This window comes from Lotus japonicus, chromosome 6 (genome assembly GCF_012489685.1).
Source record: "Lotus japonicus ecotype B-129 chromosome 6, LjGifu_v1.2".
NCBI classification, from domain to species: Eukaryota; Viridiplantae; Streptophyta; class Magnoliopsida; order Fabales; family Fabaceae; genus Lotus; species Lotus japonicus.
In genome coordinates this window covers 43,144,524-43,215,424 of record NC_080046.1, presented here as the reverse complement: position 1 = coordinate 43,215,424, position 70,901 = coordinate 43,144,524, and the positions used below count along the sequence as shown (strand labels likewise).

The window sequence follows — 70,901 nt, the reverse complement described above, 5'->3', positions numbered from 1 at the left end:
TTTTTTTTTTGAGTAAATTCCTCAAGTTATTTTTACATCTATATAATAGATAAAAATCATATTTAAAGAATATTTTTCAAATAATACATACATTCGGTATAGTAATAATAAATACCATATAGAGACATTTTTTAATTTTCAAATATTTTTTAACATTATTTCTTAATAAAGAAATAGTAATAAGTTGAATTTGTAAGTATGTGAGACACCATTCTTCAAAATAATTTGTATGATTGGTGATGATTGAGGAGGAACTAGATATGTAAGACTGGGAAGGTCAAGGTAAATGGAATTAGAAAAAGATTGGGGCTGTTTATCTGGATTGATATAATGGATGCTAGAGATGCTGTTTTGGATTAGAAATTTTGGTGAGCTGATTTTATAGATGTAAAAGGGCCCAAGATTGTTTTAGTGAGTAAGGGGTACGAAATTGGCAATCTCAAGGATGTGGTACTCTTTTTCCTTGCTAGGTTTTTTCCCACAGGGTTTTCCTTAGCAAGGTTTTGATGAGGCTCATCTTTAAGATTACGTTTGAAGCCGTTTCGTGGGGAAATCAGAGGGGTTTAGTGCTATGTTTTCTTGGGAGGGGTGATTTCTTATACTATGTTTTGTCATGAGAGCTTCTTGCTCATGCTTGAACCTTTATTATTAATAATACTCCTTTCGTTTTCAAAAAAAAAATAAGTTGAATTTGTTATTTTTGAAAAATTTCTCAACTTATGATTAATAACGAAAATTAAAATAATTTTAATTTTAATTTATAATTATTATTAACAATTAGTAAAGAATATAAGAAAATTATTATTAAAAATATATTATTGTCATTAATGTAAAGGTGGCCAATTTCAATTATTATTATTTTTAAAAAAATTCACCTCAAGTTGTAATAAATTATTAAAATTTAAATAATTTAATTTTCAATAAGAGAACTTGAAAATTTTTTAATTTTAATATTTAATTTTAAAAAAATTTAAATATGGGCAATTGAAATGCTTAACAATTAATAATTAATATAATGAATAATAAAGTGGATGTAGTTTTTATTTTAGTTTTCAATTTTTTAATTTAGTGTATTTAATACAAAAGAAATTTATTATTTATTTCTGTATTTAATTTTATTGTTCAAATTTTCTTTGCATAAGTATATAGAAGATTTTAGTATGTAGTTGAATAGATTATTTACTTAAGAAATTTTATTTAATTTTTAATTTTATTATTAAAGGTATTAATATAAAAAGAAATGCTTTATTATTTAATGCATTTAATGTAAAGGAGTGCAAAAACTCAAGTCTCCTTTACATATGTATATAGATAGATTACAGATGATTCAATTGACGAAGCGTTAGAACAAAATTCACTCATTATAACTATATTTTTTAATTATAATTTACTTAAGAAAAAAGAAACAGAGCCCCCAATTAATGAGATTGTACTTTTCATTTTGTAATATATAGCTTCACCATCCTTTTTTTATATAAGTAATCGTACATATTTATTCATTCACAAGTCACACATGATACAAGAATTAATGTTTGAGAGTAACTATACAATAGAATTAAGGTTATAGTTGCATCAAATTGTCACCTCATGAGATCTATTACTGCTTAAACATAAAAATTACAAAAACTCAGTTTGTTCCCCAACATACTCATATATACTTATAGCTGAGACATGTTGCACATAGCATAGACGCAACATGCAAAAAAGGAGATAACACAACACATAGGCGCTTGTTAATTGTTAGCACTTAGTGCTTAGAGCATCCACAATGACAACGGGTTGCTTAGGTTAGTTGCTTATAGCTAAGCAACATTACTTAGTTTTTCTCCCTATTGAAGCATTCTGGGGTGGAATTGGTGGTTGTTTAAATTCAAGAACAGCGGTTTACTGAAGCAATGATAACTTAGCCATTTCTTAGATTAAATAACATTTTTTTTCTTTCTCCTACATTGACAATTTATTGTCAGTCACGCATTAAGTGCAAATAAAAAAATATAAATATATGGTTGCTTATGAAAAAAAATATAGTTATAATTGTGGCCAGGTGATGACCACGGTTTTCTAACCATGGAAACCTTTCCCCACTAACAACCGTGGCATAAAATTAACATCTTAAAGCCCGCCCAAACTAAAAATCATTCCGCCAAAACTTTTGTATACCCCCTCCTCCCGTGTTTTGAATTTTGTCACTCAAAGATTAATTTTTCATTAAAAAAACTGAAAAGTAATAAGGAAAGAAAAAACCCCTAAATCACATCAAATCCCTACCACCCTGTTCTGCCGCGCCGACCCGGCGTTCCTCTGCTTTCCCTGCGACTCCACCATCCACGCCGCCAACAACCTTGCCTCCTGCCACCCGTGCGTCCCCCTCTGCTAGGTCTGCGAGCAAGCTCCGACCTCCGTCACCTGCAAGGCAGGCGCTTCTTCCCTCTGCATCTCCTGCGACCACGACATCCACTCCGCCAACCCCCTCGCCCGCCTCCACGAACGCGTTCCCATCGCCCCCTTGCTCTTTGGATGCAGTCACAAAGTAAGATCGCCAACATCGATCACCACCCCTAATATAGATAGCTGAAGGATCTAGTGAATGAAAGGGTTTTAGATAGATATGGTGTTTTTCTGATCTCTTTCCATGACATAGTCGCATTTCTTTCCATCTTTATCTCTGTCCCTATGTCTGTATTACTATTACTTTTGGGGTTATCATATCAATAGGGTTATCATAGATATCTTGTTAATAGTTTTTGTTTTACTGCGCAATTGATATCTTGAAATGCAATTCTGCTGTAGCTTAATCAGTTCTCTTGTGGGTCATTGAAAGTGGGGCTGGCAATTAAAATCATTGAATAGTTGCTTGTTGTCCTTGGAATAATTACTGTTATGCTCTAGTTTTCATGTTGGGGTGGGTTATAGGCTTGAAGCTGTTTGTTTCCTTGGATCTTTAGCAGCTGCAAGATTTCTAACATTTAATCTTTTCTGTGCTTTCCTTTGCAGCACAAGGGTCATGGTGTACCTTTGCTTGGTGATTTGGTTTTTATGACTGAGTTGATGATTCTGGTTCATGATCCTTATGCTGGGTGTTAATTGGTGAGGTCTCTAATCTATATGCTTGGAGTTGTTCCAAGCTGGTTCTGAAGATTTTATAAGCTTTTATTTATAGCTATCCTAGCCTTTTAGTATCCATGCAATGTATTTTATTGTTTAAAGTTGGTGTTGGGATTTGGAATTGAGATCATCTATGACATAGAATGTAGAATTATATCTGTAATGGTTATGCTATACCATTAGCTCCCTTTTATTTTTTGTGGAACTTACGTTTTTTTTTTATCTTGTTCTTGTGTAGAATGATATCACCATAGATCAGAAGTATAGACATGATATTCCCCACCATCAGGTCAAATAGGTATTCTCATTTATTTTAACAGTGCATATTTGAAAATCTTCAATTTTGTGCTCTTTTTCCTGACAATTGAGCCAATGCTAACGAATTATCTGATTTATTCAGGTGATATATTAACTTTGTGGGGCCAAAACTTGAGGTGAGTTTGTATTTTGTTTACTACATTATTTTCCAATTAAAGATAGAAACCCTCCACATGAATTTTACATGTTTTGTGGAAAGGTGCAAAAGGTTGCTGGTTATGTTGCATTCATTCAAAGATATTGACTGGGCAATATATATGGTACTGGAGACTGCTGAATTCTTCATTGGATATTTATATTGTTAGCATTATGTGTCAAGTTATCTATTATGTTTGCATCAATTTGATTCTTCTTTGAACTAACTCTTTTTTTTGTGCTTTATTTCTGGTGCTTCCAGGTTAAGCAGGACTATATCAATTGTGGTGTGTTTACATGGGCAACTACTTCTGTGGGACATGTAAACTCCTTGAACATCATGTAAGTGACTCATCTTGGAATTGAGGAATTTTGTGTAAGATGTTCAAAGCTGGTGCCTATTCCCTCGCTAAATTTAGCATGTAGTTTGGTGATGAATTATTATAAGAAATGTTAAACCATCCAGATTTCCGTTACATAGCATGTAATACTCATAGTCCAGATTTCTCTGTTTTTGCCTTTAATTCCAAATTTTCCAATATGTTCTCTGTTTTTTACAAAATTCAGACTGATTGGTTCTTAAGTATTTAATACAGAACTGGAGGCAGTGAAAATTTCTTCCATTGCTACAAATGTGGTGAGTAATATTTTTCTTTCATATATTTTTTTTGTAAAGAGTGACGCTGCTGTTTTAAAATGCTTCACCTACTTAATCGTTGCTTTCATTTTTTGCGCAGGCTGTTGTCACTCAACTTTGCTGAAAGTCAGACACCTTTGTGTGGAAGGGGGCAATGCATCACAACTGTCCTATTTGTTTTGAGGTCAAATTTTACAATGTTATTTGTTTTGAGATAACATTGTACATTGTTAAATTAGTGCTATTTCCCTTTCCACCAGTTTGATAATTGCTAGAGCTTTACACAAGGGCGTCCAAATTGATGCTTACAGTATTTTTAGGCTGCTAGAGATGGTGGCTAAAATCAACATGACAACAGTTTCTAAACCGTGGCTCAATGATATAGGCCACGGTTACGAACGTGCGGTGTAAATTTAACCGTGGCTTTAGAGTTTTGTGTAAACCGCGGCTAAAATACCGAAAGCCACGGTTTACGAAGCGCGGTATAAAAAAAACCGTGGTCTTACGTTTTTGAGTAAACCGTGGCTTGAAACTGACAAAACCGTGGCACTTGAGCTTGGCCACGGCCGCATACACTACGACAGGAAAACCGCAGCTAAACCGTGGGGTAAGCTTTTAACCACGGTTTTTTCACATGAGCCCACAGTTTTCTGTGCGCGGCAGAAGGCCGAAAATGCTGTAGTGTTAGTTTTTCTCCCTATTGAAGCATTCTGGGGTGGAATTGGTGGTTGTTTAAATTCAAGAACAGCTGTTTACTGAAGCAATGATAACTTAGCCATTTCTTAGATTAAATAACATTTTTTTTCTTTCTCCTACATTGACAATTTATTGTCAGTCACGCATTAAGTGCAAATAAAAAAATATAAATATATGGTTGCTTATGAAAAAAAATAAGAAACAATCATTATAGTAAAATTTGAATGATTAGGTGTGTAAAATTACTTAAATCCCTTGTGGCATTTTGGGCTCGCGAAAATGGTGTTTAGCAACCACCATTGTGCATGCTTTTAAACACTAGTAATGAGATGTTTCAACACCCCCGCCATCATAAAATATGTTAACTATGGGTGTGTTTGTATTGTCGTTGGGTCCAACATAAAATTCAACTCAACCCAACAAGGAAGCTTCGTTTACTTTTGTGTATAGTAAATCGGAATGCTGAGGCGAATTCACTTTCAAACTGAAATGAACTTAAAAAGCAAAATTTGATCTTAATATATCCCTCGTCAGGGTAAAGTCTGAAACACAACTCTCTATTTCAGGAAATAACCCACTTTTAGTCCTCGTCAGAGTTTGATCTCCCACCAACTTACCATGTGTTTAATGAAGCTCATGTAGATTTCATTTTTCTTTATTTTCCTTCATTTTCACCTCAAATTTGAGTTGCTTAACATTAAATTAACCCTAATGTACTAACTTAATGTATTCAGATGTTTGAAGGTTCAATATTTGAAGGTTTGAATGCTTGATAGTTCTCGGTTCATTTGGAGGGTTTAATGGTTTGGGAGCGATGATGTTGGGGTGGAAGAAGGTTTGGCCTTTGTTTTCTCGATCTCATTTAACACTTAGTGAATCTTCAATTAAACCAAGAAAGATAAGTTTTAGGATTAAATCAACGTTCAGGTTTTGACACTTCAACTTCAAGTCTCCGTAGAGATGAACATGACAGGTAGGGGTGGGAATAGGCCAGGCCGTTCGTAGGGGCCTATGGCCTAGCCTACCACAGGCCCAGGCCAGGCCAGACCAAATTGGTAAATAGCCAAGGCTTAGACTTTTTGAAAAGCCTATTTAGTTAAAAAGGCCAGGCTCAGGCCATTCAACAAGCCTTGTAAGCCTTACAGGCTAGCCTATTTAAGTAAATATGATTAGTATTTTTTGGTAAATTGTAAATATGATAAGTATAAATATATTTTACCCTTGATGATGTCTATATATTAAAAATTTATAATAATATCTTGATATTATATACTTATTGAGATTTTAGTATATTTAAGCAAATTGACTTATATAACGATTCAAAGTTATAAGTCTTTTTAAAAATAAATATATGACGTATTTAAATATCTTAATATGGCGTGTGATTTTAAATTGACTCTTCAACTCTAAGAAACCAACATAATCTCGTTTAGTTTCATCACGACCTATTAGCTGATAATATTGTAAGTCTGATTGTTGAAAATATTATTTTAGTATAATTTAACCCGTTAGCTTATAAGTTTGATAACTTCTTTACAGATAAATTTATTAACAAACGTAAAACTCTTGTTGTGAAACGGGTCTTTAAACAGGCTGCCAGGCCAAGCCAGGCTTTCGGAAGGCCCAGACCAGGCTCGAAAAAAAAGCCTTTGATAGGCCATAGGCCAGGCTCAGGCCTTAAGATTTTTAAACAGGCTAAGCCTATTTAAGCAAAGCCTACCTAGGCCTAGCCTATTCCCACCCCTAATGACAGGGGATGAAGATGTTGGAAGAACGGATTAAGATTAAACAAGTTTTCTTTGAAATGAATTCAACAAGTTAGGAAACATAAAAACTTTTTTTAAAAAAATTAGTTATTAATTAGGCAGAGACTATTTGCGCCCCCTTTTTTGCTAAGTCCGCCATCCCCAAACACGCGAAAAGACTAAAATACCCTTCAGTAATTTAAATTTAAAAAAAAAAACTACCTTATCTCTACAAACCCTCCCCCCTCTTTCAACCGTATACCATCTTCCTCTCCCACCCAATTTCAAAAGTTTCAAACCCACAACCAAGTCAAGAAGAGGAAGAGAAAGGAGGACAACCAGTAAGAAGAAGAAGTAAGAAGAAGAAGTTGAAGTAGAAGAGGAAGAAGGAGACCAAGTCAAGAAGGAGTAACCCACAAAATACAACAACAACCCATAACCCACAAGAAGAACAACAATGTAAGTTATTTCTTACAAGTTTTCGAGGCTTAGGTTGTATTTCGTGTTAAATTTCAGTCCCTCGATTTGATTCTGCAATGGGAGGAGGTTTCGTGACTTTCCCGCACTCTAAACCGCGGACAGGTTTTATACCTACCGCATGTTTAAGTGCGGTACGCCTGTCAAATCTTTTATACCTACCGCAAGTTTAAGTGCGGTTAGCCTGTCAAATCTTTTATACCTACCGCAAGTTTAAGTGCGGTTAGCCTGTCAATTTTTTTTTAATTCTCTCTGAATTTTCTCTGAATGTTTATAAATTATTTTTTATGTTAGCAAACTGTTGTTTATGTTAATAAACTGTTGTTTATGTTAATAAATTGTTGTGCATGAGTATTAATTTTTGTATTTTTAATTTTCAGGCCTCCTAGGAAAACTGCCCGTGTTGTTGGTCCTTCTACTGAACCTACTGCTCCACGGGATCGTAGCTCCACTCATGCTTCTAACCGCAAACGGTCAGAAGAGGCTAATAGAGGAAGGGGTAGAGGAAGGGGTAGGAATGCTGAACAAGAGCCTGCTGTACAGGATCAGCAGGATGATGAGATTATGGCTGATCAGCCGGATGATGACACTGAGGCGGAGGAGGAGACTAGTGGTGAGGAGGAGACTAGTGGTGAGGAGGAGGCTGAGGAGGATGTCGGTGCTGACCTCGAGGCGGAGTTTGATGAGGAGTCTGGTGATGAGGACGATGAGAACAGGTTGTGGTATGAGGGAGGTCCGTTTGACCTTTGCTTGTTGACTAAGTATGGCGAACATATAGCTCGTGACATATGGAGGTCATACAAGCGGCCAAATTATGAGACTAGAGGTGTGCTCAAGACCTATAATCATGGGAGGATGTGTCATCCTGTAGTCCATCATGCTCGGTACATAAGGGGTGCGGTGCATAATGCAGGTTTGCGGTGGGTGATGAAATGCACAAGCCCGAGTGTTGACCAGAGCATTATTTCTGCTTTTGTTGAGCGATGGCATCCTGAGACGTCATCTTTCCACTTACCCTGGGGGGAAATGACGATCACACTTGAAGATGTCTCAGCATTACTCCACTTGCCCGTAGAGGGTGAGTTCTTCTCCTTTGGTAACCCGACTAGGGAAGAGGCGGCTCCTGCGGTTGCTCAGTTACTTGATGTGGACATTGAGCTTGTGATGGAGGAGTTTGATGCTTGTAGGGGTCCACCTCTTCGCTTTAGCTTTCTCCAAGCTATTGTGGAGAAACACGTAGAGGCCAACAATGAAGTTCCTGCATGCCGAGCTTATATGCTGCGGTTGATTGACATGACCCTTTTCTGTGACAAGAGCAACACATATATTGGTGCTGTGTATTTGTCTCTGTTTGAAGATGTTGAGAATGCATCAAGGTGGAATTGGGGAGCTGCCACTTTGGCTTACTTGTATGGTCAGCTCGGGGAGGCCAGTAGGAATGGTGCTAAGTCTGTTGCTGGTTATTTATCTCTTCTGCAGGTATTGTTATTTCTTTCTAATTATTGTTAAAACGTTTGTTGTTAAATAATTAGCATCATACTTTGGCATTTTCTCTTTTGCAGTCATGGGTGTTTGCCCACTTCCCCGGATCATTGTTTGAGCGCAGGGACAACCCTGCCTACACACCAGACAGGCCTGTTGCACTAACTTGGGAGGCGCTTCGAGGGACTACTGAGGTTGCGCAGAAGAGGATGAACCTGGATACGTTTCCGGCCAGTTCTGTGATTTGGAGACCTTATGTAGAGCACTATGATCACTGGCCCTTCCCTCAGGTTGCCTTGTATAGGGGATTTATCAGGCATGCCGGGATGATATTCCCATACCTCCCAGATCGAGTCATCAGGCAGTTTGGCCGGATCCAGTATGTGCCAGATCCCCCACCATCGTCAGTTACGTGCCGGGAGTGTGATCGTCGATTTGCGCACTGGAATGATCACATTTGCCATCTGTCGGAAGAAGCTGCTTTCCCTTTTCAGACCACTGGCGAATACACTCCTTGGTATATCAAGGTCTCACACCCTTACATGGTCCCAGATGAGTACAAAGGCGACCGCTTCGCATTTCTAGAGGTACTGACACTTGTTTTTGCCATGTGGCTTACATTACGATTATGTGTATGCCTATGTGTATATTGACCTTATTTATTGTCATTTCAGAGCCAGTTTGCGGAGCTTGCGTTGTACTCTGGCAGCTTTATCATACTCAACCTCGTTGGCAGCATACATCAATCGATTCCATCTATCAGTAATGTCTTCACGTGTCTCAATGTCTTTCACAAGTTTCTTCATCTCGCCAGTTACACTCTTAAGTACATGAAACTGACATAGAAGACAGCGAGCTGCGGGAAAAACAGTTTCCAATGCTTCCATCAAAACTTGGTCTTTGTCTGTAACAAAGACCTTCGGCAGATTGTCCTTATTAATGATCAAGTCTTTTAATCTATTCACAGCCCAAACAACCTCATCCTTTTGCTCATTCTGCATGTACGCAAAAGCAATTGAGTATGTCAAATTTGTCGACGTAACCCCCACCATCTCAAGTAAAGGGATCCTGTACCTATTGGTCTTGTATGTACTATCCAGAATCACAACATGAGGAAACTCATTGAATAAGTGAATGGAATCAGGGTGTGCCCAAAACAAAGATCTGACCACATCAGTACCATCCTGCACCCTGGACCAATGTGCGTATTTGTGTTCTTCCAACAACTTCATCAAGTGTTGCATCTCGGTCAACGATCCCCTCTTCAACCTGTTGTATGCTTGCTTCTCATTGTAAATCTGTTTAATTCTAGTCAAGTTGGTTGGGTTGTGTTTCCTTATAGCAATCAAAATATCACTGGCCTTGACCCTTTCTTCAATCATTTCTCCCACCATCGCCTTTTCCTCTGGATTTAGACGGCCAACATATGAGTGACCCTGCAAAACCTCAGCAGTGTCATGATTATGGATCCCACTATGCACAAGCACCGTCCACATTTTATCTTTATTACTACGCCTTGCCCTTAGCCTGAATGGACAATTACACTTCTTAGTTCCAGTCCGATTTCGCTTTAACACCGATGTGGATGGTTTATATTTGCCGCCACGCTCACATCCTAGTGTCATCACGGCCCTCCTTTTGTCAGATCCATAGTCCGACTTCTGAATAATAATAACATAGCCATGCTCTTTACCTACAGCTTTGGCCCAATTAACAAGATCTTTGGAGGATTCAAAAGCCTACAACATTTAAAAACTCAATTAAGTATACATCGCATGACCTACACATAGTGCCTAACTTGTTAAATTGAACAAAACTTACTTGGCTAGTGGTGAAAGCTTTTGTAAGATCCACAGAAGGCACAATCTCCATATTGGGCCTATTTACTTCCTCAGGTATCATTATGCTGCAATCAACAAAATAAGCTCAATCAATCTAAAAAACTTTGTTCTGTCCGCACTTTAATATGCGGCAGCACATATTTGCCTTCCGCAGTTTAACTGGCGGACCTATTATTCCAACATATCACTTTCCGCACGTATGTTAACGGGAAAATCAATTTTATTTAGATAGTAGCAGTACCAGAACTTAAGACGATTGAAATGACTAAGTTTTTTTGACTTCCGCTAACAAGTTAGCGGAAGGTATAAATTTAACACGTCCGCACGTATGTTAACGGGAGCGTGTAATTTGTTTCATTCCCGCAGTTTTAAGGGCGGGACTATCCAGTTACGTCAGAAAGTCGCGAAATCGCGATGGAAGCTAAAAAAAGCTGAAAAAAAGCTCGGAAAAAGGTAAAAACTTACATGGGTAAGCTTCTATTCTTGACTTGAGATCACCCAAAAGAGCTTGGGGTGGAGGAGCGGAGGAGTGGAGGATTAAGAGGAGAGTGAGGAGGAGGGTGAGGAGGAAGAAGGAGATGGTGTGTGGGAAGTAAAAATTAAATATTACCTTTTTATGTTTTTTTTACTAAAGGCATTGTTGGAATTTTTAAAAAAGGAGATGGCGGACTTAGCAAAACAGGGCGGCGCAAATAGTCTCTGCCTATTAATTATACATGTGTCTCCACATAAGTGAAACAAATAACGTGTATCACATGACAAAAGGTATCGCCGAACACGTAGACTCCTCTCCCGAAGACTAAAATTAGGAATTTTAAAAGTTCTAACTTCTAAGGACACATATGTAATTTTACTTCAGCTATAGACTTTCCCGAAAATATAGACCACACTGTGCATCAGACTGACCAAGTGTCATGTCCGTAAATACCCACGAAGACATGGCCAATCATTAAATTACCAGTCAATAGAATGACGTAATTAAGATCTTATGTTATTAGATTATATACCATGATGTCTCTTTCAAAAAAAAAAAAAAGATTATACCATGATGTCTTTATTTTTATAAAAACATCAAATAAATTGCAATTTACAAACTAATTCAGGTTTCAATAAAATATACTGATAGTCTTAATTTGGAAATAATATTAACTTACAATTGCAATTTTTGTACTTATTTTCAATAATACTCCACCAGATTTAATAAATAAATAGAGTATTAAGTTTTAATAAAAAAGTTTTCATTTTACCAGCTGAGTTGAAAATTGAATAACGTGAATTTCCTCTCTTTTGTGTCCTATTTAACACAGATTTCTTTCACATAGACAAAGCTTTTCTGTCTCACCAAGTCACATTCTCACTCCCTCACTGTGTCTGCAGATCTGAAACCACAGACACCCCAACAAACAACGATCTACTCAAAGAGCTTCACACTCTGCACATCTTGCACCCTCACTCGCTTCTTCTTGTTCTCAAGAACAAGATCAACTTGCTTCCACTGGATTGTGCATTGTCATTGTGAATATTAGGTGAAGGTTTTCTTCTTCTTCTTCTAATCTTTCCTTTTCTGGGTTTTCACTGTGCTGACTACTTGACTTAGTGCTAATGAGAACTTGACTTTCTGCTTCTAGTTCTGGGATCCAGCTTATTCACTTTGATTTTCGAGTATTTTCTGCTTATTGTTTTTCATTCATGGAGAATGTTTCAGAAATGGGTGAAAGTTTTGAGCTTTCAAAGTGGGGTTTGCTCACTACTACTTAATGCCCTTTTGGATTTTAGTCCCATGTAGGAGGAATGTCTCTCCAGCATGTGTTTGTTGGGTTAAATCAAGTGTTACTCATTTTGTTAATTTGTTGTGAACTTGTGATCTTGTCTGCAATGTGTTTAGTTTATGTAACTGGGTATTGGATTATGCTTTTATGTTGAATGGAGTCAGATTTTATGTATCTGTTTGGAGATTTTCTTAGCATATGTAATGCATTAAATGCAACTATTTATAACATCACTAAAGAAAAAAGCAATTTTGGTGACCTCAATCAGATGTTTGTGTACCTCTATTCTAGTGGGGTGGAGAATGGATTTTCATATGATTTCCCCCCTTTTGTGCAGGCTAGTTTGTGTGAGAAGTGAGAACTTCAATGGCGGTGACAGATGCTGAGAATCCTCTTCTGGGAGAAAACACCTGTGGTTCTTTGTTGAATAAGCTGCAGGTAACTTTATCAAGCTTTTCATCTGTGTCAATCGGAAACGTGCATGGTCTACAGAATAGTGAGGTTATCTATATTTGTTTGTAGGAAATATGGGATGAGGTTGGTGAGAGTGATGCGGAGCGAGACAAGTTGCTTCTTCAGATAGACCAGGAATGCTTGGATGTGTACAAGAGAAAGGTTGAGGAGGCTGCAAAATCAAGGGCACAGCTACTTCAAGTCTTGTCTGATGCTAAGCTTGAGCTTTCTAGTCTTCTATCAGCTCTTGGTGATAAGAGCTTCGCTGAAATTGTTAGTGACTAATTACATATGTCCATATGTTTGGCTGCAACCAACAACTGCAAATATAACTTAGTTATGCATTAAAATATTGAACTGGCAAGCTAATTTCCTATACCTATTTTTGGTTCCTTTGCAGCCTGAAAATACTTCTGGAACTATCAAGGAACAGCTTGCAGCTATAGCACCAATACTGGAACAGTTGTGGCAACAAAAGGAGGAAAGAATAAAGGAGTTTTCAGATGTTCAGTCACAAATCCAAAAAATATGTGGAGAGATAACTGCGGATTTGAACCCTGATCAGACAGGACCATTTGTAGTTGATGAGTCTGACCTGTCACTGAAGAAGTTGGATGAGTATCACTCCCAACTCCAAGAACTTCAAAAGGAAAAGGTAAACCATCAGATAATCTATGTGTGAAAAAAATGGAAACTTTGTTTGTTCCTCTAATCAACATGTTGAGAGTTTTGTTTCTTGGTTTTTGTCTTGTAGAGTGAGAGGTTGCACAAGGTTCTTGAATTTGTGAGCACGGTGCATGATCTTTGTGCTGTTCTTGGTATGGACTTTTTCAGTATTATGACTGAGGTTCATCCAAGCTTAAATGATTCTACTGATGTTCATTCCAAAAGCATAAGCAATGGCACCCTAGCTAGGTTGGCTAAGACAGTCTCAACACTCAAAGAAGATAAAAAGCAGAGGTTGTACAAGGTAATGCATTAAAAATACTGTATGTTAGTTCAGTTGTTTTATTTCCTTCATTCGTGCTTTTTGCCTTATACCTTGGCTGCCAGGTGTTATCCTTCAAAGCTAATCTTTTCATTTATGAATTTTTTAATGTTTACATGGAAATACCATATATTCTAGCTTTGCACCTCAGAAGTAATTATATCACTTGCAAACATGGCATGCTAATTATGCCTAACTTTTCATCTGCTGTGTTACAGTGTGCCTGCAGGCGCACTGTACATGCTTATGTATGTATATATAACTTTTATGACTTTGACCCAAATATCTACAGCTGCAAGGGTTAGCTTCACAGCTAATTGATCTGTGGAATCTAATGGATACCCCTGAAGAAGAAAGGAGGCTATTTGACCATGTCACCTGCAATATTTCAGCTTCTGTAGATGAAGTTTCTATTCCTGGGGCACTTGCTCTGGATCTGATTGAGCAGGTACTAATGACCCACTGAAGTTTGAAAAGTTTTGTTCCATAGGTGTTGCCAACTGATTTTTCTTGTCTTTTGTTGTGAAGGCTGAAGTAGAAGTTGAAAGGCTTGATCAGCTGAAAGCCAGCAGGATGAAAGAGATTGCTTTCAAAAAGCAAACCGAACTTGAAGAAATATTTGCCCATGCTCATATGGAAATAGACCCAGAAGCTGCTCGAGAGAAGATTTTATCACAGATTGATTCTGGAAAATTTGAACCAGCTGAATTACTGGCGGATATGGACAAACAGATAGCAAATGCAAAAGAAGAAGCTTTAAGCCGGAAGGAAATATTGGACAAAGTTGAGAAATGGATGTCAGCATGTGAAGAAGAGAGTTGGCTTGAAGACTATAATCGGGTACTTATAAGTTATAATCTACCATCTTCAATAATCAACCATCTTCAGTCTTTATGCGTGCACCTGTGATTGAAGAGTTGAAATAGTACCATTTTGAATAATGCTAATGAAAGATGTAATCCTTTGAACTGACTTCATTGTGGTAAGAACTTTGGCGATATATCATGGGCAGTATAATGATAATGATTGATGAGTATCACTATAATGCAGATGAAAAATGAGGATGTTACTTGAATGACACTTTGATGTTAGTTTATCTGCAAGGATAGAATTTTGATTTTATCTCTTATGTTATACTTTCCCCAGTTTTTGTGATTATTCTTTTACAACTTTTTACATTCATACTCCTGACATGTGTTGATGGATTTTGGTTTGTCTGGATATAGGAAAGTGTTAAATATCGCATTGTACTATTCATTTCCATGAGACAAGGGCTGAATATTCTATTATACCATTTCCCCCATGAAATTTAGTATCAATGAAGTTGGTTAAGAGTAATTCAATGGAGAACTATAAAGGCTTTCCTGCTCTGCTTGTTCACATTAAGGCTTTGCTCTGTTGCAACTATCCTATCTAGTTTCATTCATATTAGGCAACTATCGTATCTATTGTATTAAATTAGTTTATAGCGCACAAGCTTTTAGTCTATGTCATGTCCTACTTGATTAATGGAAATATGTTTTGCCCTGTTGTCATGTGGGAAGTACATGAAATTTAGCTGTACTTTTCTGTCAATTTATCATCCTTATATTGTCTCTTAGGTACATGGAATTTTAATTCCCTCTTATACTATATTGTTAAACAGGATGAAAACAGGTATAATGCAAGTAGAGGTGCACACTTGAACCTCAAACGTGCAGAGAAAGCTCGGATACTGGTCAACAAAATTCCAGGTATTTGTTAAATGAGACTGAACTTGATCCACTATCAGCATAATTCTCTTCATACTAAAAGCAAACAAGAAAGCATCACATCACTAGAGTGAGTAAATAATTTCATTTGCTATAAAAATACTTTTAGTTTTCTGTGTGTGTTTGGATACACTTTCAAGTTTCAACCCACATTGGCACACATGCCAATGCAAAAAAAGGCACATTTTTTCAAAGGAACAAAAGAGTTGGATTGGATGAAAGGACTTTCACATCCAACCCAACTCTAATACAAACATAATAGCACTATATGTTCAAATGATTTGGATGGAATTACTTGAACTTGCAATCCGAGGTTTGGTGGCACATGCTAGTGCACTATCATGGTTTCTTGGCATGAACGAGCATAGAAAAATTATGATATTTTGTTTTTGTTGCAAAAAAAAATGCAGCTATGGTTGATACGCTGGTTGCCAAAACTCGAGCTTGGGAAGAAGTACATGGCGTGTCATTTACATATGATGGTGTTCCTCTTCTTGCCATGTTAGATGAATATGCCATACTGAGGCAGGAGCGGGAAGAGGAAAAACGAAGGATGAAGGTAAGTTTCAGTCATGAAATGATTAGGACGACTTATTTTCAGACTTACTTGAGCACCTTCTAATCAGACTGTTTGCAAAAGTGAACTGTCACCTTGGTCAATTTCTTCTGTTCATTCTTATATTTGTTGAATGCTGTTCTCCTTGAAGAGTTTATATCATAACCGATGCACTTTACATTCTGTAGGACCAGAAAAAGTATTCTGAGCAGCCACAGAACACTGAACAGGAATCTTCCTTGGGTTCAAGACCTAGCCCTGTGCGGCCACTTGGCAACAAGAAGGTACTTGGCCCTCGTCCTACTGGAGGAGCAAACGGTACTCCTAACCGACGACTATCTCTTAATGCTCATCAGAATGGAAGCAGGTCCACCGTGAAAGATGGAAAAAGGGATAATAACACTAGACACTCCATGTCTAAAGAAGATGCTGCTTCCCATGTTTCTGGTACTGAACCAGTCCCAACATCACCTTAGTGATATCTGTACTGTCAACCCTACTATGACATCTTTGTAGCATTGTCATATTACTAGTTGCTGCTGTAGGAATAGAATCTGCTAGTGACAGGTAAACTGGAGAGTTGCTATTATGAGATGGGTATGTTATATCATATTTGTGCCATTTAGAGATTTTCTCAATACATGTTGCTTGATCCTTTTAAGAACTTATGTATAATGAGGATTAGATGCACGATGGTAGTCTTGCCTTTTGAATCATAAAGCTCCCGAGTCCTATCTCCTTGGCTTATTTCACCTTCCATCCTACTCCTATTTAAACAAGCTTTATGATTTCCGTTGAACTCAATGTGATCCACGTTGAAGAACGCTTAAAAGTTTGCTTCTTTGATCCACGTTAAAATTAACTTGATAAATTTGCTCCGTTGGTGCCTTGAGATATGCGAAAATACATTTTTGTGAAATATGGACTGAATACTTATGTGCACTCTATTAGCTTAGATAAACGAGTTCAAAGTCAGAATTTTGATTGGGTTTAACTCTACCTTAAAGGCTAGTGAGGGGATTGCTTTACTTTATTTGAACATATTTAGTCATACTTTTAGTCAATGTGAGATTTTAATGCATCTTCTCATGTCTAGAGTTGAACATTATAGACGCTTGTGAGCGCGAAATTTGAAAGATCTAACATTTGGGGTGATCCATGTTGGATATATTGTAATGGGAATACAATAAAATTACACTAGTGTAAAACCAAATATTATAAAAGTAGTCACAATAGCTTGGGGTGTGTCACATGACACTAACCTCAAGAGTTTATTTGCTCAAGATACGATAACTCCTCAGCATATAGCAAACTTGAATATCAACACAAATTACAAAATATAAAATAATAATAATAATATCACACACATAACTCTTCATAGCTCACGCTTGGCAGCCCCTGAATATGTCACTTTTTTTTTTGAAATGGAAATAATATTAAGAGAGAAATCAGTTGGGCACAAAGGCCCTTACATCATCCAAAACCAATGGCATTACGGCCTGGGGAGCTTCGTCGATCCAAACCGAATCACCAAAGTCTCCCGCATGCTTAGCCAAGAAATCAGCAACCTTATTACCAGTTCTACGGACAAACGAAAGAGAAAAAGAATCAAAAAACTGAACCAAGTCCTTACAATCAGATAAAATAGTAAACAAATAGGATGAACCCAAATTCTTCCTCCGCCAGGTATCGTAGAGCAACTTGCAGTCAGTTTCAAAGTTAACAATCTGAATCCCAGCTCCATTGACAGCACCATCACCCACCGGAACGTCGCGGCCTCGGCTAAAAGAGGGGAGAGCGCTTCCAAACCTGGTCTGGTTGCAGCAGCCATAACCTCCCCCTCTCCGTTCCTAGCCACCATTCCGCCACTAGCTCCTCTGTTATCAGTCCAAGCTGCATCAAAATTGACTTTGATTGTGTCCTCTCCAGGCCTTGTCCACACTTCACCAACAGCTCCATTGCGCAGGGGACTAGGTGCCGTAGCAGCTGAAGACGCAATCCCAACAGCTCGAGACAAGATCATTTCGGTTGAAACCTGCATCCCCTCAAAAATAAACTTGGTTCTTGCCTCCCAAATGATATAGCATAGCTGACAAAACAAAGCTACGATAGAAATCTCTGCTTGCGAGAACAAACCAGCCACAAACTCATGAAATTCAACCTCGCTTTCCAAACGCAGGCCAAGGGGGGAAGCAAACCACCAGCGTCGCACCACCGGGCATAACAGAAGGGCATGGCCAATCGTTTCTTGATCAACGCCACACCACGGACACATATCATCAACGTCCATCCCCCGCCGACGCAATGCCGAACGCACAGGAAGAATCTTGAGGCACCCTCTCCAAATAAGCTCACGACATCTGGGAATTGTTGGGACCTTCCACAGCACTTTCCAAACTTTGGGAGCAACATGGTGCGAAAAAGATGATGAAGCTGCTGCTAAAATAGCCTTCGACCTCGCCACGACATAGCCAGATTTCGTAGTGTATTCACCAGTAATAGTGCGAGGCCAAAACCGTATATCACGTCCACCAACGAGAGGAAGAGGAATCTTCACAATGCTAGCTGCCGTTGGTGGCCAAAACAGAAAACTCACCAAGGCATTATTCCACTGCTGTCTTCCATGAAGAAAAAGATCAGACATGCGCATCACCCCACACTCAACTGCAACATCCTCACGGTAGATAGATAGACAACCGCTTGGGAGCCACTTCTCATCAGCTATCATGATACTCTGTCCATTGCCAACTCGCCACATAGTTTCCTCTTCAAAGAGCCATTTCGACCGCCACAAACTGCTCCAAGCATAACTTGGCCTCCAACTTTTTTTTGCATCCCACATCGAACCCTTTGGAAAGTATACAGCTTTGTATACTTTTGTAAGAAGTAATTCTGGGTTCCTGTACATCCTCCACCAATTCTTTCCTACAAGGGCCACATTAAAAGCCTTAAAGTCCCGGAAACCAAGGCCCCCATCCATTTTAGACCTGCTCAAAGAATCCCACTTCACCCAATGAAGACCACGCTTCTCAGCGCTTCCGCTCCAGAAAAACTTGTTGATCATACTTTCAATCTCCCGGCATAAACCATCCGGCATAATGAAACAAGACATGACGTATGAAGGGATCGCCTGCACCACTGACTTAATAAGAACTTCCCGCCCTGCACGAGATAAGGTCCGCTCCTTCGAACCTTTAAGTTTCTTCCAGACACGTTCCTTAACAAATTGGAAAATTCTAGTCTTAGACTTCCCAATGATCGTAGGGAGCCCAAGATATTTCTCATAGCTTTCCACAGCCTTTACATTCAACAACTGTTTCAGTTCATTAAATCTATTACCATCCACATTTCGGCTACATGAAAGCATGGACTTCTCCAAATTGACAACTTGTCCAGACACCTGCTCATAGGAAAGAAGAATATTTCTGATACATTCAGCTTCCCTAGGCTCTGCCTTAGCAAAAATGATAGTGTCATCTGCAAACAAAAGATGTGAGATAACAGGAGCAAAACGCGCAATTTTTATGCCACTAAGAGATGAAGACAAAATCTATTTTTCAATTAAAGCAGAAAGAGCTTCACCACATAAAATAAATAAATAAGGGGAAAGTGGATCACCCTGTCTCAACCCCCTCCCCGGATCAAAAGGTACCTGCGGGTTCCCGTTCAACATAATTTGAAAATTCACAGTAGACACACAACCCATGATAAGATGGATCCATGACTGAGGAAAGCCCATCTTATCTAAAATACTTGCCAAAAACGGCCATTCAATTCTATCATAAGCTTTGGACATATCAAGCTTGAGAGCCATCGCGCCATTACGGCCACACATCTTGCTTTGCATGTAATGAAAGCATTCGAACGCTATGAGAGCATTGTCCGTGATCAAACGACCAGGAACAAATGCGCTCTGAGCCCCACTAATAATATCAGGTAAAATCAACTTGAGCCTATTAGCTATTGTTTTTGTAATAATTTTAAACAACACGTTACACAAGCTAATAGGCCTAAACTGAGTAGCATGCACAGGTTGTTTCATCTTAGGTATTAAAACCATAAGAGTTTGATTAATAATACCTGGGGATGCTTGACCATGCAAAATTTGCAAACAGTAGTCTACCACATCATCGCCAATAATATTCCAAAATTTCTGGTAGAAAAGCGCCGGCAAACCATCTGGACCAGGGGCCTTCGTTGGATGCATCTGAAAAAGCGCTTCCTCCACATCCTCCCTAGAGAAAGGATCCATTAACATCGTCAGATGACCTGATGTTAACCTATTTGCCACCAAGTTCGTAACTCTCTCCACATTTGTTGGGTTGATGGAGGTAAATAAATCTGCAAAGTAAGAATTTAGCACCCGACCAATATCCACGTCCTCCACCCAACTCATTCCCGCATCATCAACAAGCTTTTCAATCATATTTATCTTCCTCCGTTGTGTTGCCTTCTGGTGAAAAAATCTGGTATTCTTGTCCCCATGTTGGAGCCAATTCGCCCTCGACCGCTGGCACCAAAGAATCTCCTCTTGTCGCAAGAGATCATCCAAACTCTCCTCAGCCTGTTTTGTCTGTTCAAGCACCAATTCGGATTGAACCTCCCGCTGTAAACGCTGTAAAAGAACCTGTGTCTCAGAAATCTTCTTTGGTATATCTCCATATTTTCCTCTCCCCCACCTATCTAGAGCCACCCCCACACCCTCAATTTTCCCCACTATATTTTCCCCTGATCGGTGCCAACCCGCGGCCACAATGGAAGCACAATCCTCCATGTTTTGAAGCCAAAGCTCTTCGAACCTGAACCTGTGTTCTCTTCTAGTTTCATTTCTTTTCTGAACACTACATTCCACCCTAATTGGGTTATGATCTGATTTAAATCGCCGAAGGTGAGTTACATGAGTCACCGGCCACAAAGAATGCCAAGCATCATTTACCAAAGCATAGTCTAACCTCTCTTTGATGGTGTGAGGGGCTTCTCGCTTATTCGACCAGGTGAACCGATATCCAGAGAAACCAACCTCATGCAAACCACAATCAAGACAGGTTTGGGTTACTTCCTGCATACGGATAAGGTTCACAGGATCTCCTCCCAATTTGTCAGAGGGACTAAGTAAGTCATTAAAATCACCCACACACAACCACGGGACCCCGTCCCTAGGTTTTAACCGCGCTATTAAAGCCCAAGTGTCTCTTTTCCTTCCTTCCTCAGGGAAACCATACACCGCCAGAACCTGCATGCGATCCTGCGAAGTAGGAGACTTAATCCAAAACAAAATATGATTTAAAGAGAAATTGATTACCTCAACAACAATGTCGTCACTCCAAATCAAACAAAGACCCCCCGCTCTGGACCGCCCCTGCCCCATACAGTCAACAGGAAACAGGTTAGGCAGAATCAGAGAACGACGTCTAGCAGACAACTCCTGAGATTTCTTACGTGTTTCCGAGAGAAACACCACGTCGGGAACTTCTGAACGAATTAGCCGCTGCGCGGCTAGAACTGCCCCCAGGTTCCCAAGCCCTCGGCAGTTCCAAGCTACAATCCTCATTGAGGTGGGCGGAGCTGCGCCGCATGCTCCGCCAATCCCAATCCATCATTCTGATTTTGCTTCTTTAGAGGTGGTGAAATACCCGTGGGACTCAGAACTGGTGTAGAAGAAGCAGAGCCAGCACCTGTTCTCTTTCTCGATCCAACTGTTTTTTCTCTTGGGTCGTTGGCATCCCATGTACTTTGATTTCCAATCTGGACCACTTTGTTATTGTTTGGCACATCAAAAGAAAAAGAATAATCCTCATTTCGAGCACGTGTGCTGCCACTACCGCCAAGCATGTGATCAGTGGCGGAACCAGGAAATTTTTGAAGCCTGGGCAAACTTTAGAACCGCAAATCCACACGTGACACAATATATAAATAGTTATAAACCGAAATAAAAGAGACTCGCCATTTTACTAATATACTTGCTCTAAGAACCAAAAATCTTCTCATATTTGAAATTTAATGATCTAAAGTTAATATTCAAGGATTTTTTAAAGAAAAGTTGAACTAAAGTTCATATATACATCTCTTCACCGTTGGGCATAAACATTACCCCATAAAGAGAAAGAACAATGGGAACATTCCAGCAAGGTTACATTCCATTGATTCAATCAAAACATTACAACAAAGTTCCATTCCATTGATTGAAAACATTGCACTTGTAGCAAGCCCAAGTTCTATTAATAATTCAAAATTGCAGCAAGTTCCATTAATTTAAAATTGAAGTGCATAACTTCCATAGTTCCATTTTGTTTTTGGATAAGCTACAAAATAATAAACAAACACAAGGGGTTCTTGACCCACTTACAAGAGGAGATAAAGATCAAAATATAAGGAGAAAATAGTGTATAGAGTGTAGACTACTCTCTAAAGCACCCTGAAACTTAACAGCAACAAGTACCCACCACCCACCAAATATAATAAAACGAAAATAGCCCCAACATACTCAACGAATATCTATTTCAATTTTCACAGCGCAACAAGATACAGAAACAATATAATAATAGTGAGACTAAATTGGAAACAAAACAAAGGCAGCAGCACACCACAGATCTGAAACTTAATGCAATCCCTTCATACAGTATTCTAGAATCTTCCTCACTCACTCTCTGGCCTCTGCCTCTCAATTTTGCCCTCTTCACACATTACACAACCCACCGCTCACCCTCTCTGCGGCACACACAACCCTCTGTTTTTCTTCTTTTTTCCTTCTTTTGTTTGTTTTCTCTCCTTTTGTTGCAGGCAGAGTTGGAGGACACAATTTTGGTCCTTTGGAGAGCAATACCGATTAGGGGATTTCGGTGGCCGATGGGTGATGCAATTGGAAAGCACTAGAGAATGGAGATTGTGCATCTATTCTCTGCCTCATCAAGTTGATGTCCCTGTTTTGCTCTTGTTTTTCCTTTCCCTTGTTTTCTCTTCCGCTGTCCCTGGGCTGGCAAACACTGCGCTTCTGTTTCCTTTGCTCTTCTGCTCCAAGCCTCACTCTGCCTCTCTCAATTCCAAGCCCTCACCCTCACCACGCCTCACTCTCTGTCTCTCTCAATTTTGCCCTTTTTTTTTTGTTCTTTTGGGGTCCAAAATATGATCTGGGCCAAAGAAAAAAGTTTTTTTTGTGGCCAGAGCCTGGGCACAGGCCCAGGGTGGCCAGGCGGTGGATCCGCCTCTGCATGTGATGCACCCCATCTTCATGTGGCTCATCCTCATCATAGAATAAGTCATCATCCCCAATCTCATCATCATCCATTCCCTCCACTGTTTCAGCAGCATATTTTCCTTTCCCACTCAAACTAGACGTCCCAAGATTCTCCTTCATAGGCCCATGCACTGTTGCGTTCGTAAATTTATTTACTTTGGACATGTATTGCGCAGCTTGCTTTTTGGCATGGTCCTCATCAAATAACAAATCATCCTTGTCAAGTTCAGTGTCCACCGGGTCATCCCTTTTTCCAACAGCCCCGTTCTCTTCCATGCTCTTACTGGATGATCCAACATGGGTCTTGGAACCCCAGAACTCAGCATTTTTTTCCTTTGACGGACCTGTGAAGTCACGCCTATATCGCCCACCATCCCCATATTCTTCATCTGCTCGAAGCCAAGCGCCATAAAGCATGGCCCCATTATCCTGCTCACCCATTTCAGCGCAATCCCGGACTACGTGATCCATCATCCCACACTTGTAGCAGTAATTAAACAACTTCTCATACCTGAACCGCACCTGGAAAGAGGCTCCATCCTCGGCCTTCATCGCTTGACCCCGCCTTAGAGGTTTTGTGACATCAACCCAGACGCGGATACGCATATATTCCCTGAAGCGATGAATTTCTGCCCTATCCCACGTTATGAGACCAGCGAAAGTGCTTCCCAGCGATCGAACCACAGCTGCAGTTCTTAGGCTAACCCGCAAGTTGTAAACTCGAACCCAGAAAGGTACCCTCACCAGAGTCACCTGAGATGGGATGGAGTTTACATCAAATTTTGCCATGACGACCAGAAACCTGTTCACGTACCACGGCCCACCTTGCACAGCAAAGTTGCGTTCCCTTGTGTTGACGAATCTGAAGAGAAAGAGGTTGTTAGACACCTCTCGTATCTCCACATGGTTCTGTGATCCCCATAGGCGTCCCAGCACACTCCGGAAGACGCGTGTGATAAGGGCTGGTTCAGAAATCAGCCTTCCCACCGCCCAAACGTCCGCCGCTAGCACCGGATCCATTGTCACCGGTCCGACGTTGAGGACCTCCGCCTCAGATCCAGACAACACCCATTGGTCCTTGTTGTTTCTTGCCATTACCGCTACCAATTTTTGAAAAACTCCACCGGCTGAAACGACACTTTCTAAGAAAACCACTTCCTGTTGTAAACCACGGTGCTATTACAGCCCAAAAAGTTGTCAGAAGAACATTCAAGTTGCTAAAGACAAACCAAGTCAAACGGCGGCTAGACCTAGAAGTTTGAAAAAGTTCCAAACCCTAGGGGAGTCTCTCTCTCTCTATAAAAGATCATCTATTGTTTTCACTTTTGGTGTGCTAAAAGGTATTCACAACTAAATGGCATGAGACTAATCCGTCAAGACTATAAAATGTCTCTCCTAACAAATCATTCTCCATACACAGTGCACATGGATCAAACCCTTAACTAAGAGTTTAAGGACATCAATTATAAACCAACTATGCTGAACCTTGTTTCTAATTTCCTCAACAACACGTTGCAAAGAAAGATCAAGCCATTTTGAAATCTCCACATTGGTACTAATCAAGACAAAGCAGTAATAATATTAAAACCAAATAAATGGTTACAATAAAAATAAGGAAAGCATATAATAACAAAATTAAAGCCATTGATAGAAAAGAAACCGTCACCAAGGGTTAAATGTTAATAAAAAAGAAATTCAATGAAATGGTAACGTTTATCCATTAAATGAGATGATAGATAATGATTTAATTTTTAGGTTCCGACTAGGGTGGGCAACCTTTTTTTTTGGTCCACCCATGAACCATGGGTGTTTAAGTAATTTACTATAGATAAATAATAAAAATTAAATCCTAAACATTTCATACCTCCAAATCAGATCTAACCCAGATCTTTTTAAAAAAAAAAAAAACCCAGATCTAGATCCTTCTGAGTCTCCATCTCAATCTTCTTCCTCTGAATTGAATTTGTGAAATTGGCTAAACAACGTCCAATGCTACCAACCAAAACCAACCTATCTCTACTCTAGCATCTTCTTGTTCTTCCTTTCTCGCCAATATTCTTCCTCCTCTGTTGAAGAAAATGGAACCCAACCCCAACGATTTCCCAATTTTCAGCCACCTTTTGCACAAGCAAGATCCCCAAACCTACCCACCTCCACCTTCCTCATCTCAACCACCTCAAAGTGCTACCCTTACTCACCAACTTTTCACCGAACTCAACATCACCCACACCAGGTCGTTGATCCCAAACCTCCGTTTCCACCGGCGGCGTGTTCGAGCTGCATTTGGGAATCATGCCGTAGCTACGCCGGAATCTCACCGAACGGCCGTGATTTCTGTTGCTCCATGGCTTCCGCCGTAATAGCCAACCAGAACGAACCCAATTGGCCACAACATAGAGGTGGTGGAGCGGGATTCATGGGAAAAGTACCATTATCTGATATCTGTTTTCGTGGTCTGCTTCTCCCTTTCAAAATCCTCTCTTTTAAGCTCTTGCTGGTTCCATATTTCAACAGTGGTTTTTCTTGCTTGTTTTCTCTCAGATTTTCTGTGTTCGGTGTCCTGTCCCTTACTCTCTCGGTTGTATCCTTTGTGTTTAGCAAAACCCTAATTTTTTTCAATTATAGGGTTTGAATGTATGGGTTTGGGATCTGTAGGAGGAGAACCGCCGCCGCCAACATCGATGCTTGGTGTCAGAGTCGCTGGTGAGGAGATGAGCTGAAGGAACTGGGAGCAGAGATGTAAGAGGAGAGCTTTGGGTCTTTGAGCATGACGGAGTCACAAATTTGGGATTTTGGGTCTGAAGAAGATAAAGTGATGAAAATGAAGAAGTTCTTGCACCATCACTGTTCCTCCTCCAACCAATTTTTGTTTTGGTACAGGGAATCTGGGATTTGAATCGATTTGATGAAATCTGGAAATCTTGAATTTGTTGGAATCTGGAGAAGTTTGTGAATTTGATTGAATCTGAAATCTTAGAATTTTTTTTAAATAATAAAAGAAAGTATATTACACTTCTACCCTTTTATTATGCTTTCAATCCTAACCATTCATCTATAGAATATTCTTTGATTTCTTTGATTCCAAGATCTGACAGTTTTAAAGAGTGGACCACCGGTGGACCAAATAAAAGGTTGCACACCCTAGTGGACACCTAATTTTTAAAACTTTTGAAATATTCTTAAAATATCCAACAATCCATACATATGTAAAATATTTTTACGAGATATATTATATATATAGTATTGATTCCGCACCATGCACGAATGAAATATGAGTATGAATAAATGAATAAAATGATAAATTGAAATCAAATATATGTCAGTAAATTAGAAAATGTTAATCAATTATTGGTGAAAAGCTGATGTTTTTGATATCATTTACTTTGCAATTTTTTGAAATAAGGCATTTTTTTTTTGAAACTAGGCATATGTTTCTTATATCCTTCAGAATTGACTTTTGTAATAGCTTTATCAATACATACGTTACTTATTATTAAAAAAATTATTTTCATACTTTGATATCCAACTAAATGTCAAGAATTACAGATTGACAGGAGCGGAGGGACATATGGGTTGGGTAGGGAGAGATCCAAGGATCGATTCCTGACGGGTACAGTTTATCTTTCCGATGTAAAAAAAAAGTCACATTTAACTTGATTTCAAAAAAAAGTCACATTTAACTTTTGTTTCCAATCCAAAGTCGTACATTTTTTTTTCTAGTCCTAAGTTACGTTTAAAACCTTGGTATCCAAATATTATAATTTTTTTTGATATAAAAATAAGCATAAAATAAAAAATAACCATAACCATAACCATTAAAAAAAGACTTTATCGGCATACATTTTTTCTTAAACTATTTTAAATTTCAAATATGTTTAATAGTAGAAAGTCACAATTGACTTTTGTTAATTATTCTAATACTAATAATAGCCGGTCTATATCATAAACTATTTTGGTATAAAAAATCATATATAATAAATGTAAAATATGTTTAATGGTAGAAAAGTTACAATTGACTTTTGTTAATTATTCTAATATCAATAATAACCATTTATTATATTTTTAGTAATCAAGGTTTTATTTGATGTATCAAATACAATAGACATATTCTCAGTGCGACGCACGGGTAAAAAACACTAGTTAAATGTCATATTGATACCGTAGTTTTTTTTTGAAGGATAATAATATAATAATTATTTTTGAAAATATGAAATTATTTAATCTTTAGAGTAATGAAAAATCAGAAAATACAAATATAACATCATTTACCTACCAACGAGAGTCTACTCAAGAAAGGAAAAACATGAGGGGTAATGGGCTTATTAGCCCAATAGGATCCGACCCGAAAGAAGAATGCAAAACCCTTGTTTCATCGCTTCAAACAAAACCTTGTCTGTGTTCGTTTCCTTCATGCAATTCATGTGTCTTTACCACTAAACAATTGGTTTCGTGCGTTCCTGTTTTTCGTGTGCAGTTGCTGTCGGTTTTTCGCAGACATGGCGGCGAGTGACGGTGGTGGCAAGAGCACCGCCCGTCGGGATCATCTCCGGGAGATTGAGGTCAAGGTTCAAAAATGGTGGGAAGACAGCAACGTATTCGCGGCGGAGCCCGGCGACGCGCCGCCGAAGCCCGGCGAGAAATTCTTCGGGACTTTCCCTTTCCCTTACATGAACGGTTACCTCCATCTGGGTCACGCGTTTTCCCTCTCCAAGCTTGAGTTCGCCGCCGCTTTCCACCGCCTCAAGGGTGCCAATGTGCTCCTCCCCTTCGCCTTCCACTGCACCGGCATGCCCATCAAGGCCTCCGCCGATAAACTCGCCAGAGAGATCCAGCGTTTCGGTGACCCACCGGTTTTCCCTCTAGAAGAAGAAGAAGAACCAGAAGAGGCTCCTCCTGATGATGATGCAAATGCAGGTGGGAAAGTCAGTTTCAAAGGGAAGAAGTCCAAGGCTGCTGCTAAAACAGGCACACAGGTTTACCAATGGGAGATTATGAGGAGTGTTGGGATTTCTGATGATGAGATTTCAAAGTTTCAGGACCCTTACAAATGGCTTTCTTATTTTCCACCTTTGGCTGTGGAGGATCTCAAGGCTTTTGGGTTGGGTTGTGATTGGAGAAGGTCCTTTATCACCACTGATATGAACCCATATTTTGATTCTTTTGTTAGATGGCAGGTGAGGAAGTTGAAGTCCATGGGGAAGATTGTGAAGGATGTGAGGTATACTATTTTTTCTCCTTTGGATGGACAACCCTGTGCTGATCATGATAGAGCAAGTGGTGAAGGGGTTCAGCCCCAAGAGTACACTATTATCAAGATGGAGGTGGTTCCACCTTTCCCTCCAAAGTTTGAGGTGCTTGAGGGAAAGAAGGTGTTCCTTGCTGCTGCAACTTTGAGGCCTGAGACTATGTATGGGCAAACAAATGCTTGGGTTTTGCCTGATGGGAAATATGGGGCTTTTGAAATCAATGAGACTGAGGTTTTTGTTATGTCACACAGAGCAGCACTTAACCTTGCCTACCAGAATCACTCACGGGTCCCTGAGAAACCCACTTGCTTGCTTGAGCTCACTGGCTATGACTTGATTGGCCTGCCACTAAAATCGCCTCTTTCTGTTAATGACACTATATATGCACTCCCTATGTTGTCTATTTTGATGGATAAAGGTACTGGGGCGGTGACCAGTGTTCCTAGTGATGCACCTGATGATTACATGGCCTTGCTTGATTTGAAGTCAAAGCCAGCATTCAGGGCCAAGTATGGTGTTAAGGATGAATGGGTGATGCCATTTGAGATTGTGCCCATCATTGAAGTTCCAGAGTTTGGAAATAAGTGTGCCGAGACAGTTTGCTTGCAGATGAAAATCAAGAGTCAGAATGAGAAAGAGAAGCTTGCTGAAGCCAAAAAGCAAACTTACTTGAAAGGATTCACTGAAGGAACGATGATTGTTGGAGAGTTTACTGGGAGGAAAGTTCAGGAAGCTAAACCCTTGATTAGGAGCATGCTTTTGGATTCAGGTCAGCATTCATCACCACATTGTTTTTAAATATGTATTATCTTATTATTATTCTCATAATTTTTTTACAATTTACTCCTACTTAATTTAATTATCTCTGGTAATTCAAAATAGTACAGCAACATGCCAACATATGATTATTATATAACAATATGAAATAATTTTGCGGCAATAATAAACCAAAGTTTGTTATATTTTTCTTTAGGTAAATATAAATTCTTAAATTGTTTTGTTTTACATGTATGCCTGTATCTTGCCCTAGTAACTGAATATTTGGTTCTACACTTTCAGGTCATGCTATTGTGTACAGTGAGCCAGAGAAGCGGGTGATTTCAAGATCTGGTGATGAATGTGTTGTAGCTTTGACAGATCAGTGGTACATTACATATGGGGAATCAGAATGGAAGAAGTTAGCTGAGGAATGCTTGTCTAGCATGAGCTTGTTTTCTGATGAGACAAGACATGGATTTGAGCATACTTTAAGCTGGTTGAACCAGTGGGCTTGCTCACGATCATTTGGTCTTGGGACACGCATACCATGGGATGATCAGTTCTTAGTTGAGTCTTTATCGGATTCCACCATTTACATGGCTTATTACACTGTTGTGCATTATTTGCAGAATGGTGACATGTATGGATCTAGTGAATCTGTTATCAAACCTCAACAGTTGACTGATGATGTCTGGGATTATATTTTCTGTGATGGACCTTTCCCTAAGTCCACTGATATTTCATCATCTCTTTTGGGCAGAATGAAGAAGGAATTTGAGTATTGGTATCCACTCGATCTTCGAGTTTCTGGTAAGGATCTCATCCAGAATCATCTTACCTTCTGCATTTACAACCACACTGCAATTATGTCCAAGCACCACTGGCCACGTGGGTTTAGATGCAATGGGCACATAATGCTCAATAAAGCGAAAATGTCCAAGTCCAGTGGAAATTTCAGAACTATTCGTCAGGCAATTGAGGAGTTCTCTGCGGATGCTACTCGATTCTCTTTGGCTTATGCTGGTGATGGCGTTGATGATGCAAATTTTGACTTTATGACAGTAGATACTGCAATTAAACGGCTCACTAAGGAAATTGCATGGTATGAAGAGATCCTGGCAGCAGAATCTTCTATGAGAACTGGTCCTCCATCTACTTTTGCTGATTGTGTGTTTGCCAATGAGATTAACATTGCTGTCAAAACAACTGAGCAAAATTACTCAAACTACATGTTTCGAGAAGCACTCATAAGTGGCTTTTTCAATCTTCAGACTGCTAGGGATGAGTATAGATTATCATGTGGGGTTGGAGGTTACAATCGTGAGTTGCTGTGGCGGTTTATGGATGTGCAGACACGTCTTCTAGCACCTATCTGCCCACATTATGCTGAGTTTATTTGGAGAGAGCTTTTGAAGAAGGATGGTTTTGTGGTGAAAGCAGGCTGGCCAACAGCTGAGGCTCCTGATCTTACACTGAAGAGTGCCAATACATATCTGCAGGGGTCTATTGTTCTTATGAGGAAGTTGCTTCAGAAGCAACTTTCAGGTTCAAAGAAAACAAATAAGAAAGGTGCTCCTGTTGCATCACTGACAGAAAACAAGGTAACAGGCTTGGTATATGTAAAGGAACAATTTGATGGTTGGAAAGCCGAGTGCCTGAACATTCTCCAGAACAAGTTTAACAGAGATACCCGAACTTTTGCTCCAGAATCAGAGATATTGGAGGCTTTGCAACATAGTTCTGTTGGTCAATCTTCTAATTCAGAACAAATTCAAAAGCAATGTAGACCTTTCTTGAAGTTTATGAAGGATGAAGCCATTAAACTTGGGGCTCAAGCGCTGGATTTGAGATTGCCATTCGGTGAAATGGAGGTTCTTAGGGAAAACTTAGACTTAATCAAGAGACAGATAGCTCTAGAACATGTGGAAATTTTATCTGTAGCTGATGCCGGTTCTGTGGCTAAAGCTGGATCTCTTGCTTCTCTGCTTAATCAAAATCCTCCATCCCCAGGAAATCCAACTGCCATCTTTTTAATTCAGTAGCTACTCGGGTGAGTTTCTTAAAGTTTCTCCTTTCTTAAAATAGGATTTGTCTTTTTTCAATATTTCTGTACATGTCGGATGGTTGTTGTCTCCTCTCTTGCTACAAGGTTTCACTGTAATAATTTTCAAATTTTTTTATGATTTCCATTTTGTTCTACATATAGCTGATTCAGGCTCTCTTTGTTATTGATAATGTCTGCAGAATTATGACTCTTTTGATAGATCTGGCGGTTATAAAAATGTTGGGATGGACAACACAAGATTCTGGATACTATGGCATAGAGCTTTCTGAGTCCACCCCTGTCTTTGTATTGCTGTTGATGGAGTGTCTGATGAATCTTCTTCTTCTAGGCTGAAGGCTCATATTTAGCAGAAGATTGATTAGTTTTAATTTTGTTATTTTGATTATTATTTAGTGGCTATAGCGGACCTCACTTAGTTTTAATTTTAATTTAAGGTGGTCCAATACTACTTTTACACATCGCATGAGCTGAAGTTATCCCCAAGTATTTACATATGCTTTTATGAATCTTGTGACATATTAACAACCTCATTGATTAGACGTAAATTTTGACAAAGAATTTTCTGCTTTATAGTTTATACGTTCTTCAGAAAAAAATTGAGTTCTGTTGATTTGAGTTAGTAAAATGAAGAATATATAGGATTTGATTAGTATGAGGTTGAATTTCTTAAATATGTCTGAGATTCATAATTTCTGAGATTGATGATCTCAAATTTCGGTGATGTGTGGATATGTGCTATGTGCTTATAGATTTTATTTGAATGAGCTATGTGCATCAAGCTGTCTTTTTTGAACTAATTTTTGCATGCTGTCAAAATGTGAAGTCTTTACTTCTCTTTGTATGGTCTTAGAATTAAGTTGAGATTACTCATGTACATATTTTTTTGGAGTGTTGGCCAAGTTAGAAGCTTAAGGTTTTATTGCTCTCCTAGTTTAAAACAAGCTTTAAAATAGTTTTTTGAACCTAAATGTTATTTTGATGTCATTTGTGTTTGTTGACTTGTAATTTTTGAAATTGTGTCATGTTACTTTATTGCTATGCATGGTACTTTTAGGCCTTGAAATCATGACGGTAAATGACCTTAATTAATCTGTGGTTCAATCTTCACTTAACTAAAATTGCGATCATAGTGAGATTTGTTTAGAGTTGCATTGTAGGTGCTAAGTATGTGTTTTCTGAATTTAGGATTGATGAGGAGGGGTCTAAAATAGAAACTTTCTATGGCTCAGTTTGCTTGGAGCCACGAGTATCTGCACTTCCTTATTCGCATGCCGTGGTGATTTAAGCATTTATCGCATAAACCCCCATTAATAAGTTAATTTGAGATACTTATTGAAATGAATTGAAAGCAGGGACGCACCCACGTTTAGCTTGGAAGCACGATAAATTTTATGATGCTCCAGCAGTATATATATCATAGCATTAGGACATTGATATTATGCCCCCACGAGAATACTTACTGGCTTACTGCCCCCATATACTATACGGTACCACTTTTGTTTTCAATCCCAATTGTACAGTAAATTATTTATGTTCATTACACATTTCTTCAACGGTACAGAGAGCTCACATGCCTAGCCATATCTTAATATCTTCTTCTATCAATCTCTGATTTTTGTAGTCAGCTTACTTGCTCAGTCTTGGCCAGCGCTGGCTAGCTTTGAGCTCAGCTGCTCAAGGGAACCTACCAAACTCAACTTCATCACTTTGCTGTTATTGATAAAAGCTTCCACTTATTACTTTCATTTTTTTTTACATTTTAGCTAGTATTTTGTTTGTTTAGACTAATGTATTAACCATCAGACAACAATAGTGACTAGACGTACAAGGGACGGGTTTTGGTTAATCCTAACCCGACCCTAAATATTGATCGGGTTAACTCATAGACCCTAACCCGTTCTTAGACCCGAAGCAACCCGACATTATGCGGGTCCAATTTAGGACAGGTCTATGTAGGACGAGACCGGGTTGACTTGAGGGACAATAAGTTTAAGACTATTTGATACTAATTGTAAAATTTAAAGATAATAACATACTAAAAGAGTTATAAGTTGGAACCATTTTTTAGAAGAAATAACTTGAAAGAATCCAATTATTTCACAATCTATTGCACTTGAGAGGTTTACATTTTGTTTGATCATTTCTTCACTTGTCTCACATTTGCATAATACACACACATGATTTTCTCTTGTTAGAGCATGAAAGTGTCAATAGTTAATTTAATTCATAAGGTAAATGTTAAACATTTTAATTTCATCTATATGATAAGACAAATTTGAGCACCATGTATCACATTTTAATCATTATGACAAATTAAAATTTTATAAAATATATATGTGGGACGGGCCGGGTGACCCGAGTGTCAACCCGAACCCGACCCTACCCGAAGTTGGGTAACTCAAAGATCAACCCGAACCCGGTCTTTTTTAATGATCGGGCCGGGTTGAACCCAACCCTAAAAGCTTGGGCCGGGACGGGTCGGCGGGTAGGGCCGGGTCTTGTACACCCGTATTCATTACACATTTCTTCAACGGTACAGAGAGCTCACATGACCTAGCCATATCTTAATATCTTCTTCTATCAATCTCTGATTTTTGTAGTCAGCTAACTTGCTCAGTCTTGGCAAGCGCTGGCTAGCTTTGAGCTCAGCTGCTCAAGGGAACCTACCAAACTCAACTTCATCACTTTGCTGTTATTGATAAAAGCTTCCACTTATTACTTTCATTTTTTTTTACATTTTAGCTAGTATTTTGTTTGTTTAGACTAATGTATTAACCATAAGACAACAATAGTGACTAGACGGCTCCAACCACAGTTAAGAAATGAGGTGAGCAACCACCACATCACACATTGTTGCTACTTTTTGGTGTCATTTAGCTACAAACTAACAATTTACTTCATCATTTTATTGGTTGAAATTCATGTGAATTATATTAAATTAAAAGTGAGACACACATTATTTTAGTGAACCCGCATGAATTTAACTAATAAATAAAAGAGTGTTACAAAAATGGTGTTAAAATATTTTTCTTGTGATAAATATGAAAGGATCCTTCCCAACCAAAAGTAATATTGCCCCCAGGATTTAAAACCTGTCACTGATTGAAAGTCATTATATATCTAAGCTTAAAAACTTATTCATAAGTTAATCTAAACAAGTTAGGTTACACCCCATTTTTCCCTCCACTAATTTAATAACTTATTATTATTATTATTATTATTATTATTATTATTATTATTTTGTATTGGTTTTGATGTGTGTATTATCATAAAATAAGATGATTTAAAAATCAAAAGAAGGAAGAAAATATATTTATGAGGTAACTAATTATTTCCATGGTCAATTTTTTTGAATATTAAAAGCCTTATTATGAAATTGTTAGAAATTAAGTTAAAGAAAAATTAAATATAATATAATAGTTTGACAAAGTGATGAAAACTCAAACCTCATTCACACACATTGACTAATTCATGTATTTGACTAATTAAGCTTCAATCCGAAGTCTTACGTAAGGATTAGTGCATGGAGCTGCCCACTTGTCTTCAAAAGGAAGAGACAACTCCATGAACACTTGTCTTTGTGCATACTTTCATGGCCACTCTTCCTTTAACTTTCATCAATCCTTGGACTATAAATTCGACCCTTCTGCAGCCCTAAGGTCACACTACACCTCAGACTCAACCTAGCTTCAGAAATCAGAGAGAGAAGCTCCCAATTTTCCTTACAAACCTTCAACTTGTTCTTCATTTTCTCATTTTTGTTCTTCACGAAATTCTCTTCCCTTTTCTCAAAAACCACTTCAATTATGTTTCTGGGTGTGTGAGGATTAAATCTGGAGAGTTTGGCAAACTTCTGGGGTACGAAATCATGAATTCTGGGTTCAATCTTCAACCTTTACCCATTTCCGAAACCTTCTCAAATCACTCCAAAACCACCACCATCATGTTCCTGGAAGCCTAAATATCAATTCTAGAAAGTTTTATAAAATTATGGGTTGATTTGGGCTGTTTTTTGGCTCATTATTCAAGCTGTTCGTCGTGTTCTTCGCGGCCATCGTGCTGTCCAGTTTTCCGAGAGAATCATCAGCTTAAATCGTGTTTTTCTCCCTCGTCTGAACTCTGATTGCGACGATTCAAAAGCCGTAGTTCTTCTGGAATAAATTAGAATCTAAATATGTTCTCCATTCACCGCCGGCGTGGAACACCCCCGCTGCCGCCGCCGCATCTTCATCTTCTCCAGCGAGTCAATTTCTGGAATTTTTCAAATTTGCGATTTTGAGGTTCTTTCACTTCCAGGACCTATTTTTAAGCTTATATTAATGATTTTAAGCATGAAAAACATACCTTACAGCCCTTAATTCATGAATTTAGAATTGAACAAAGTTATGGACATAAATAATGATTTTGAACATTATGAACTAATCTTATGTGCTTATGGGTTGCTGTAACTATTTTCCTTATGTTTAAATGATTATGGACAGGTCTGGATGAGAAGGAACATGTTAGAGCAAGGGAATTAAGTTTCACTTTTCATAGTTACCATGGCCAAAACCTTTGATTTCGTAAAAAGGAACTTGATTCTCTTGGGTCTGACCTTGCTGGAATTTTATTACATGAATCTAACTTTAAAAATAAGAAAGAATCAACTAAGTTCTGGATGTTTTCATGAAAGATTGGATTTTAAGCTTAAATAGTCTAAAATGGTGATTTTTATGATTATCACAAGTTGGAATTTTATTTTTATGTGGTTTCTCAATCTGGCCAGATCTGGAATAATTCAAAATGGAAGAAGAACTTGTTAGTTGTGATAATTTTATTAACTTAGGTTAATTAGACTATTAGTCGTTATTTATGAATAATTTCTAATTAATCTTGATGATAAAATGATGATCTAAGTTAACATGGAATAATATGGAATTAAGTGAATGATTAGTCTAAGCAAATTGAAGTTAATATTAACTAGTTATTTTATAGACTTTATTAACTAAATGATTTAATCAACTAGAACTCTTACTCACGCAAGTTAAGTCTAAGTAAGATGTATTATAATACATTGAGTTAAATAAGTTAATCAATGGAGATGAATTAAATTGAAAGCATGTTTGATTCATGAAGCTGTAAACTAAGTAGATTTATAACTATAATTCTATGGAGAGGAAACTCATGTGGATTGACGGAGACAATAATTATCATTTCAAATTTTATTATCATTTAAAAAATAAATAAATAAACTAAATCTTTCTACTCATTCCATAATGCATTCAATACTTTTTATATTTAAAAATAAATTTATTATCATTTCAAATTTTATTACCACACATTACAAAACATGAAGGACCTCTCTTAAAAATGCAATGAATACATTGAAGTAGGGTTTCCATTCTCTAGCCTGAAGTAGGAACTCTTCATCAGAGTTCCCAACCTCCCATTCTAGCACAAGATCTGCATATGGAACTGTTAGAATTCAAGATCTTCCATGACATAAGTGAAGTTGCAGTGAAGTCTTACGAAATGGGAGGCTACAGAATTAAGAATCATCTTAGTTTTGCAAGGAAAATACACTTTGGAGCCACCTTACGTCAGGGAAAAACTCACTCGCTCCAATGGAATCAAGGCATTCTAACAGGTCGTCAGGTAATCATTGTGGTTCAATTGTGTTAGTATTTCAATAGTATAAAAGAAGAGACTTTAGACTTTAATACAATATAGACACGCCTAACTAATGATTTCCAACATATTTTAACAAATTGCATACTCCCACGATGAGATAGACGTGGGAGAAAAAATTTTCGTTTTTCATTCTCCATTTCACCAATTTGATTTGTTCACTTTCATGAATTCTATTGAATTAAATCATAAAATTCATTTGAATGCATTTACATCATTGTGGTTCAATTGCAATTATGGACCTGATTGAGTATCAGTAAAAGGTGATTAATTTTCAGTTTACTAAAATGATCAGGGAAGAACAAAAAGAAGAGGAATAACCGAAAATGGTTCACAACTTATATAATGCAGGGGACACAAAATATTTGAAAATATTGGTAGAGTAATAGAAAATGATAAGGGGATTCAAATCAAGTGTTTTCCCAAAAGTTCAGTTGTGCCGATCCAGATAGAAAAGACCGGGCACAAATCCGAGGACTCGGGTAGGGGATGTATGAACGTTTCATACTGGGGCTAAAACATATATAATCTTACAGACAGAAAATCTGAGGAATCAGGCAGGGGTTGTATGAATTTTTCATACTGGGGCTAAAACCTATAACCGTACACTCAGAAAATCGAGGAATCGGGTAGGGGTTGTATGAATGTTTCATACTTGGGCTAAAACATATAACCGTACACACAGTAAATCTGAGGAATCGGGAAAGAGTTGTATGAATGTTTCATTTTTGAAATTTACGTTTTTGAAAATTTGTCATGTTACTTGATTGCTATACATGCTACTTTTAGGCCTTGAAAGCTCCAACTGCCTCAATTGTCGAATTCCTGAAGACAGAAGGATCCCAACTCACTGGTCGAATTCCTTGGCAACTCCTTGAGTGCGCTTTTACGGTCTAGACTTAGAGACGAAGGTTGGCCCCCTTGGAAGCCGCTTCTTGCATGTTGCGCGCCCTATGGAGCTCACTAACCATGCTTGTGATATTTTGAACAACCCCACAATCAAGCACGCGAGCTTCATGATCTTGTTCGAGTGCATATACATGATGCACATTCCAAACCCTCGACCACCAAAACATGTTGGTGGGGTGAAAAATTGAACACCCTAAGAACTCATAACTTAAGCTACCAACTCAAACTATTCCAAAAACATAACATACAATTGGAAAAATGGGTGGGCTTTGGCCTCCCCATGTGTGTAAGATGATTTTATTTGTTATTGTTGCAAAACCTTTTGGACTGTTGACCGCATCCTTGACTTTTGAGGCTTTGATTGGATTGAAGTGTTAATTTCACAATGCATTCATTAAATTGAGTTTTGAACTTGTCCTGGTGTTTTTCAAGAGCAGAGCAGGGGCAACGTCATTCCTTTCCCTAAACACACCCTGCTACAAGAATCAAAACCATAATTAGAACAAGTTGGTTACTTTAGAGAATTTTTTTGGTAAAGAGCAAGGTAAGCAATGAAGACTAGTTTAAAGTCAGGTTGTGATAGCTAACTACTCCACTCTCTCAGACCTCATTTCAACAACTCCTTCTCTGTCCTCCCCCCTCTCTCATTTTGAGATCTCACTTCCTCTACCTCTTCCTTGAACTATCTCTCTCTCTCAGGTCTCAAGATGGCTCTCGCAAACCCTCCCTCACTCCCACTTGCCCAAATAAGTATTAAGGCTTTGGGTGAAGAACACGTCAACCATGATGAGGAGGCATATCGAGTTCGTGTCGAATATTTCACAGCTTTCACACTTGTCACCAGTGATGATGGCCAAGTCTATCAGTGGCTCGATCGGGTCCATTCCGGGAACCCTTCGCTTCATGGGTTTACACATTCCACTTTCTAGCATGGATTAGAATTGACATGCTATCGGGGTACAAGCTCCAACTGTCTCATTTGTCAAGTTCCTGAAGGAAGAATGATCCCCAACCCCCTAGTCGAATTCATCGGCAACTCTGTGAACCATTTTTACGGTCTTGAGATAGAGACAAAGGTTGATGCCCTCTGCTAAAGTCGTTCCCTTCACGTTGCGCGCCCTGTGGAGCTCACTTACTACGTCGTTGATATTCAGAATGATCACACTCAGGAAAGCGGGCTTCACGACCCTATTCAAGCTCCTATACATGATGCACATTTCACACCCTCCAACTTTAGCAATACTGTATATGGTTGTGTCAATCTCACCCTGGACCAAATTAAGAATGCTACTTTGGAAGCATTTTTTTCCTTGTCAACTTGCATATTGTTTAGATCTCTCTCGACGTTTCCAGGGGAAGATCGGTACGAACGATTTTAAATCACCAGGTTTCTTTCTTTATTTGAGTTATTGCACTGTTTTATTTTTTAAAGAGTAAAAAACACTTGCTCTCAAGATTTATTAAAATAACACTAAACTCCATTCTTTTCAAAATCTACTATTCACCTTAATTATAATTTTTTTATTAAATAAATATACTAGGATATATTTGTAAAATATCATAAGCTTCTCTATATAAAAAATAAAATAATTAAATTTATATTTATTATTTACATTTATTATGATAAAATTATTTCTAGGATACATTAATTTTTTTCTGAGGAATCAAGTAGGGGTTGTATGAATGTTTCATACTATGGCTAAAACCTATAACCGTACACACAGAAAATCCGAGGAATCGAGTTGTATGAATGTTTCATTTTTGAAATTTACGTTTTTGAAAATTTGTCATGTTACTATATTGTGATACATGATACTTTTAGACCTTGAAAGTTGAAATACATGGTACAAAATTTCAAATTTTACGGAGATAATAAAACATATTCATAAATGCGTTGCATTTTGATATTATGTTTAGATTAGCTTCACCTCAATCTCCCTCAGAAAATCGTTACGAGCGAAGCTTTCCCCACAATCATGTTTCCCACAACCACCGTAGCTCTCCAACCTCTCATTCTTGGACAAGATCTGCATGTGGCACTGTTAGAATTCAAGATCTTCAATATCATCAGTGAAGTTGCAATCAAGTCTTACGAAATGAGAGGTTACAGAACTAAGAATCATCTTAGTCTTGCAAGGAAAATGCACTTTGGAGCTACGTTACGTTAGGGGAAAACTCATACGTGATCCAATGGAATCAAGGCATTCCAACAGGCAGAAATTCGAGGAAATCGGGTAAGTGTTTTATGAATGTTTCATATTGTGGCTAAAACATATAATCGCACACATAGAAAATCCGAGGAATCAAGCAAGGGTTGTATGAATGTTTCACACTGGGGCTTAAACATATAACCTTACACATATAAAATTCGAGGAATCGGGTAGGGGTTGTATGAATGTTTCATACTGCGACTAAAACATATAACCAAGGTAATCAAACTCGAGAGTTTAGGTAAACTCGACTCGTAAAATCGACTTGTAAACTCGTAAGAGTTTACCGCATGCAAAAAATACATTTAAAAAACACTATTATGGTGATGAACGCACACTAACAACATTAAAAATGAACCAAATCACCAACAATAGTGATAAGAACAAGTTCAAACCATAAATTAAATTACTAAAACGTTTAAGTTCATACATAAAAGCACTAAATAATCCAAATAACCTTGGCCAACACAAACGACATGGAGAGCAGAGGAGATAACAACAGAACAACAGCCAATGTCTAATTTCTAAACTCCATGGTTCTAATTTCTAACAAAATCAACATAGCAACAACCAAGAATCAACATAGCAACAACTAAGTGCCAACAACCATGGTTCTAATTTCTAAACTCGCGATTACAAAAGCAACAGCAGAGGAGGAGAACAGAACGTGGACTCACCTCAAGCAGAAGCAGAACGTGACCGAGCACTCGAGCAGAGGACTGGAACGCAGAGAGCAGAGGAAGGAACGTGACCGAGCAGAGGAAGGAACTAGGACGGAACTCGAGCAAAATTGAACGCAGAAGCAGTCATGGAAGTCGAGCAGAATTGAACTAGGACGGAACTCGCGTTTCTATTTCTGAACCCTAGTCAAAATTATAAAATAAACCCCCCCCAAACGACGTCGTTTTGATTAAAAACAGGGGAAAAAAAATCTTTTGTACTCGTTATACTCGTTATAAAATCGCGATTTTACACGAGTTTAACGAGTTTATCTCGATTTTACCCGAGTTTACCTGAAAACGATTTTACACTCGATTTAACTCGAATTCACTACCTAAAAACGTAAAATCGTACGTTTGATTTTGTTGGGGAATAGGTCTTCTGTGCTAGGTTGTTGAGAAACCAGAGCTGTTGGGGAATAGGTCTTCTGTGCTAGGTTGTTTGAACTCTGTAATTGATCGGCTGGGTGTCGATCGATTGACAGAGTGTTACCTTATGTATTATATAATAATTGTTTATTTTGTCTACTATATGTTTCTTGTTTGTTGTTGTTGCCTTGAGCACTAACCCCTTAACTTTTGACTAGATGGTTAGTACCCCCACAAAAATATTAACTGTACTTGTTGTTTGCCTGCTTTGTTATGCGGTATTCCAGGTAGAGACTATATGTTTTTGAACAGGGAAAAGAGTATGCATTAGGCACATTCCTTTGACTGATGTTTGTGTTCTGATTAGAACAGTTGTATAGGGTTCAGAGAAGTTGTTGAGCCTAAAAGTTGTTTTGTACAGATATGTTAGAGATTGAATAGATTAATAGACGATATCATATTAGGTGTGACTACTTGATGAGATAGACTCATTGGCCATACTAGTGGGTTTTTTTTTCTGAATTTTCATCTTCAAGATATTGAGTCTGATCAACTTAATATTGAGGGGATGGTATTTGGAATCACAACTGGCTTGGATTATGATAGGAGGATTGATTAGATTTGATCGATGATTAGTCGGGTTTGAGAGGTAAGTTTATGTTAAGCACTTGATTGTAGATGATTAAGATTTAAATCTTTGGAAGTTGATGATTGTCGTATAATCATTAATTGGTTAGTTTGCGTTACTCAAAGTAGAGGTAGACTAAGTCAAGAGATTCAATGTTGGAGAGTCTTAAGTATTCTTTCGAAAGTTATGAAACCATAGGTTATGTGACTTCGTGCTAATTGCACTAAGAGACTAGACTTGATGGACTGTCGCCTAGTTAGACTCTAGAGGAATAAGCAATGATCAAGCAATGGTTTTGGATTTCAGAGGAACATGTTAAGGTTAGCAATAGAGATTTGATAAGTTGAATTGAAATCTAAGGGTCAAGATTGATTATGTAGATGGAGAATAATGAGTGAATAAGAGTTAGTGGTTTAAGTGTGATGTTAGCAATTAGATATTTGGAGGTTGAAAGACTAAGGATTGATTGACGTGAGACTGATCAAGCTAGAGATGATGAGTCTCGAGTTGTGTATAGTGTTAAGAGTTGAGATAAGTTGTGATTTAATTTGTGACTAAGAGAAAAGTTGATTTGATGGTTATAATGTGGATAGTTTCAAAAAGAGATGACGTTAATGGATTGTTAGATTCTAAGATGACAATTTGCTTATGAGGTGTTGGTCAATGAATTTTGAGTGTGAGTCTGTTGGTAGAAGAAGCTTGTGACGAGATTAGAATAGTATTAGCCCGATGTTTATGGTTGTGAATATTATGGTTGAGTTGTTCGCGTGAGAGCATGACGATACCTGTGAGGTCGTTCATGTAGGCGTTTGATGTAGATGCTTAGAAAACTAGCATGAGCATGTTATCTATGCCTAGTTGAAGATGATTGATAGATACCTTAAGTATTGCTTTTGTCTTGTACGTCACCCTTGAGGTGAATTCGTTGTGACTTATCCCAGATTTGGGATGCGTTCTGACGCTACTTGTAGGGTGGAAGGAAATGTGAGGGAATGTTATTCCTGAGCTTTTCTCTGACGCCAAGTTTCGAGGACGAAACTTTCTTTTTAGGGGGTAGTATTGTAAGACCCCGAATTAAATAATTAGATTATTTATTTACTTTAATCGTGTTGATTAATTAAGTAATTATATTTTATTGTTTTATGTTATTTTCATGACTCGAATCCTATTACGAGTCACGAAAACTATTTATATAATAATTAAGTTCAGATTATGTTAAGGTTGACACTGTAGTCAGCTTAAGTAATAGCACGAGCCATATTCGCACCCGACTAAGGTCGAGAGTGTCCGAAAAAGGCTATATCCGCTCCTGGAGCACTGTTTAAGAGAATTTTAGAATTGAAGGTAGAATAAGAACCTCTGAGTATTTTTCCCATTACCAGTGTTTCGATATGAAACCCTGGACTGTACACTTGTTAGGTTTCGCTTCCTGGAAGTCCGTCGAAGCTAGACTTTAACTTCTCGGGGACTTTAATTAAGACCCTGAATGAAGAGTTTTTCTATTCGAAGCTTCTAACAAATTTTCCATCCGAGTTGCCTCATTCCTTTCGACGTTTTTGATATCTTTCTTGAAGGAAGTTTCTTCATCCGACGTCGACTGCAAAAAGTAGTTTTTCGGCGTAAATCGGCCCACACCGTCTTTGAGATGTTTTAATCAATTAAATGAACCTTGATTTGAGTTTCGACATTCTGTCGCCGAATAATCAATTTTTATCAGCAGATGAAAGTACCAAAACGACCAAAACCGCGAAATATCGATTTTTCGGATTTTCCCCTCACCTATAAAAAGGGAAAAAATGAGAAAATATCTCATTTTCTCCCAAAGTGGCCGAGAGCTAGAGAGAGAAAGAGAGAGGAGCAGAGCTTTTTCAATTCTTGCCCGATCGTCCTGATTTCAGAAGCTACGCGTAGGTGCAGAGGTAAGGATGCTTAATCTTACTTCTGTTTCTTCTTTCTGTTGGGTTTTTCTATGTCTTTTTGTGCTCAAAGTTTTGAGCTTTTTGTAAAAATGTCTAATTACCTCGATTTTTCTTTCCAACTATCTTCTACTACAACCCAACATGCTATAATCATTGTCGAATCGTTCGGATTTTCACCGAGTCGTCGAAGATCTGAAAAACTGACTAAAAACCCATTTTCTTCACATGTGCTTACTTTCTTATCAAAAAGTCGCAACCAAGCTTAGTGTCCTTGAGATTAAGTGCTATAAACGTCGTTGTGACAACCCCATCAATTTTGTTTTTCAGAATTTCAACTTTGAGTTTTTGGTCATTAATTCCTGACCAAAATACCCCTAAGTCGTATTTTCAGTCGTTAAATATTTCTGAGAGTTTCCCTGGCCTAGATATCACCTACGAATACCTAGGAATTAAATTGGATCGAAGAAAAAGTTCGGAAACCCTATTTTCTAAAGTAGCCGAAACTTTTTGGAGCTGTACCGTGTCCAAAAATAATTTTTGGGTTTGTATGGCCTGAACCATAGCGTAGCCCTATGCGTTGTAGAAATTTTAGCGTTGGTTTCGTGTCATTCAGAGTTCTGTAGCTCGAGTTATGCGCATTTTAGCGAAAACATGTCTTACTGTCCATTCGTGTCTAAATGTCGAATTCTAGAGCTTCGAAAGCTTCTTTTCGGGTTTTGATAGTGTTATTAGTTGTTTTGTTTCTTAGCGACTAAGCAATGATACTTTGCTTAAGGTTTGGAACGAGTTGAGCTGAGGAAAGAGACTTTGGAGCAATTGGTGAGGTTTCACAACTGAGGAGGACGCCCGAGGAACTTGCTGAGTTCGGGAGCTTTATTTTGGATTGGACTGGGATGTTGAGCTTGGGTGGAGAAATTGGCTAAGGTAAGGGTAACTCAGTTTTAGAGCGTCTTTGAGTCTTGCATGCTTTTATCGCACTGCATGCGCTTGAGATGAAGTTGTTTAAACTTGATTGGCAATTGATTGAAATGTTGGTATGTTTCAATGTTGTATGCTTGCTTATATTGAATGTTTCTGAGGCTTGTGCCAAATATTTTCTGAAGGCTTTGGCCGAGTGAACTTATTGAGACGTGTGTCTCCGTTTTCTGAGAGGCTTCGGTCGTTTACTGGTTTCTGTCATTACTGCTTTCTAGTGGATAAGACATGGTTATTGTTGATTGATTTTGGCATATAGGGCTGAGACTTAGTGGCAGTGCAGTGGTTGTCGTTCCACATGCCTGTCCCGTCTTTCGAGGCGTTATTAAGTGGCTTTCAGTGGTTGTCGTTCCACATGAGTGTCCCGTCTTTCGAGGCGTTATTAAGTGGCATTCAGTGGTTGTCGTTCCACATGGTTGTCCCGTCTTTTGAGGCGTTATTAAGTGACATTCAGTGGTTGTCGTTCCACATGAGTGTCCCGTCTTTCGAGGCGTTATTAAGTGGCATTCAGTGGTTGTCGTTCCACATGGTTGTCCCGTCTTTTGAGGCGTTATTAAGTGACATTCAGTGGTTGTCGTTCCACGTCTGTCCCGTCTTGCGAGACGTTATTGTTTGACTGATATTGTGGAGCATGTGTGGCATATTGTGGAGCCTGTGTGACATATTATGGAGCCTGTGTGGCATATTGTGGTGGGGCCTTCGTGGCATATTAAGTGGCAGGTCAATGGTTTTCGTTCCAGGTGACTGTCCCATCTTGCGAGACGCCTTTGATTTGACACGTCTTGGTAGTGACACATAGTTGTACTACATGGCACTTATATATTGGATTTGATTTATATTGTTAAGGTTGTCGATATATGATTTGAGGTTATATTGTTGAAGTTGTTGATATCTGATTTGATGTTATATTGTTGAGGTTATTGATATCTGATTTGATGTTATATTGTTGAGGTTGTTGATATCTGATTTGATGTTATATTGTTGAGGTTATTGATATCTGTTTTGATGTTATATTGTTGATTTTATTGTTATCTGATTTAAACCTAGGGTGTTAAGTTGTGGATATTTGAGTAAATATATGTTGTTAAGTTGTTGATATCTGAGTTAAAACCATATCGTTGATTTTGCTGATATGCTGATTTATGATTTGATTTCATGTTGTTAGATATACAGTGTCATCTATCCTGAATTAAATTGGTAGCTTACTTACCATGGCATGTATTAGATTTGAATAACATGCTTTTCTCTTTTATATGTGGTAGTTGTATGGAGTTAACCCTTTCTATTTGCTACTTGTTGTTTGGGCGCTTAACGCTATTAGGCGATGGAGAATCTTCGATGGAGCTTGACCTTCGTACGAGTTGGAGAGAAGAACTTGAAGAACTGTGGATGACTCAAAGAATAGAGTCGGGTGTAGGGCTAGAGCCTTGGGTTAGAGAGCTTACCGTTATTGGTTTAAGCTTGCAAAATGAGTTTAGAAATTTATATTTGGGGTTGTAGATACTCGCCTTGTTCAAGGTTTAATGTAAACTTATTTACAGTTGAGAGTATGCATGACATGTTTTGGAAATACTTCGAAAAGAAAAAAACAATATACTCGTGTTTATACATTCTTTTGGAAAATATTGCATATTTACTTTAATAGGTTACTAAAGTGACACCCGAAATTCGGGGCGTTACAAATCGGGCCGAGGTTGTATGTATGTTTCATTTTTGAAATTTACGGTTTTGTAATTTTGTCATGTTACTTTTTTTTTGCTACATTGGAAAGATAAATTGCACCCGCTAGGAATCGATCCATGGACCACCCCTACCCAACCCATATGTCCCCAGCTCCTACCATATGAACTATCGTACGAGGACTTTGTCATGTTACTTTATTGCTATAGATGGTACTTTTAGGCCTTGAAATACATGGTACAAAATTTCAAATTTTACGAAGATTAAAAACATATTCATAAATGTGTTGCATTTTGATATTTTGTTTAGATCAGTTTCACCTCAATCTCCCTCAAACTATTCTTACGAGCGAAGCTTTTTCCACAGTCATGTTTCCCACAACTAGGGGTGGAAATAGGCCAGGCGGCTCGTCAGGGACCTATGGCTCAGCTCGTCTGAGGCTCGGCCCGACCTGACTCGTTTATTAAAAAGGTCAGACTTAGGCTTTTTAAAAGGCTTGTTTAACTAAAAAGGTCAGGCCCAAACAATTTAAAAAGCCTATTTGGCCTGATAGGCCGACCTACTTATATATTATTCTTATTAATAATATAAATAAATATAATATAATTATATGTAAATTAATTTTTTTTAAACTGATGTATACTTTAGCTTAAAAGAAAACCCTAAGTCCCTACCTTAACCTAGATTAGAAACGTTCCAAACATATTCAGCATAATACATCCTCAGCCGCACAGGACGCAGGCTGCAGCCAGCTGCCACTGCCGATCTACCGCTGCCAAGTCAACCTCTCTTGCAATGATATATGTTTAGTTTTTGAAATGCAATGATACAAGTTTTTTTTATTTGAAAAGAAAGTGCAATGATATATAAAAGGCTTATTAGCCCGCCAATCTAATGAGCTTCTTTTGATAAAATTGTATGTTAAATAGGCTTTTAAGAAGGCTTGTAGGCCAGGCCAGGCCTTAGAAAAGGCCAGGCCAAGCCATAAAATTTGGCCTATTGATAGGCCACAGGCCATGCTTGGGCCACGAAAATAGAATACATGCCAGGCCTAGGCCACGCAAAGCTTGGCTCGGCTTGACTCGGCCTATTTCCACCCCTACCCACAACTGCCGTAGCTTGCCATGTCTGAAATTCTGGTTCTCGCACAGGACAGATGTCGAACGCGATGTTGGGACAATCGGTTCGACAATTGCACAACAGTACATAAATTAAATCAACGAAAAAAAACACAGGGAATTGTAGGTTTTATAGTTGTCTGACTTAATGTCCTGGACATTTGGCCTAGTCCTTCTGTCTATCTTCCTTAGAGCTCTGTTGAATTTTCTAGCAAGAAGGGCCAGAGCTTCAGATAGATTCTCACTTTCACTATCAGCATCATCTCCTTCAGTGGTGTTGGATACAAAAGCAATGCTTTTGGTCTTCTTTTCAGGTTTTTCACCCAACTTTAACTCATAAGTCTGCAGAGAACCAATCAGCTCATCCACTTTCAAACTGCTGATATCTTGAGCTTCTTCAATAGCAGTGACCTTCATTGCAAACTTGCTGGTTACAGACCTCAAGATTTTCCTCACAAGCTTTTCATCTGACATAGGTTCTCCCAGAGCAAATGAAGCATTTGACAGATCACGCACACGCATGTGATATTCAGAAATAGTCTCATCTTCTGTCATTGTCAAGTTCTCAAAACGAGTAGTAAGCATCTGGAGTCTAGACATCCTCACCCTGGTTGTACCTTCATGTGCTGTTTTCAAAATCTCCCAAGCATCTTTGGCAACAGTGCAAGTATTAATCAATCTAAACATGTTTTTGTCCACAACATTGAAGATAGCATTCATTGCTTTTGAGTTTGCCAGAGAAGCTTCTTCTTCAGCACTTGTCCATTCATCCTCAGGTTTTTCTTCAGGAGTAGATGTACTTCCTTCTGCTTGAGCTTTGACAGGATGCTTCCAGCCTTTGACAACAACCTTCCAAGTTTTGATATCAATAGACTTGAGAAAGGCTATCATTCGAACCTTCCAGTAATCATAATTGGAGCCATCCAGGATTGGTGGCCTGTTGATCGATCCTCCCTCCTTATTGTCCATGAGATCAAGAAAATATCTCCCTGGAGCTCACCCACACAGAACAGGGGTGCCTGCTCTGATACCAATTGAAATTCTAGATCCCTTAGAACAAATGTCCTGCACGATGCTGGGACAATCGATTAGAACATCATACGACTGAAAGACCTGAACACAAAACAACAAACAACTAAAAGGAAACAAGACACAGGAAGTTGTTAACCCAGTTCGGTGAAACTACACCTACGTCTGGTTAGCTTTCGCCCAATAAAAAGGAATTTCACTATCTCAAGAACTAGGTATTACAGACACACATGAACACATCAAGTTCATTGTTCTTAACCTAATCTACCCAGTGGTATTCTACTTAGAACCACAGCCTAAGTATGAGAGCCCCTCTCACTTTTCCTCAATCACTGCCACAGTGATTGGTAACAACAATAACACAAGGTTTGTTTGACACTCAAACACAACACAGAACTGAAACTTGCTTTATAGAATCAGGGAGCAAGAACAGTTCACAAATAACAAGAACAAAACACAACTTACAATCCTAAAACACTTGATCTTCAGTCTTAGCTCTCGTAATACACGTTTTAGGTCTTTGTTCTATTTATACTTCAGCAGAGGCGGCACTAGGGTTTCTTGGGCTGAAGAACAACTCTGATCCAACTCATATCAGCACAGAATCTTCCAAGATATGATATGAGTGATTAACAACTTAAGAATAGAAACAAATCTCCAATCACTGATTTGTTCCAACAATAAACAACCCGCGTATATCTCCCTTTAATAAGTTACTTGAATCTTAAGTAACAACAAATCACATCCTCCAAACCAATAACAAAAGGGACCCACATTGCACGCCAGCAGGGGCGGATGTCTTGGCCTTCACCTAGGCAGATGTCACAACATCGGCTAGGACATCAGGTTGTTTTTAACAAAATTGATGACAACACAGGAACAACAATGTCTATGAACAAAGGACGAAACCTGGTTTCGTCTACCGTGTGTCAGTGACTGAAACTGACACACGGTGCTTCAGTTTACTCTTGAACCGTTAGATTTAATATTTTTAATTTGAACGGTATAGATCAATTTCCATTAAAAAAAATTCATTTGTTAAATATATATTGTTTTACGAAAAACACCCTTGTTCCTTCCCAAATTCCCCCACCCCCCACCACCCTACCTGATCACAGAGCCCACGGCGGGGACGACCTTCGTCACGTCGACACCACCGTCGAAGGCGGAGAAGGTTCACGTTCACCAAGCCCACCCCACCCCCACCACCCAACCTCTTCTCCCTTCCTAGCCTTCTTCATCCCCTCATCCACCCCTTCTCCCTCTTCCTCCCCGCCCCCTTTTCCTGCCCCCATCGCTCCCCCTCCACACCCCATCCCCTTCTCGCTCCCACATCCACCTCCGGTCCCCGAGCCACAAAGTTCCACTCCATAAAAAACTGATCTTTCTGTTCACCTCTACCAGACTTGGAGCTTCTCCATCGTCGATATCATGCTTCTCCCACCGCCATGAAGTGAGGCGTGAGAAAAAAATCAAGATCTAAATAGTGATTCATGCACCCAGAAAAAAAATTTCAAATTTTCGATTTTGGGAAAAAGAAATTGATCTAATTTAAAAGATATGTAAGTATTAGTGAATATTTGTGTAAAAGGTTGAAACTTTGCATATCTGTTTGTATGCCATGTGAGTGATTGTGTTTTGAACATGAACAATGATTTTTTGTGATGCTTATGTGTTTTTAATGCTTCTGTGTTGTAGTGACTATGTTCTCTGGCGGAAGTGGGAGAAATAGGGAGGAAGAAAGTGAGTGAAGGGGATGATGTTGTTGGTTTGTTGAAATCCAGCTTCAACTTTGGTGGCCACCGACAGTGAGAGAAACAAAAACTAGAAAAGTGCTAGAACACAATGAAGGAGAAGTATGGAATTGTTTTATTAATGGAGGGTATTTGTGTCTACTCACACAAAAATAAAAACTGAAGCACCGTGCGTCAGTTTCACACGGTAGATGTAGCCACGAAACTTCCCATTCCCATGAAAAACAAGAACAAACGAAAGTTAGTTGTAAAATTTTTAGGAGTTATATTTAGGTTTAAAATTAAAGATATAGACCTTTTTAAAAATCTTTAGGAATCATTTTATTCAAATTATTATTATTGGTGTCAGAAATTTATTAGAATGCATATAAAAAAATATCTTCTTTTCTAATTCAGATAAATTTATTTATGAGCAATATTATTTAGTGACGAAGGAATGAGACAGGAGCTTTGAAAAACGACGTCGTACCCTCTGCAACCGAACATCGAGTCATTGACAAATCGATAGTTTCCTTCGAAATCAAGCTTCTCTGTCAGTCGTTTCAATGGCGAGCGAAACCGAGCCTGCGAAGTTGCTCTTGCCTTACCTTCAACGCGCCGATGAGTTGCAAAAACACGAACCTCTCGTCGCTTATTACTGTAAAACCCTCTCTCTACATCACCGATTTTGATTTTGATTTTTTCCCAATTGAATTTTTTGCCAGTTTTTAATCTCATATTACATCATGATTTTCTTAAATTCAATCACTTGTGAAGTCAATTAATGTCAATTTTCATTTAATTTGATCCCACTTAGTTATGATTACTATTAATATCCCAATTTAGTTGAGTAATTTTGTTGGTTATGGTAAATTAAGGTCGATTATATGCGATGGAGAGGGGGATGAAGATTCCAAACAGTGAGCGCACCAAGACTACCAATGCTTTGTTAGTTTCCCTCATGAACCAGCTTGAAAAGGTTTTATTTTATATTTACTGTGTTTGAGTTGTTAGTTAAATTAGTATTTACAGTTAGTCATCACCACATTAGTTCCTTCATAATGTTAATCGAATTTGTCGTCGCATCAGGAATCGAATTTAATTTGATTGACTGAATATATCTTCCAAGGACTGATTTGAGTAGCTAGTAGCCTAGTATTATGTATTTAGTTTTCATTGTATAGGGACTAATATGACTGACACTGAGTCCTTTAAGAACTAATGTGATTATTTAATTACAGTGCTGTGTTACTTTGTTTCCCTCATTTGGGTTAGGCTTTTCAATATTGGTGATTGTTTCACAGTTGGGCGCTATTTGGTCTATTGTGACTTGTGAGAAAATACTCAAAATAGTGTATGAATGTATGTGCTTTTAACATTTCATTCACCTTATGATTTTGTTTCTCTAATGTGGAGAGCGTGCCATGGAGTATTTGAAAATTTGTATGTGGAACTTTTGGTTTATTTGGGATTCTGAGTGGTTAAAATTGTAGAGTCTAATTAAGTGTTTGAAATGTAGACAAATATCAGTGTTTTTCTGAAAAGTGAAAATAAAATATGCATCTGAGTCACCGCCTCACTTGCACTGCTGGAAAAGCAATTGCCCCATGCAAAAAGTCAAAATGCAGCTCACATCACTTTGTCTATGAATTCATCAGTTGCTTGTGGCTAAGAAGTTTTTGTTTTCTGAATTGATATATTTGCTTGTTGATGTTCAATCCCCAGCTTACTTAGATCGTTATATTTTTTTTTTCCCTTATCCTTACAGGATAGGAAGACAACCAAGTTGGGGCCTGAAGATAATTTATATGTTGAGGGATTTGCATTAAATGTGTTTGGAAAGGCAGACAAACAAGATCACGCTGGAAGAGCAGATTTGTATGGTTAATTGGTTATTAATTTTTTTTCCGATGCATATAACCGTCATATTCTTTGGGATGATGCATTTTAAATGCCTAAGCATTCCAGTTGGCTTCAAATTTCGATGCGTTTCAATTCACTTTTGTGTTGAGGCCTATCAGGATTCAGGAATCACAGTTCTTGAGCGGATGATTTTCACTATGCTTGTTATATATGTAGTATGTGAGTAAACATGATATGAGAAATGCTAGTAACAATCTCTTTCCGAAAAACTCTCATATTTGTTGAAATCCATTTCAGGTCCACTAAATAATTTGCCCACTCCCAAATTTTTCGGCCTTACCCCTTATTTGGTAGGGACCCACATGAATTTCAACCAATTAGAGTGTGTCAGCAAGAGAGTATTAGAGAGTTTTGCTATTACTCCTTATGTACATATTTAGGATTAGGATGGAAACATATGATTCGGTTATGGATCGAGGACTTCTTCCTGATTGCAATCTTCCATCTTATTTTTCCTTTCTTGCTGGAAGATTTTGGAGGCTTGGGAGCTGCAAACTCTATTCTGAAGAGTTTTCAGTTGATCAACCTCAATATTAGATTGATCTTATTTCTAGATGTTCTCATTTTGCTATCCGTCAACCAACTGCAATCTATTTCGTGCTGAAATGTCTATCTTCATATTTCCGATATTAACCAACATCTTCACGAGTCATGACATTTATTTTGTACTCTGTCTTGCAATACAACTATAAATAATGATGCCATTCTCAATATTATAATGACAAGCGTGAGCACCTAAAGTATTTACTCTTTCTGCGCAAAAAAATTGGTGTTCCCCACCTCTTTATCTTTGTCTACCTTTATTTATTTGTTTGCCTAAATTAGTCTTTGCGCTTTCTTGTTCCTTCCTTATGAATATCACACTCACTCACTCCACGAATCAAATATCTGTTTTTTACCAAATGGTTGCTCCTATGCCTTTCTGCTGTTTGTCAATTAGCATTATTTTTGTCTGTGATCCGGTTTTAACATATGTTTCTGCTGACACAACTTGCAGGAATACAGCAAAGACATTTTATGCTGCTAGCATCTTTTTTGAGATTCTTAATCAATTTGGGACACTTGAACCTGATGTGAGTATCTGGCTATTGCATCAAGCCTTCCCTTTGTGCAATTCTCATGGCTTTTACAGGATTCTTTTGTGGCTTTCATATTTGGCAGTAGTTTACTGCAAAAGTATAACCTAATTTAATGGCTAGTTTAACATTTTTTGGAGTTTCTCTTACAGCTGGAGCAGAAACAGAAATATGCAGCCTGGAAAGCAGTAGATATAAGAAAGGCTTTGAAAGAAGGAAGGAAGCCCACACCTGGCCCACCTGCTGGTGATAATGATATGTCAATTCCATCAAATGCTCCTAGCAATACATATGTATGGTTTGAAACTCAACCTAGTCCAGTCTTGTGTTTGAGCAGTGTTATTGAAATATCTATTATTGCATATGAAACCTCAAAATTATATGGTTGAACAGAGAAACCTCTAAAGAAACTAAATCAAGAATCAATATTTTTTACACAAGTAAAGATTTTATGTTATTACCAGTTTACCACAGCGACATTTGCGTAAAAGAAGCACGCAAATGTCTATAGCGTGAAACACTAAAGATAGGTTAGTGAGAAAAACTATTGGTGGGGAAAATGAAAAAGAAGCACGCAGTTCCCTTAGAAAAGAAGCGTTAAATTGTGGGGAGAAAATAATTATTTCAAGCCTTTCATTTCATGTATTTATGCATTGCATCTATACTGTGGCTTGGGAGAATCATGAAGAAATCCGCTACTAGGGTAATTATAAGTATTCCTTTTTAATATGAAGTTTTGAAACTGAAGGTTTTCTTATCTTTTCATTGTTGTTGACCTTTCTTTTTATTAGCCATCCTCAGTCATCACTTTGAATGACCTTTCTTTTTGTTGGAACGACATAATCTCAGTTCCTCTTCTATACCTGTAACGCGTCAGCCTGTTTTCTTCAAATAGAAGCACATTTAAATGTTGTATGGTGTATGGAAACGCACTTTGATTTGTGAAACAAAGACTGATATTAAGTAAAGTAGAAACCGGGGATCTGTAGATTTAATGAACTCATAAATGAAAAATTCCTTGCAATTTGATAATGTTGAGATTTTGAGTTCATATTAGTATTCCAAAGCGTTACTTCTCTTTGTTGGTTGGATCTCTATAAAGTTGCTTTAAGTTTGTGAATGAGGTTCATTCTAAAATCAGGCAATAGACAATGGTTTTTCTGTTTTTCCCCAAACAAGGTCTTTTTCTAATATCTGATGCATTTTATATTATGCAAAATGCACAAATTGATAAATAAATGTAAACAGATAACCTTATGCTGTGTTTACTATTGCAGGACCTTGGAACTACTGGAACTTCAGTTACCAGTCCCGGACCAGAATCTGATCCATCTCATGATTATCATGACCCTGTCAACTACCAGCATTCGCGAAACGTTCATCCTGCAGCTGACTTCCATGATACTATTGACAACCAGCCTTCTGCAAATAACCCACCATCTATGCAGTTTCATGATAGAGTTAGTAATAATCTGAATTCTTCCAACATATCTTCATCGTCTCCTCCTTATCCATCTACAGGTTACCCTTCCCAAGATTATTACCATCCTCCACCATCCCAAGATTACCATCCTCCACCACCCCAAGATTACCATCCTCCACCACCCCAAGATTTCCTTCCTGGTCCACCTTCCCAAGATTATAATTCACCACCACCTGCCAGATCAGAAGGTCCTTATTCTCCGGGATACGACCATCAACATTACTCATCAGATCCACAGCATTTAGCTCCCAATTATCCTTCACATGAAACTCCCTCATATCCACTCCCACATTTTCAGTCTTATCCTAGTTTTTCAGAAAGCACCCTACCATCAGTCCCATCAAACTACATATATCAAGGGTCTGATGCTGCTTCTTATTCTTCACAGTCAGCTCCTCTGACTACAAACCATTCATCAAGTACCCTGCGAAATTCCCTCAGCAGAAATGGAACGATCTCTGAACCTAAGTCAACTACTCAGACATACCAATATGACAGTAACTACGACCCTCCACCTTTAAAGTTAGCAGAGGCACAGAAAGCAGCAAGATTTGCTGTTGCGGCACTTGCGTTTGATGATGTGCCAACTGGAGTTGACTTTTTGAGGAAATCACTTGAGTTGTTGACTAATCCATCATCTGGTGAAAACAATTAATTTAAACTTAATTGGGTTTTCATGGAGTTTCTACCTTATATTTTTATGTACATAAACTTAATGGGGTTTTCAGTATAAGAAAGTGTGAAGAAATTCAGTGAACACGAATTGAATGTAATACTGATATATGCTTCCATATTTTTTTGTCTAGGAGTATGTCTACTAGATGGGTCTCAGTAATGTCTGTCTGAAACAAATTCACCTTTTCTATTTTGATTCTCGCCTCCCTTCCTTTTTCCTGAACTTAAAGCAGTTTCACCTTTATTCCTAATCACCCTCGCATACAAGGATGGTTCAAGGGGTAATCATGTTTGAGAGTTAATATATTATTTGATCTTTAAAAGTGACAATCTATGTTGTTTTAGTTTATGAAAGTGTTTGTAAGTATAATCAAATTAGTTTCTGATCATGTCAACTTCTCCCCAAATTTATCTTTCCATCTTCACTAATTTATGTGTCAACTACAGATAATGTGTAACGAAAAGTTGATGTGGCATGTTAACTAATAGCTATAGTCTATATATGTCGGGCATAAAGTGTTCATGTATGCTTGCATGTATGCCTGTACAAATGTCATGTGTTACTTACTTGATAGAAGGATGATTGCTTGATAGAAGGATGAATTTGTGAATAAGTTGATACATGTGAAAACTTTAAGTTGTGCGGACTTTTAAGGGACCAAAGCAACTACAGGATGGTACTTTCAAGAATCAATAATGTATTTAATCCTTTATAATGTTAGGGGTTAGAGTCTTGAGGAAAATAATCAAGAGTCATGTTTATTAATTCATTTTTTCTCAAGGTATAGTCACATATTCAGTACTAAACAGAGACATTTTAAACCAGAGTATGAATTCTTTTTTTGTACATATTGAGTGTAGGGTGCTTGGCTGCTTGACAAAATAAAATAATTTCCTTTGAATCTTTCTGGAATATAGTGTTCATATGTTGTCAAGTGATTAAGATTCTGCTATGTTCGCCATTGCACTTCTCATGATGGCGTCGGGCAATGCAAGAAGTGTCATGGCTGGGCGGAGACAGTCTGACAGTGTCTGTCTGTTTGGGTCTAGAAAGAGTTGGCAAGAATCAACAGCACACTATGTTATGATTGTTAACCTCTGAATCCATTTAAAACTAACCAGAATCCTCCAAACTAGAACAGAGCTGCTGCAGGTCGCACATGGAAGCATAATAGTTCCCGTTTTATGGTCCAGGAAGCCTAGTTACTTTTCATGTTGATCACTTAGTCCTTCTGAAATAAAAAGGCTTGTAGTTTTTTAGCAGGTGAATCCCCCTGTTTTGGGGGACAAGTTAGCTGTTACACATAACCTCTTAATTTGTACATTGTTAAGAACTAATTCATTTGCATGTTAGTATCTTCAGTAGTGAATCTTGGCTCTTCATTCTAGATTTAAGCCCACAGAGACAAGAAAGGAAGACATAGAGCTTTCTATAAGGCTGAAAAGCTAAGGAATCTCCATAGTATAACATGGACCACTAAAGTTATCTTTATTTGTCTGACTAACAAGATACTGTCATTGATTATATGTATGTCTGGTGATGTTCAATTTGTACAAAGCACCCAAGACAATGAACCCTACAGCTTACATCAACTAATGCACTTGTTTTGGTAAACATAGATAGATTTGGGAGTGAATTGAATTGGTCTTTCAATAGTAGGATCCAAAATCATGGGTAGTTCACTAGTATTACTATATGGGCCCAATAAGATGCAAACTCAGTTTTTTATTTAATAATACAGATGCAGACATCAGTTATTGAAATACTTTTCAGACTTAGCAGTTGCTTTCAATACTAAGTTTTTTTAATCAAATTTGATTAAATTTTGTATAAATTCATGTTTTTGTTCACTGATGTTGTGATGCATGATATTGAGTGAATGTCGTAGTTAATTAAGGTACTTTCTTGGTCAATTCCCGAAATATAGCAACTAAGGGGCCAATGTATTCCTTGGTTAAGAGATAGTGTCACTGAGATACTATTAGAAACTCTCAACATAGTACCATTTTTTCTAACATGGTATTTGCCCTTCCTTTTTTATCTTTTTAGGCAATCCAAGTAAGTAGTTCTGACTTCTCTGAGAAATAACACTAATTGTACTTCTAGTCAACAGTGAAGCCTTGTCAATTCTTAACAGCCAAACAAAATTGCCAAGAGCCTGAAACTTGTTCTGATGTAGGTGGACAATGAAGCTCACAATTTTTTCTTTATCTTCCATATGAGACTAAGATATGCTACAATGGCCGATGTAGTGCATATTTGGATACTAACTGAGTAAAATTCAAATGGACTTGTAAGTTGTATCTCAATCCATAAGAAGAGTTATGTTCACTTTTTATCTACCATATTTTCCATTTACCCTTTAGAGGCGTGGTTTATAAAGGTCAGATAAAAAAATATTGCACTTCAATTTAGACTAACATAAGAGTCAGATATTATCATTTTGTATACACCAGTGATGGATTTTAAAGAGTGATTGTCAATTCAAAGGTTTCTTTCGTGTTCAATATGAATGATTTGTGAATCTAGTAGACATGTATGTCTCTGCAAGTGCGAACTTTATGTATAACATATCAAATGTCGAATTTGTTTGGTATCTAAATTAAAATTCAATTTTGATCTACTTAATTTGGAGGTTTTGATGGAAGAAAGGAGTGTAGCTAATGTGCCTAGAAGCCTTTTAATGTAATGTGATGCATTTGGATACAAGTTTTTGCCTCTGCCTTATTTTATGGATGTGATAATCGTTCTTGCTTCACTGTGGAGGGACTGAGTCAGCTGATGCCAGTTTTCTTCATCCTGTTTTGTTCTTTCTTTCTTGATTTTCCCGCTTGTTTGTATGGCCATGCTTTTCTGTGTTAACCTTTTCTTCTAGTGAGTTATTCATTTGTTTTTTTTACTATCTAAATATGTATAATTGGTTTTGTTCTGTATCAACATTTTTAGCAAAATAAAACTGATATGCTTCAATATAATCTGGATGGTAAAAGCCAGCCACCTTAGGCATGAGGACAATGAATAAGTCAAAGCCTTTAAAAAGAGAGACATATTTACACATTTAAATTCTAACAGCACATAACTAACCAATGTTCTACCAGTACATGAAGAAAGCAAACATGTTCCCTAGCTTTCTTAGTTCAGATACAAGGAGACACAAGTCAGAATTCAGAAAACACATAATGTGAGAAAGAAACTACAGAACACTCAAAAGATGGAGAAAATAGAGGTAGCTGAACATCTCTTTTCTGTCACTCTCTTGTGTCTTTTGACTCTTACTATGTACTAAAACTATAAACAACATAAAAGAAATGGAGGAAAAAGAGAACTAGAGAAGCCTTTTCTTTTTGTCTGTCTCTTCTCAAAGAGCAAACGAAAGGGATGCAACAATGTGAAAGAACTGAAGCTGCTCTAGTAACTCTTTGGCATGGTGTGTGGCTCGGCGCTCCACTCTCTGAAAAAGCTCCTCACTAAGCTTGTCACCAATATGAGCATCAACAAGGACCCCAGACACACTCCTGCAGCTGTTGGCTAGAGCCCTGCCTACTTCATTTGCATCATCAGGCTGGTTCACAACAAGAGGACTTCCTCCTTTGAAAACCTCAAGCTTGTTTATGGTAAAAGAACCATTAGCTTCAACCACCTCCTTGAAGTCTTGCAGGCTTGGTGCATAAACTGGAATGTTGAAATTGTCTCTTTTTTCATTGCTAATTAATCCCTGTGGTCAAGCATATGATTTAACCAATATACCAACAAAGACATGTCAATGCATAAAAGGATACACTATATATGCTTTGAACAGGCTTAAAGTAGATAATTGAACAGGCATACAGTAGACAATTGATAATTCTATACCCTGCCACACCCCCTCTGCCCTCTCGTCCAGAACTGGACATCTTGAGCGATGTTTACATGGTGGTCAGTCAACAGGTGACCTAACAATGAATCTAACATAAATTATACCATTTTATGATTTGGGTTGAGCCTAACTTTACCTCAAAAACTAGATTAGAGGTGCAGATTGCCCTGCCATTTATAAGTAGCTCGCTAGCCATATCCTTGAAGTCTTAAATAATCTAAGACTCAACATAATTCTTACATGCTTTTTAGACATACTTTGTGCTACAAAATAATATTGAGTCATATTAGATGGTGTGATTATATTGTGTACTCTCTTAAGTACAGTCTTGGATGCCTAGCACATTATGGTAGAGGATATTATACATGCTTTGCCTCTATTCAAAGACAGTACTTTTGGATCCCTTGTCCTACAAATCATTAGCTAAAAATGAATCAGATGAATGCTAACATCCTTTTTGTCTTGCTTTAAGATATGATGATGATTTTGTGTGTTCTAAACATCCAAAACCTAATTATTGGCTCATATCATGGACCAGGTGCCAAGCAGCAGTTAATTATTATTTCTGCCAACATGATGATGGGTATGTGAATGGCTTGATCACTTTGGGGTGGCCAATAGACGGCTGGGATCAACTTGCTTGAATCATGACAAGTGAAGTGAAAATTTATCACAATTGATTTTGATAAATTAGTTATAGTAAAAAATACTTGAACTTGAAAGTGAAGTGGTTCATATTTAAATAAATTTATAAAAAAGTGAGTTTTGTTATGTAATGTTGTGAAATCTCACAATTGATTTTGACTCTGAAATCAATCATTTAAAATAACTCTCAAACATCAATATTTTTCTCCATAATTAATACTCTACCTGAATTGATTGGGCAGAAAAACAAACATACTCTTAGTCAATGTGACACCTACATGCTACAACCATTGATTAGTTATGTTCTTTTTCTATCTTTCTACTGTATTGTGAAAGTCCTTTTTGTCTGCCAGTGACAAATATTCAGACAGTGGTTTGTGGTTTGTACTGTTTGAGACACAAGCAGGCATAAAAATGTTTGTGAAATGATAAGTACCTCCTGGACAAGATCATCCCAAGCATCCTGAAAGTGGGTCCCAAAGAGAAGGCCAGCCCCACCCTGGTCTGTGGGGTCCACAGAAGTTCTTCCTAGGCAAACCAAGAACATGGACCCCCCTCTCTTCATCTCCACTGATCTTGAGCTCAGGAAGCCTGCCAAGTCTGTCTGGAATTGTTTCTTGTAGGCATTTGCTGTCATCTCACTAGCACCATGGATAAACACCCTGCCCTTGTTGTATGCTCTTGACCTCTTGTCCACAACAGATTCTGGTAACTGCAGTGTCCCAAAACAAAGTAAAAGCTATGTTTGATTATCTTATCTTTTTGTATTAGTGCAAATGAATTGAATGGTGAATGTTCAAACATCCTTAAAAATAAAAATGAACTGAACTCATTTTATTCATATTTTACTTAACTGATAACACTTTTATAGATTAAGAGTGCATTCTTATTACACTCAAGTGACTCAACTAATATCGAAATGCATGCAGAATGTGTGGAAGAGCATTGAGTGCTTATTATCTTGAATCCATACATTGAACAATAGTACAAATTTAAATAGGTCACTCTGATATGGTTTTTTTTCCCCAACTCTAGAGAGCAAGAATTTGTTGCATCAACTCTTGATCATAATTTAGTACTTAGGTAGGGTAATTTTATAATTAATATGAAAAGGCAAATATTTCTTTTATTTTGTCATAGAAATTACTGCACAGAGACAACATAGATTCTTTCATGGGTGGGGTAGGTGTGTGAATGAGATCTTAGTCTAAAAGTGAGAAAATGCTTAGAAGTTTAAGGAAATGCAATCATCGTTAAACAAAAGTTGTCAAGAATAAAAGTAATTTACTCATACCACCTTTCTTAGACCCCTAAATATCACATATGGTAAAGTTTAAAATGAAGACAGATTTTTTTTCCTCTTCAGTTTTAATCATGCAATTCAGGGGATATGGTTGAGTTAAAAATATCATGAGCACTCTAGAAAAATATCATACTTTTTCTTTCCTCTTCATTTTTAATCATGCAATTCTTGTTGTTTTATTAGACATTCAAAAAAATTTAATTTCTACGCAATGAAAGTGTAAATAAGTTTTACACGATCATTCAATCACATCCCTTCATTTTGGTAACTCATAATTAATTTTGAATTTAATAATATTTAAAATAGAACATGGAAGGTTGTGATTGAATGACTATGTAAGACTTTTTACATCGTTAGTGCATAAAAATTTATCTCAAAAAGGGATTAGTTTCTTAAAAAAATTGGTGAATCATTTAATTTAAGATTTTAGCTTTAGAAATAAAAATAAAAGATTAATATTACCTTTTTCTTTTCTTTTCTTTTCTTAAAATTAAAACATAACATCACAACAAAAACAAGAATGAAAAATACTTTTTCCTTAAATAATTAATTTGTTTTCAAATATATAAAAAATACCACAAAAACAAACAAAAAATGACAGAAACGATATTAACAATTAATATGTGATTACCTGAGATAACCAATGCAAAGAAAAAGCTGAGTGGAAAATGTGAACGGATTTCGCCGGAAAAAGCCTCCGGTAGAAAGAGCCCGGGACTCCAGCAGCAAAGTAGGAGCGGTGGTTGTTGGCAGCAAGGCACTCTTCCATGCTAACTCCATAGTTGGCCAGAGGAGGAAGGAGCTGGAAGAGGGTGTTGAAATCATTGCTAGGTAGGTCTGAGAAGAAAGCAGAAAACTCAGGTGGGTGGAGTCCCAAAGCCTCGTAGCGCTTGATGATGTGCTTGATGATCACATCCACCACGTTGATGGTGTTGTCGCCACATGAACACCCCAGGTCCACCACTACAAATGGGATGTCAGTGGCATGAAGCTGAACTCCATCTAGAGCTTCTTTGAGAAGGTGAAGCATGGACTTAGCATGCATGGCCTGTGTATCCCATAAATTAATCAAATTAAATCACATCACAATTATATATTTTTAATCTTGATCATTTGTGATTACATCTAATTTAAAGGTTGTGATTCATTCAAACCATTCCCATATAACTTATATATATATATATATAAATAAGTTAATCAAACAAGAGACTGAATGTTCAAAAAAGAAAAACAAGAGACTGAGAGAGGTACCTGTGCTTGGGAATTGTTGGCATAGCTAGCCTCTCCTTTACCTCCTTTCATGCTAAGCAACCTCTCTAGCTCCATGTTGGACGCTACAACATTGTCTCCCACGTGAGCCATATATGTATAACTGACTGATGCGAAGATGAGAACTAGAAACTATATATATATATGATAGTTAAAATGAGAGGTGAGAGCGAACTAATATTTATAGGCCAGTTTGGTTTGGTGGTGATCAGTATATAGTAAGACATGATATGATAAGAGGGTTGGATAAGAACAAAGTATGATAAGAGCAGGATTAGTTCTTATCATATATTGTGATGAGGTGAACAAGATAATGATACCATATGATATAAATACTGAAAATACATAAAAAAAATTAAAATTTAGTTTTTCTAAATTAAGTTTATACGAATAATTGATATATTATTTGTTTTATTTCTATAAATGAGTCTATTTTTTTACAATAAATGAGTATATATATATATATATATGTTTTAAAATTAAATAAAATTAAAATATTTTTTATTAATTAGTTTACTTAAAATTAAAATAATTAACAAATTGATTTAAATTTAATAGTAGCAAGTGATAAATAATAACATTAAAAATATTATTAGTGTTAGCTATTTTAAAAACTAGTCTATATTCAAATTATAAATAATTATATAAGTATATCAATAGTTCTAAGAACTATTAATTTTAGAAGAATAATTGATATATTATTTGCTTTTTTATAAATTAGTATATATATATATATGTTTTAAAGTTAAATAAAATTAAAATATTTTTTTTAATTATTTTATTTAAAATTAAAATATATAACTAACAAATTGATTTTAATTTAATAGTAGCAAGTGATAACTAATAAAATTAATATAATAAAAAATATTATTAGTTTTATTTATTTTACAAATTAGTCTATATTCAAATTATAAATAATTATATAAGTATATCAATAGTTTTAAGAATTATTAATGAATTGCCTTCTGATGTACTAAAAAAAGAATCATTAGGGAATCAATATTTATAAATGAGTAGCATTTTTTAGTGTTAGTGAATATTCACTTTATATTTTTTACTCTCTCACAATACAAGTAACGAAATAATATAAATTGAGCAGTAACAAGTGACAAGGAAAAAAAAATATTTTTATGAGTCAGACCAATATTTTCATGAATTATAAGTTAGTTCATCTTTTAATTAAATTTAATTATGAGTAATTAAATAATTTTAATTTTGTAGTAGCAACTAACAATTGATAAATAATAAAAATAATATATTATTAATATTTATACTTTTACATTTATAAACTAATATTATGAATTATAAAAATATAAATATAGAAATATTTTTAATTTTTAGTTAGGGTACTAAAAGAAATTTGCTTTCTTATTTTGCTAGTTTCTAACCCAGCTTCCCTTTAACTAGGATGAATATTATAGCAGATATTATGATAACATTATCATATCCTGACTCTTTATTTTGACCACCAAATGAGCATAAAGGCAAATGAGGATATTAGGAGACTTGAAGCTAGGTATTCTAGAATCTAGATACAAATTAAGGGGATCTAGTAACAAGGAGCAAAAGCGACAATTATCATGTATTATTACCTCACCCTTTGCTTTCTCTCGTCCTGTACAGTTTTGTGTTTTGGACCTTGTTCTTTGTTCTTTGTATTGGGTAGCACCCCTTAGTGTTTTTTATTAAATTATTGGCTTACCCAAAAAAAAAATGTATTACCTCACAGTTCAAAAGACACAAAAAATACGTATCAGAAAAGAAGACAGAAAAATTTGAAAGCATAAAATATGGGTGTGTTTATAGTAAAAAGGCCCTAGAGATTAACTCGTGCCAGTTTTTTGGTTCTTGTTTTGTAAGTCAAGCAATTAACTTTTTCTGCAAATTTGTTTATAGTAAAAAGTTAAATGGAGTAAATTTTACATAAGAACCAGAGACTATGGGTGTTGTGATTTATATTTTAAAAAACGATCTTTTGTTTTTTTAGAATTTAAGCATTAGTTGAAGTTTCACTCATGTTAAATATGAGTGAATTGAAGACTTTAAAAGAGATATATATAGACCTATGAACTCAATGCCTTAAGGTTTTGGGTAAAGATGTAGCGTCAGATTCTTTTGGTGGTCTTTGGTGTTTGCCCATTGATGTATGGTCTCGTACTTTAGACTCCATTGTCTCCCCAAAATTTCTAAAAACAAAAAAACTTATGTTTTTAGAAAAAAATAGGAAATGTTATGAATAAAGTATAAGCAAGTGATGAAAGGGAGAGGAGAATGAAAAGGTAGAATCAAGAGTTACACAAGTAATACCGTAGAATGAAGGTTAGGTTGCTTGATGCAACCTCCTCTATATTTATAGCATTATTCAATGGGTCAAGTAAATGGAGATAAGAATACATGGGCCTGGCCCATATGGTCATCCTATTCATAACACTTCCTCTGGATGACCATCTCTTAAGAATGTGTCTCGTTCAAACCTTACTAGGAAAAATTCCGAGGGATAAAAACCTAGTGAAGGAAAAAGAGTACATCATTCTATAGCTCGTCTTTGTACATTGCCTCATTAAAAACCTACCATGAAAAACTCAATGGGAAAAAAAACATGGTTAAGGAAAAAAGAGTACAATGCATTTTAATTGAGATCTTTCAGCCGACGAACTCCGATATTTCGCACAAGCTTTTCAAATGTCGTTATTGGAAGATCCTTCATAAATAAGTCTTCCAAATTATCACTTGAAAGAATTTTTTAGATGTCTATGTCACCATTCTTTTGTAGATCATGAGTGAAGAAGAGCTTCGGTGATATGTGCTTTGTATTATCTCCATTGATGTATCCTTCTTTAGCTTTGTGTTGTCTGCAAGGTGATGGATGAATCTCCGATGTAGAATTTCTCATATTCAGATTTGGACAATGAAATCGGAACTGGTTAAAAGCATGTTCCATTTTGTTAATCAATGATCAATTCAGAACCAAACAACTATGCAATATCCTTTTACATCTTTGGGGTACAGACTTTAAGTCCAAAGACTCTTATATTTTTGCAAATGAATTGCTTCTTTATATGTTGGCCAACCACACCCTTTAATATGGGTTCAATATTCTCGCACTTATAATATTGAGTGCTACTTCATCAGGGGACAATTTTTAGAGTTCTTGGTTCCTTGTTTCAACTTGTAGAGACATAATAGATTGAGATATTTTTGTATCAATAATCACGTGTACCTAAACCTCTTCAGGAGGTTTAAACAGTTTTCGTAATCTCTACACTTTTCATAATAATTTTCTTCATAACAAAGACTATATTCCTTCTCTAAGATTTATCTTTGGAACCAAGTTTAGGCATGTCTTAGCCTAATAAAATTTCAATAGAGAAGGACATTTGTAGCATAAAGGAATTTAGAAATCGCTTTTAGGTCAGAGAATGCATTCTTTTGAATTTTAGGTTCACATTATTGTGTGCGAGTATATATATGCATTCTACACAAATTTTTAGAGCTGCTTAGTTTTTCTCTCCCCCGATGCCGAGAAATAACGATAAGTAAGATATGCAATATCTTCTGGCAATAGCTCAAATTCATAATATAATCTCAGCTTTCTCATCTAACTGTTGTCTGCTATACAGCAGAGAACATATAGCTCACATAAAAAGTTCTTAGATGAAAGATATCGGGTTCCTGGCATTGAACAAATTCAATGGAGAGAATTATAATGACTCATTGGCTTGATGCATATAGATGTTTCTACTAGCAACATCACATGTCCAAAAAGAATAAGGACATCATAACGCATCAACAATTTTTATAGAAGTATTTCTATTGAAAACTAAATTTATTATAACACTTGAATTTCAGGAGAAACTCAATTCATGTTATATGCTTCAACGTTCAATCATCACAAAAATAGAAACTTTAGAAGTCACAAGACTGTTTGACAAGCAAACTCATTCAAGTCAAGACACATCTCTCTGACCGTCCAATGCCACGTCATTAGTCTGAAATATTGAAGACAAATTTTGAGCGCCAAAGATAAAGTCAGATTGCAACCAATTTCCCTACATTCAAATCAAAAGGCAACCAATTGACTTACATTCAAATATGATCACGTGAAGACTAGTTTACTTTAGCTATAAAGACACGCTAACCAACAAGGGAAAAGGACAAGCCGTCAACATCATATTTCCCAATTGTCTCATGTCTGAAAAGTAGCCCAAGTCTATCGTCACCTACTAGCTGACAAACATCACCTTTCCGGCTAAAGGATAGACTTGCTTCTGAGCTTGCATTTAATGAAGCTACCAACCGAAGCCAATTGAATCAACAGTTTGATCTTATTACACAACGACTAGAGCAACAGTCGGATTATGTTTCACAACGGCTACAACACTAGCAAGAGAGTATATAAGGGACTCTTGAAGATTGAAGACGAAGAGAATTAATTCTGAAAGACAAGAACTCAAGCATTCATTCCAATCTTCTTCAAAGCATTCAAAGCTCAAGCAGAAACTTCTTAAGTGTCAAACCTAAGCCTTTATTTCTGCAAGTGAAAGAGAGAACCTCGTACCTTAAAAGAGTCAAATATCTTTATTCTTTTCTCTCTTAGATCCAGAACTCTTAAATGAACCAAAGTCAAATCTGAGCCCAAACACTTAGAGTTCTAGTGCCATAAATTCTCTACCATTACTCTTGAACAAAGAGAAACCCTGTAGAGTGATATAATCTTTTTAAGATTGTGGGAGAAGTCCTGAACAATACTTGTAGGAGGAGTCCTTAAGAATACTTGTATAAGTCCTTGATACTTGCTAGTGAAAATCTTGGTGGTGGCCAAGTACTGGACGTAGCCCAACCGTTTAGGGTGAACCAGTATAAATCTTTGTGTGCTGAATGTCTGCCTTACTTGCTTATATTTCCGCTGCACTAAACGGTTTACGAAAAGTCATACTAAACGTTTTCCTAAGAACTAAAAAGTCACCATACAATATTATATATCATTACATGTCCTTCAGGGACAATGAGTAAATCTTTAATAAAGAATTACAACTTTTTATCATGTTAAATGAAATATTAACTTATGGAAATATTTCAATCATAATAATACATGCAAAATCATATCCCAACTCAAAGAATAAAGTTGGAAATTAGTGTATCTATGTCAAATACTTCTTGCAGCATCTTAGCTCTTCTGGAGCTTTCAATCATACTAATACAGATGCGAGACAAATATCTTCAAAGAAGGAAGGAAAAAAAAAACCAACGAGAAATAATTAAAAAAAAATAAAAAAACTAGAGAGGAGATAGAACTTGGAGATTTTGGAGACTATCATGCTGATAACGTGTTATGAATAAAGTCTAAGCAAGTGATGAAAGGGAGAGGAGAAGAGAGAATCAAGAGTTACACAAGTAATACTGTTGAATGAGGGTTAGGTTGCTTGATGCAAACTCCTCTATATTTAATTATTTATAGCATTATTCAATGGGCCAAGTAAATGGAGATAAGAATACATGGGCCTGACCCATATGGTCATCCTATTCATAACATAAAACAATTTAAAGTTGTTTTTGTTTTTGTTTTTGTTTTAGTTTTGTGGAGAAACACGGAGAATAACATTATTTCATGAATGACACTTTATGTGGTCTTGTACCAAGGTTATCCTAAAAGCATTTCCAACGCTGATTTCTTAGACCAGTTGGAGATGCTAAGGCACAATCCTTATTTTCTTGCAGCATTAAAGCTTGCTAAGGTGGAACATTGGTTCCTTAAGATCTGTTCATTGTGCAAGGAACCCTACTTTATGGTGTCTTAAATTAAATTACTATTAATTCTTCCCATCTTCATCAACTAATTTCAGTGGGAAGAACAAAAGAACACATCAGAAGCAATATGAACCAAAGTTCTAGAACAAAACTCAACAATTTATTACCGAATAAAATAATTACATGTGGCACTCATTTAATGACGTGGATCTGATCTCATGTGTCATTGGAATGTCATGTAAGTAAATAAATAAACATTTAAAATAATTAAAGTTTAAAAAAATAAAAAACTCCATTTTTTTAAAATTAATTTTGACGACGCTTATTGATGAAAAGAGAGAGTGGAGAGTGGGAAGGTTTGAGATGGGAGAAACAGAATGGTGGGAAATTAGTTTGAGGAGCTTCAAAGGCGGAGGGAGGGGAGGGTGGCAGTGCTGAGTGCTATGGAGGCCACGACTTGGGATCTGAAACCCCTTAGAGATGCTGGGTTTTGGTGGAGAGAAAGTACACTATTCAGGTTAGAGGATGAAGATGAAATGTTTTTTTTTTAATTTTAAGTAATATAAAAAGAAATGTTTAGGTGACACATAATGCTTACAGGGCATACACCTGGATATCCAAGTCAATTAATGAGTGCCACCTAGCTAAGCCAACTCCGTTATCAATGAATGACCTAATTTTCACAAATTAAAAGTTCAAGGATCAAAATCGCACGTTTTAAACATTAGAGAGTCAAATCACACAAGCGTGATAGATCAGATACCACAAGTGCAATTAAGTCTTTTTAACGATACATCCCATAATATAATAATAATAATAATAATAATAATAAAAGCAAATATTGATGAACAATTGTATAAATTTAAATATATAGGTCAATTCTAAAGAGCATGAATTTGTTGCATCAACTCTTGATCATTATTTAACAGTACTTAGGTAGGGTAATTTTATAATTATATGAAAAGGTAGGGTAATTGTTAGGCTGGGTTGCTTTTGCTGGATTGTCCTTCTTTTTGTAGGATTTTGCTTTCCTTTGTGAAGGATTGTGTATTATGCCTTATCTATTCAATATACTTTTATTTTCTAAACAAAAAAAAATTATATGAAAAGGAAGATATTTCTTTTTATTTTGTCATAAAAATAGAGACAACATAGATTCTTTCATAGGTGGGGTAGGTGTGTGAATGAGATCACAGTTAGACCCCTGCGTAAATATATAAAATAGTGAGAAAATGCTTAGAAGTTTTCATGAACAAAAAGTAATTTATTCATGCCACCTTTATTATTCCCCTACGTAAATATATAAAAAATACCACAAAGACAAAAAAAAAAAAGACGTACAAATTCTTGCTACTCTCTTGATCCTTGGTACCGATCTCCTCATCACCTGACTCATATCCTCTTCCAAACTTCAACTCCTTCCCATCTCTTAACAAATCTACAAAGTTGCAGCTTAGATCTCCTATCAATTTTTCAAATAATTTGGAAGTGCCACGACTCTCTTATGTCCCGCCACTGTATCAATCACCCAACTGGGTACATTACCAACAAAATTTACAGCATTATATTCCTCAACAAGAAGGAGTTCATCAAATATCATCACGTTACATTATTTTTGTCTTCTCACATGTAGCTTCTTTTTTCTTCTTCCATTTGCCTTTGTCATTGTTTTCCTTTTTGAAAAGCCAACAGTACTTCTCAAGATACCATTTCCTACCACAATGGTTGCACTGAAAAGTTTTATACTTACTTCTGCAACTGCGCATGCTTTGATCTCCGTAGTTTGAACTACAATTCTTCCTTCTCCCTCGTGAATGTGAAGAGGAACTCTACGATCTTCTTCTCATCTCTTCATTTAAAATACTAATCTTGGCAAAGTTCATTAACATCACACCATCTGGAGCAGAATTAGACAATGAGGTTCTTAATATTCTCCACGTATCTAGAAAGGAACCAAGAAACAATAACCCATGAACTTCATCAAATTTAATTCCCATGGCAGACAACTAATTCAAAATATCTTGGAAATTATTCAAATGATATGCCAGTGGAGTCTCGTCTTGATATTTCAAGGCCATCATCTGCTTGATAAAAAACAACTTATTGTTCTCAGTCTTCTTCGCATACAACTGCTCAAACTGGTTCCACAAGGTACAAGCATTTATCTTCCCACTAATGTGCCTTATAACATTATCATTGACCCATTGACGAATGTATCAACACCCTAGTCTATGTAAGAGAGTCTAGGCTTCGTCTGTCTAGAAGTTTTTCATAAAAAAAACAGGTCTTCCATTCTTTCTATGCAAAGAGAATAGTTAGTGTCATACAAAGTCACCATTCGGCTTGGATTAATTTCCATTGTTCACCACTAGATAAATCACCACAAAAGAGTCTAAGCTTTAGTACCAATTGTTGTGCCTATGGAGATTCTTAAAATACAGAAGATCCCCACATTGGACTAAAGAGCAAACCACAAGTGTATTGGACACCATATATTTCACTCAAAACTAAAGGTACTGGGTGTATGAGTTTTCTCACTTTTAAGTTGCTCAAAATTGTTATTTTCTTCCAACGTAGGACTTGCTTATACTTGATATCACAACACCAGGTAAATTGGTTTTGGTTTGGATCATCGGTTTCACCGGTTCGAAACAAACCGATAAACACCGCTATTTACATGTGTATATTCTTCAACTTTACATACATCTT

General features: G+C 37.2%; 8 protein-coding genes and 1 long non-coding RNA gene across 9 annotated transcripts in view; 5 read left to right on the top strand and 4 right to left on the bottom strand.

Moving 5' to 3' along the window:
* The first annotated feature begins 2,117 nt into the window (after positions 1–2,117).
* LOC130723969 (uncharacterized) lies at positions 2,118–4,884 on the top strand. Its single transcript, XR_009014407.1, has 8 exons — positions 2,118–2,530; positions 2,995–3,087; positions 3,344–3,403; positions 3,506–3,539; positions 3,623–3,683; positions 3,821–3,900; positions 4,155–4,195; positions 4,296–4,884. It is a non-coding gene; the product is annotated as an uncharacterized LOC130723969 (long non-coding RNA).
* A 2,052-nt stretch (positions 4,885–6,936) lies between these two features.
* On the top strand, positions 6,937–9,248 carry LOC130725357 (protein MAIN-LIKE 1-like). The gene is made up of 3 exons (XM_057576595.1): positions 6,937–7,095; positions 7,494–8,592; positions 8,676–9,248. Coding segments are annotated over exons 1-3 (1,674 nt in total). The 5' UTR covers positions 6,937–7,093.
* Positions 9,249–9,260: 12 nt separating this feature from the next.
* On the bottom strand, positions 9,261–10,497 carry LOC130725356 (protein FAR1-RELATED SEQUENCE 5-like). Its single transcript, XM_057576593.1, has 2 exons — positions 10,417–10,497; positions 9,261–10,334 (listed from the first exon to the last, which is right to left on the bottom strand). The coding sequence occupies exons 1-2, from the start codon at positions 10,495–10,497 to the stop codon at positions 9,261–9,263; spliced, it is 1,155 nt and encodes a 384-aa protein (XP_057432576.1).
* Positions 10,498–11,755: 1,258 nt separating this feature from the next.
* LOC130723423 (65-kDa microtubule-associated protein 1-like) lies at positions 11,756–16,705 on the top strand. Its single transcript, XM_057574467.1, has 10 exons — positions 11,756–11,962; positions 12,543–12,643; positions 12,728–12,931; positions 13,059–13,313; positions 13,413–13,628; positions 13,939–14,094; positions 14,175–14,486; positions 15,292–15,379; positions 15,808–15,956; positions 16,142–16,705. The coding sequence occupies exons 2-10, from the start codon at positions 12,572–12,574 to the stop codon at positions 16,427–16,429; spliced, it is 1,740 nt and encodes a 579-aa protein (XP_057430450.1). The 5' UTR covers positions 11,756–11,962; positions 12,543–12,571; the 3' UTR covers positions 16,430–16,705.
* Positions 16,706–22,177: 5,472 nt separating this feature from the next.
* On the bottom strand, positions 22,178–24,326 carry LOC130724316 (uncharacterized). Its single transcript, XM_057575519.1, has one exon. The coding sequence runs from the start codon at positions 24,280–24,282 to the stop codon at positions 23,008–23,010; it is 1,275 nt and encodes a 424-aa protein (XP_057431502.1). The 5' UTR covers positions 24,283–24,326; the 3' UTR covers positions 22,178–23,007.
* A 3,242-nt stretch (positions 24,327–27,568) lies between these two features.
* LOC130722853 (leucine--tRNA ligase, cytoplasmic-like) lies at positions 27,569–31,782 on the top strand. The gene is made up of 3 exons (XM_057573707.1): positions 27,569–29,202; positions 29,493–31,242; positions 31,437–31,782. The coding sequence occupies exons 1-2, from the start codon at positions 27,684–27,686 to the stop codon at positions 31,232–31,234; spliced, it is 3,261 nt and encodes a 1,086-aa protein (XP_057429690.1). The 5' UTR covers positions 27,569–27,683; the 3' UTR covers positions 31,235–31,242; positions 31,437–31,782.
* An 18,894-nt stretch (positions 31,783–50,676) lies between these two features.
* On the top strand, positions 50,677–55,599 carry LOC130723663 (protein HOMOLOG OF MAMMALIAN LYST-INTERACTING PROTEIN 5-like). The gene is made up of 6 exons (XM_057574773.1): positions 50,677–50,873; positions 51,092–51,192; positions 51,982–52,091; positions 53,134–53,209; positions 53,365–53,505; positions 54,490–55,599. Exons 1-6 carry the CDS (start codon positions 50,780–50,782, stop codon positions 55,348–55,350), a joined length of 1,383 nt encoding a protein of 460 aa, XP_057430756.1. The 5' UTR covers positions 50,677–50,779; the 3' UTR covers positions 55,351–55,599.
* Positions 55,600–58,393: 2,794 nt separating this feature from the next.
* LOC130724074 (indole-3-acetate O-methyltransferase 1-like) lies at positions 58,394–62,537 on the bottom strand. Its single transcript, XM_057575243.1, has 4 exons — positions 62,427–62,537; positions 61,807–62,223; positions 60,309–60,584; positions 58,394–59,086 (listed from the first exon to the last, which is right to left on the bottom strand). Exons 1-4 carry the CDS (start codon positions 62,535–62,537, stop codon positions 58,730–58,732), a joined length of 1,161 nt encoding a protein of 386 aa, XP_057431226.1. The 3' UTR covers positions 58,394–58,729.
* Positions 62,538–70,782: 8,245 nt separating this feature from the next.
* LOC130723958 (putative BPI/LBP family protein At1g04970) overlaps positions 70,783–70,901 on the bottom strand; it is a 4,148-nt gene continuing 4,029 nt past the window's right edge. Inside the window, exon 6 of the mRNA XM_057575106.1 lies at positions 70,783–70,901. This exon is cut by the window's right edge and continues 244 nt beyond it. The gene's annotated coding sequence lies outside the window, so the exon portion shown is untranslated.

Bases quoted from the DNA above. Each gene is read 5' to 3' on its own strand.
- LOC130725357 (XM_057576595.1), top strand. The intron at 8,593-8,675 runs GTATTGTTATTT...TCTCTTTTGCAG, and splicing joins GTTATTTATCTCTTCTGCAG to TCATGGGTGTTTGCCCACTT.
- LOC130725356 (XM_057576593.1), bottom strand. From the start codon at position 10,497: ATGATACCTGAGGAAGTAAATAGGCCCAATATGGAGATTGTGCCTTCT. The intron at 10,335-10,416 runs GTAAGTTTTGTT...TAAATGTTGTAG, and splicing joins AAGCTTTCACCACTAGCCAA to GCTTTTGAATCCTCCAAAGA.
- LOC130723423 (XM_057574467.1), top strand. From the start codon at position 12,572: ATGGCGGTGACAGATGCTGAGAATCCTCTTCTGGGAGAAAACACCTGT. The intron at 12,644-12,727 runs GTAACTTTATCA...ATTTGTTTGTAG, and splicing joins CTTTGTTGAATAAGCTGCAG to GAAATATGGGATGAGGTTGG. The intron at 14,095-14,174 runs GTACTAATGACC...TTTGTTGTGAAG, and splicing joins CTCTGGATCTGATTGAGCAG to GCTGAAGTAGAAGTTGAAAG.
- LOC130724316 (XM_057575519.1), bottom strand. From the start codon at position 24,282: ATGGCAAGAAACAACAAGGACCAATGGGTGTTGTCTGGATCTGAGGCG.
- LOC130722853 (XM_057573707.1), top strand. From the start codon at position 27,684: ATGGCGGCGAGTGACGGTGGTGGCAAGAGCACCGCCCGTCGGGATCAT. The intron at 29,203-29,492 runs GTCAGCATTCAT...CTACACTTTCAG, and splicing joins GAGCATGCTTTTGGATTCAG to GTCATGCTATTGTGTACAGT.
- LOC130723663 (XM_057574773.1), top strand. From the start codon at position 50,780: ATGGCGAGCGAAACCGAGCCTGCGAAGTTGCTCTTGCCTTACCTTCAA. The intron at 51,193-51,981 runs GTTTTATTTTAT...TTATCCTTACAG, and splicing joins TCATGAACCAGCTTGAAAAG to GATAGGAAGACAACCAAGTT. The intron at 52,092-53,133 runs GTATGGTTAATT...CACAACTTGCAG, and splicing joins CACGCTGGAAGAGCAGATTT to GAATACAGCAAAGACATTTT.
- LOC130724074 (XM_057575243.1), bottom strand. From the start codon at position 62,537: ATGGCTCACGTGGGAGACAATGTTGTAGCGTCCAACATGGAGCTAGAG. The intron at 60,585-61,806 runs GTAATCACATAT...GGGACACTGCAG, and splicing joins CTTTGCATTGGTTATCTCAG to TTACCAGAATCTGTTGTGGA. The intron at 59,087-60,308 runs GTACTTATCATT...GCTTGACCACAG, and splicing joins GGGATGATCTTGTCCAGGAG to GGATTAATTAGCAATGAAAA.